Raw genomic sequence first — 71,512 nt, 5'->3', positions numbered from 1 at the left:
AATTAGTATTTATTTAACATACAATAACCTCCCTATTAGTGCTAAATTAAAAGCCTCTTTATGGAAGCCTTGCAGAAAACCCTTCACTGTGCTAACCTGGAGCCAGGGATTTGCATTTGGAGCTTCAATTTTTGTTACCTCTGGTGCCCCAGGATGATTTTAAGAGGTCAAGTGAAAGAGTAAAGGGGCTGTGTTTGTGACAGTCACTTAGGCTCACTCACCAAAAAGTTGGTGAGTTGCTGCCCATGTGGTCACAAGAAGATGCAGAGACCTGGCAGGGGATGGGTGAGAGGGAAACAAGAGGGATTTGCACTCCAGTAAAAGACCCTTGAAGCAGAAGAAAAATATTTTTAAATGGAAGAAAAAAAAAACAAACAGGAAGGAGAATGAGTAGAGAGAAAAGACAAAATAAAAGCAAAGAAGTGGCATGGCTGGCTAATAGAAACAGGGCAAACTGGGGAACTCAGAAAAGGAACAGTTGAACTAAATTGCCCAAAATGAGTCTCTCCTGTGTTATGTCCTGAGCTGCCATTTATATCTGTGTGGTATATGGAATATTAGCAGGTGGATTCACTCCCATCTCTGTCTGGCCTGAGGTGTGACAAGGAGGGGGATAGAAAGGAGCTCTGCTGTTTTCCTTGGAGCCTGGGTGAGTTTTATATTGGGGTCTAATAGGCCCAGACCCTATTTGGAGCTGAATTACATCACACGCCTATGCAATAATCTCTTTTCTGGTGGGGGGAAGCTGGGAAATCAAGCAGCTTCTCCAAAAGTCAATTCTGGTACTCAAAATGGAGCCAGCTCAAGAAATTGTCATTGATCCACTTCTGAACTTGGAGCAAATTTCCATAAAAATAATCAGACCCTCTCAGCTGCAGAAGTTTTAATGCCATGTGTTTCACTGGGTGGGATGGGCAGGCTGGGAGAACAGGAGCTGAGCAGTGACTTGAGTTCATTTTCCTCCTGCTCCCTGCACCAGTTCTGAACAGGGAGTTTAAGGGTGAGGAGGATGGGACACGATGCCTCGGTTGCTCTTTTTGCAACTTCTTGGCAAAAGGGAGGAAGAGAAAAAGAAAAAGTTGGTTTGATCCTGCTGGTCTGATCCTTAGTGGAGGAAAACTGGAGCAGTCCTTAGTAGGGCTTAAAAAAAAAAAAAAAAATCTTGATTAATTTAGGCTCCTGGGAATGTGGCTTGGCTGAAAACCCCTTGGGAATTTGGTCCTGGCTGGAGCAGGTAATGCCAGCTCCATCTCAGAGGTGTGAAGAAGAGCAGGGACCCCGTGGAGCAGCCCTGATGGGATGGAGGGTTTCAGACATGTGTGAAAGGGGCTGGGTGCGACCCCTTCCCTCACTGCCACCCTCCAGAGGGAGAATCCTGGGGCACAGGGAGACAAGGAGACACGGGGCAGGAACAGGTAAATAACCACGGATTTGAAACGTCAGCAGGCAGAGTTTAACGAAGGGATAAGCAAAATAAAACCGGAGCCGAATGCCAGTATTGTCTGAAAGGTAATAACAAAGCTGATGGAAAGATTGCTTGAACCATTTTGGATCTCAGGGAAGACCCAAATGTGATTTTGCTGAGGAAATGTGATGGTATCTCAGGCTTTTCAGCCCTGCCAGGAGAGTGAGGCACGCACACATCAACGCCTGCTTTTCCTGGAGCTCAGGAGGACTTTGCTGCTGGCTGCTCACTGTGCTGCAGAGAGACCTTGGAGGTCTTTTCCCTCCAAGGACAGCGCCAGCAGTTTGAGCAAGTGATGGTCACCTGTATTCACAGGTATATGATGTATTTGTAGCACTTGCAATAAATTACTTTTTTTTTCCCCTTACAGCTTCTGGAAGCATTCCCAGTGGCCGGCCTATTCATCAGGGCTGTTACACTGCTGCTGCAAAGAGGGAAATACCTTTTTCTCTTCCTCTTTATTAGCATGTGCCACGGCGTGAGGCACTGCAGGCAGGGAGGGAAGCCCACCGTGAGCAGCCCTGGGTAAACACAGCCGAGGTGACAGTGACAATCCTCATCACGGAGTGGTAGCAATTCAAACAGCCACGTCAGTCAAGGGCTTGGAGAGAAGGGAGAGCAGAAGGGACAACGTGACAGTCTGCAAACAGCCCGCTGCGTGATTTTGTCACAGGTGTGTTCATCCTGGAAGGGGCTTGGAGGAAATGCAAACGAATTTTGTGCAAGTGAGGACTGCTGGAGCTTTGTTGGGCTCGTAGAAATTTTCTTCTTCTTGTAGCTTCAGATAATCAAAGGCTTATGGAAAGTTTCAGGAAATTATCCAAGGCCAGGTTTTGCCTACAGGGCAGGGAAGTCTTTACTAATCTATTAAAAATAAGCAGATGAAAGTAGTAAAACAGAAGAAGTGAAGCAAAAACAAACCCTGAAACTGCACAAAGCAAAGCACAGTAAAATTTTTGGGTGTATTGACATTCTGGGGTGTACTGACATTTCCTAAAATCACCAATTTAATCCCTCCACACTGCAGTGGAGTTATCAAACCTAAGAAATTTAGGAAATTAGGCTGAAGGTTTTCTATTACCCTGAAATTTTGCCTTAGAGAAACGATAGCACAGACGGAATTTCCCTGGAAAAGAATTGAGTAAAGGATGCTAAGGAATTATTTTAGTTAAAGTGACTGCAATGCTAAAAATGAATCCTGGAGTGGGACAGTAAAGAAACTCGTACTGGAATATTAATTCTGCTTCAAATCATCCAAGGAGCTCAGTCAGTGAAGCCAGGAGTGAATTCAGTCTGTCTGGTTTCCAGAGGCTTTAGGGAGGCTTTGCCAATACTATTCTTTCCTGCTGGATTTGTCTGCAACTCTTCAAAGTTATTAGTGGAAATAATTTCCTCTCTGTCCTGCTGGTCTGTCTGTGCTGTGGATTGCTCCCTCACACCTCTCATCTCATCTCATCTCATCTCATCTCATCTCTCCTCAGCCCTGGCAGGCAGCGGGGTTGGTGCTCAGCCCTTTTCCCAATTATCCAGGCACAGAGCACCCGTCCCAAACTAATCAGGGAGGACAATCTTCTCTGGGTGAAAACGCTCTCTGAGGACTCACCCTGCCTGCTGCCTTCGGGGAATGAAACCACTAATTATAGGAGAGGAGTGTTTGTATTACATACATGATACATGCATGATGTTAAGAGCAGAAAAGGAGATCCCATGGCTGAGAGCCCAGGTCTCAAAGCCATCCCATGGCTTTGCTGTGCTCTTTCTGTGTGGGACGCTCCTCTTTGAAAATCCCACCCTAAACCCGAGTGCGCAGAACTTTATGGAGTGTATGAATAAGTAATTTCCATCTGTAAGGAATAATTCCTGTCTGTAAGGAATAGGTAATTCCTCTCTGTACCCCATTACAAATCCTCAGCCTGCAGGCACCAGGGGCAGAGGAAAATGGTGATTTTAGCTGTTTCACCTCTATGATTTCTTGTCCTCCATCTCCATGGAGGGGTGGCTGACACTGCACAGCCCCACTGATTTCAGCTCTCCAGAAGTTCCAGAGCACTTACCCGTAAACTGTGCAGCTCGAGGAAAGATGTTGCCTGTTTTCTGAAGGACCGGGGAAAATCACCCCAAATATGTCCTCTATCTATTACTTCTCTGTGCAGGGAAAACACAAATCCCTTTCCCACCATTTTATTTATTGCCTTTCCTCTGTTTCCCGGGAAAACCTCTTTTTTTTTTTTTTCCTTTTTCTTTTGATTATTTTGTGCACGCGTGTGAGCCTGTGTGGGGTAGGCGTGTGCGTGCGTGTGTTTAGGAGGCTAAAAAAAATTTCTTGCTGTCAGCAAGTGATGTTACAAACCTGCTCTGACAAGGCTGGTTGTATATTTACAGTTGGTGAGAGCGAAGGCTTCATCAATCTTCACGCTTTGAAAGGGACAGGCTCGCTCCCATGAGCACCTGCTTGGGGAGAACAGCTGAACTGTGACTTTCCAGGGAGCTGGCTGTAAATTTTAGCCATTCCCCCCTGCAGCCCACGCATGCTTGAGCTCTTTAACCTTCCCAGGCTGGCAGGAGTCCCAGCAATCAGTTTAGTGCAAAGACTCCGGGTTCTTTTTAATTAACCTTTTGTTTCCCACTGCAGGTGTTTCAAAGTTTTCTTCATGTTAAAAAGGAAGAGGGTGGGGGGGAGCAAAAAAATATTGTTTGTGGAGGTGCATCCAGTTTTTCCATGCTTGGTGATCAAAGGGGATCAGCCTTTCTTGTGTTTCCATCTCTTGGATGTGTGTCTGTGCCAGCATCTGCTGGGAATTGGCAGCAAGGCTTCCCTTTGGGCACCTGCAGAAAGTATTCCTGTGCTGGGAGAAAAGGAAAGTATTGCCCTGTTTGATCAATAGAATTTTTAGTAGGACAAGGACCTGTTGTATAGCTAAGAAAATTCATGTGTGGGAATTTATCACAAGGGAAAAAAAAAAATGCATTCAAGCCCCACTTAAAACAATAAAGCATATCTTTGAGGGAAAGTTTCAGACTTTCCTGTATAAAGGAATAATGGTTTCTATAATTTAATAGGTGGTAAATTTGGTGAGGAGTGCCAGCAAATCCATTTCACATAATGATATTTTATCTCCCTGGGTATGGTCATTTTCATGAATGTCTTTTTATTGGTTCCCCTTGTCCCACAAAGTGTCCGGGGTGGTGGTGCTGCTCATCCTCAAACACTGAGCACAGACAGAGGCAGGGGTGGCTGGAGAAAACTATCAATAATGGTAACACAGAAAATGGGCAGGAACTGTGTGACAGTTAAATGTGCTCCCTATAAATAAAGAACATTTCTATTTGACCCTCAGGGCTGTGGCTTTTCAGCATTTACTTTTGTAGGAGTTAAGGTGGTCACAGCTATTAAAAACTAGAGATAAGCTGCAAGGAAATTCAGGTGAGGATAACAGGGCAGGAAAAATAAGAGGGTTTCCAAAGAAGATTTCACTGAAAGTTGCAGCTAGGGAAAAAAAAAAAAAATCTGAAATAGCCCTCGGTGAGGGATTTTATTTACATAGGCCAGGGCAATTTGCTTCTTGGAAAAAGGAGTGATTTATTCTCTGTGAATTGCAAATTCACAGGGACAAGCCTTTTTGTCGTGTAGCTCTGCTGAGATGGACGGGAGCATTAGCTACGAAGGTTCACAGATTTTTAGAACCCTCGTTGCGTACATCGAATATAAACTAAAACTCACAGTTATGGTTTCATTCTGGCTAGTACTTTATGCTGACTAGAGGCAGCAGCCACAGTCTGTGCCTGCCATCACACAAAATGAACTGAGTTTCAGCAAAGGGAACTGAGAAATTTTTCTTGAGGGAGAAAGAAGCAGCAAGTTGGAAGAAAATCAGAATAAAATGGAAGGAGAGGGAAAATATGAAAGAGTAGGTTTCCAAGAGGCAATATATGGTATCACATACGTGATATATGCACTTGGTATAAAACAGCCCAGAGAAGCTGGGGAAGTGTCCAAGACTGGGCTGGACAGGGCTTGGAGCAAACTGGGATAATGGGAGGCGTCCCTGCCCGGGCAGGGGGTGGGATGAGATGAGCTTTAAGATCTCTTCTGACCCAAACCATTCTGTGGTTCTGTGTTGCACGAGCTCTTTGCTGCCTTCCCTCTCAGGCGCCACGTATGTGGAATCAGAACTGTCTGAATTTTGCTTTTGAGTTCTCCTTCCTTGCACGGCTGGTTGCCTGCCTGGGAGATCTGCAGACCTGCCTGCAAGGAGGAACAAGGATGTGCCAACATGTGGTCCTGGAACTGCAAATCCAGAATGAAGCAAGGAGCAAAAGGAGTGACAAGATGAGCCGTCATGGGAAATGAAGGGAAAACTGTGAAAATGGTTATAATAAATAATAAGGAACGTAGCACGGGCCAAAGGAATAATAGATCAGCAGTGGGAAGACTCTAAAAGCTGCCGAGAGTTATTGATAGACATTGTGTAAGGAAAAGAACATAAAAAAAGAAACCCCTGACAGTATTGCCTTCGTGTTCACAAAGGCGGGTGGCAGGGCAGATGCCAAAGTGAAAGATAAATATCCTTTTGCATAAAGAAGAAATATTGAAGGAAACTGGGCAGAGGTGACGGAGAAATTAAGAGTGTTAAAAAACCCTGAAAGCATGTGGTCCATGTCAAACCCCCTTCAGGATTTTGAGCCAAGTCAGCAAAACGTATGAAAAATCTGTTGAGGGAAATGAGAACCTCTTTGGAGACCAGTAATGGAGAAATCCTACAAGTGTCAAGTCCAAGGAAGCTTTCCAGAAAGGAAAGGTGGGGGTTCAGAAGAAGGGGCCTTGCATGGGCAGGAGGTCAAAGTGTGTTCTAATCTGAGGTTGCACTGGAGAAACAGTTAAGAGAAGTTATGAGTTTAATTAAGAAAAACCATCAAGGATTTTAAAAAATTGGGATCCATGCCAATAAAGGGAGAGCAAAACTGACAGCAGCTTTCTGAGGAATTAATGCAAATCACAGGCCAGGGAAAAGCCAAAAGATATAACTTGTGCTGTGGCAGGAAAGGTTGGATGTAACACAGTGGGGAAGTGTGATCTGGTGTAGAAGTGACGAGTGTGGGACATGGAAGTGCCTGATGGGTTCTTGCAACTGAATTACTTATGAGGATGCACTGGGGAAAGCGTGATGCCAAAGAACTTCAGGATAAGTTATAATAATAATAATTGAAGTGAATTTAACTGAGGGAAGCACAGGGAGAAGAGGAAGGGAACAAATACCACGAGGGATTGAGGGTGGGGAAGCAGCGAGCAAGAGTTCAACCCAAACACTGCTCGGCCAAGTTTCTGTGTTTCTGCAACAAATTTCCATGGGAGATTTCTGACACATACACACCCTTAACGAAACAAAACTCCAAGCACTGCTGAAGCAGGTAAGTGCTTGTTGAGGAGCCACCACCAGGTGTGGTGTGCTGGACTTTCCAATGTGGGCAGGGGGACGGGGAGATGGCAGGGAAAGAGGGAAGGTGGAGAGTCTGTGGGGAAGGTAAGAAGGTGATGAGGTGGTGAGGAAGGTGGAAAAGTGGAAGGTCTGTGGTGAGCCTGGGAAGATGATGGGTCTGTGGAGAAGGTGGGGAAATGGGGAAGGCAGGGAAGTGAAGGGTCTGTGGGAAAGGTGGGGAGGGGACAGGTGGGAAGGTGGGAAAGGGGAGGGTCTGTGGGGATGGTGAAGGTGGGAAAGCAGAGGGTGTGTGGGGATGATGATGATGATGATGATGATGGGTCTGTGGGGATGATGAAGGTGGGAAAGCAGAGGGTGTGTGGGGATGATGATGATGATGATGATGATGGGTCTGTGGGGATGATGAAGGTGGGAAAGCAGAGGGTGTGTGGGGATGATGATGATGATGATGATGGGTCTGTGGGGATGGTGAAGGTGGGAAAGCAGAGGGTGTGTGGGGATGATGATGATGATGATGGGTCTATGGGGATGATGAAGGTGGGAAAGCAGAGGGTGTGTGGGGATGATGATGATGATGATGGGTCTGTGGGGATGATGAAGGTGGGAAAGCAGAGGGTGTGTGGGGATGATGATGATGATGATGATGGGTCTGTGGGGATGATGAAGGTGGGAAAGCAGAGGGTGTGTGGGGATGATGATGATGATGATGATGATGGGTCTGTGGGGATGATGAAGGTGGGAAAGCAGAGGGTGTGTGGGGATGATGATGATGATGATGGGTCTGTGGGGATGATGAAGGTGGGAAAGCAGAGGGTGTGTGGGGATGATGATGATGATGATGATGGGTCTGTGGGGATGATGAAGGTGGGAAAGCAGAGGGTCTGGCGATGGCAGGAAGGTGAGAGAGTGGCGGCTCTGTGGGGAGAAGGGGAAGGTGACGGTCCCCGAGCAGAGCATCCTCCATCCCGGCTGAGCCGAAGTTGTCGCCGGCCACCACTAGAGGCTGCTGCACACCTCATTAAATAAACACAAACAGCAATTAACGCACGAGATCCCGAGCGGGAAGGCTTCGAGCTCCCGAGAAGGATGCGGGACATCAGGATCCCATCCCCGCAATGAGTTCTTGTGATGTGCAGCGCGAGTTCTGCTCAGCAATCCCCGGTGGCTTTGCCAGGCAGAGTCCCGTAACAAATCCCTCATCTCCACAGGTGCCCCTTGCCCGCTGGCGAGGAGCTTTGCACAGGTTTTATTTGTGAGCTGAGTTCCTTTGTCTGGCAGGAGCAGCCACGTGTGGTGTTGGTCGGGCAGCACCCCAGAAATTCGTTCTCTTTTGGGAAAAAAAAAAAGCCCCAAAGGACAGCGCAGGGGTGAGGAACGCTCAGGTAGCAGCAGCACCTCTCTCACCGAGCCAGGCTCAGCACCATCAGTGGTGGATGTTCCCATCACTTGTACCAAAAATGCAGAGATGAATTGTTCTTAATCTGGGCGCTGCCGCTCTCACAAAACCATGCTCAGCTCCATCCTGCTGTCCTTGTCTGCCTGGCACCTCGGGCTGCTGCCAGGGATTGTTTTATGGGCTCTCCATCTGCAGGAAGTAAATATCAGCATTTTCACCTGCTGCCTTCCTCCTCTCCCCAAAGCTCAGGCTCTATTTCCGTTCCCCCCCACCGCCTTCTTTAGCCACCAACTCCGTCTTATTAGTTTGCAAAATTATAGCTTTGCTGTAAATCTGGAATTCTGAGCTAAGGAGAGCCCCTAGCAGCAGCACTCATATTCTCATTTTGTATTTTTCACCGGTGATGTTGGTCCAGGGCTGGTTTTGTTATTACTACTATTTTTTAAAACACTGCTCTGGAAGGATAAAGCTGGAAAGCCCTATCTGTTTCCTGGGAAAGCCAGTCTCTGTCTGTCAGTAGCTGTCATGCCATGTACACTATGATTTAAAAACAGCTCCAGCAATGCACAGACCAGGCTAGAGAAGGGATTTTTCTCACTCTGATTCCCATATTCAGTATTTCTTGTTTAGTCCTTGCGCATGGGAAGGCTAAACAAGAAATAAAGATTGTTGGTATCTCTTTTTGCACCCTGGGTTTTTTTTGGAGTGGTCCTCAACAGGGCCAGCAGTGGGGCTTGGCAATGCTTGTGGGCCCCTTCCAAATCAGGATATTGTGGAATATTCCCCTTGTCTTCCTTTTCTGTTGTCTGGAAAACCCTTCTGTAACATTTACTGTTTTTATAGCTTTTTATGGGACAGGCATTTCATTGCTGCTCCATAATCAATGTTAATTGTCGTTTTATGATTTTAAAAATCTACAAGCTCTACTCTTCCAAACTCTGCAAAATGCCATTAGTGTGTCTTGGGATGATCCTGTTTTGTTTACAGATCCCTTGTTATTGTAAGTCTCTGTGTTTCAATGCTACAGTTACCAGAAAATGGATTAAAAATTAAGTGAACATATTGCTTTGTTTATTTGTTTTTAATGAAAGCTGTTTTACAGTTTGCTCTTTATTTGATCAAACATTGCCCCTCAGTTAATTGTGTGGCTTTGCCCAGTCTTTGATTCTTTCTCTGAGATAAATGGGACAACTTTTGTTTGTGTTGTGACCCACATAAGCTTCATGGTAAACCACACTTGGTTCTCTTTCCTAGGACCAGAGCAGCTCATGGAAATGTACGTGTAAATAAAATTAAAAGCACAACTGTTGTGTAGAGTTATTTGATACCAGCGTGTCTCTCTTCTTCAAGAGAAATTTCATCCCCTGCTCTAGCTGCCATTCCTCTTTAGGTTATGTGCTGGATGAGCATTACAGGCTTTGGTAGAGGCAAAATGCTGCCCACAAATTGTGTGTGCTGCTTGTTGATATCCCAAACAGTGTGTGTGTGTTGGAGAACCTCTGCTTTGGGCCGTCTCTGTTTGGAAACTCTTACAGCCATTTTTAAAATGCCGTTCCACCTTGTTTTGCAGTGCTGTGCCAGCCTTCAGACCGTTCCTCTTCCAGCCTTCTCCATGCTCATTTCCATCGTGGGCTCCTTCCTCCCCACTCAGCTTTGGAAAGGTGAGAACAGCTCCTGATCCCAGCTGATCCCAGCTGATCCCAGCTGATCCCAGCACTCATCACTACCAGAGACCATTACGAGTCCTGCCCTCCACGTCCTCCCGGCAGCCCTGCTGTGGCCATTGTCACCAGGGTCACTGTCCAGTGCTGTCATCATTCAGAATCAGTCTTTCCTGCCCTCCACGTCCTCCCCGCAGCCCTGCTGTGGTCATTGTCACCAGGGTCACTGTCCAGTGCTGTCATCATTCAGAATCAGTCTTTCCTGCCCTCCACGTCCTCCCTGCAGCCCTGCTGTGGCCATTGTCACCAGGGTCACTGTCCAGTGCTGTCATCATTCAGAATCAGTCTTTCCCAGCAGCTCTGTAGATCGTCACAGCCTGGCCATCTCTGCCAGGAGAGCTTGGCTCTCTGCTGGGATGGACACAACCACAGACAAATCCATGAGAGGTTTGGAGAGCTGTGCCAGGCAGAGATGAACCTGGCCCTGAGTGTCTCTCTAGGATGTTCCTTTGGCAATTCCTGCAGGTTTTGTCCCCAGTCCTTGCCTTTGCCTGGTCCCTCACCGTGCTCTGCAGGGCGTTTTGCAGAGACAATTTTTGCCTTCAGGAGACAGTCCCTAGAATTCCTCTTTGGCCCGTGTGAATTACAGGGTGTGATGATGGAAATCTGCTGCCTGGGATCTGGAATGAATTGTTTGCTGTCTCAGGAAGGCTCACACTCGTGCATCACCTTCCCCTTTGCACACACATCCCTGTGCCTGCTCTCACACCGACACGCGGGGCTGCGCCGCGCCGCAAATTGCTTATACACATGTAAGCAAATATCTTCTCAAATCATCTCTTATCGCCAAGTGGGGTGTGGTGCTTGTTGTTCAAGGGGTTGAGGTTGCCTTTCAATCTGCCAGGGCCAGCCTGACACCAAAAATAAACAGCATAAGCCTGGAACGGTTGTCACAAGGGGCAGAGAGAACTTGTCAGGCAGGAGTGTGTGAGCCGGCAAGATGATAATGTGGCATGACACTTCTGAAATGAGACACCGGTTGCCATGGTGAGGAGTCAGGAGGGACTATCTCTCCAGAGGCTGAAATAAAACATGCTTTAAATGATGTTTGATTAGAATTTAGATCATGTAACTGAGTGGCTGGACCCCTTTTTTTTTTTTTTTTTTCCTTTTTTTTTTTTCTCTTCCCCCTCCTTTTACTTGTTGTCGTCTGTGGCTGCTGGCAAAGTTCACTTTGGGAAGAAAGGGCTGGGGGTCCGGAGCAGCCCCAGCTGGAACCCCCCTCACTCCACCACTTCCAGCGTGCTGAGAGGTTACTTAGTTCCATGCCCAGTCAATTATGCTCCTTGCTAACTCTTCCTGCATTTTCCACTTGAGTCCATCATAGTTTAAACCAGTTAAAAATGATTCCCTCCGTTCTGAAAAACAGTTAATCAATAACACCCTGAGAATATTTCTTGCTTTCGTTTTCTTTCCCTGACCGCTCTACTCAGGGTATCCTTCACCTTGTTAATATAAATTAAAAATGCAGCCCAGGAAGGATTATACACAATATCCTTCTTGGACTTTTCATATTAAAGGTGGATGTGAATGTGTGCATATGTGACAGTGTGATTGGTAAAAGGAACCTGAAGCACAAGGGACTGAGAGAATAATGCAAAACAATTGTCCTTGTGGTCTAGTAAATGGAATAGGATGTTTAAAAGTAATTTTGGCTTTGTTTGCAGTTTGAATGCAGCACAAACCCAAATGTATTTTTCATGTCACTCCCAGCGGAAATGGACAATTAAAGAGCTTATTCTGGGGTACAGAGCTTTCTCTGTGGTGCTTTTGGGTTTATCCCAATCTTGAAATGGGTATCCAACGTCTGGATAAATCTGCTGGAAAACAACAGACAGCCAATTCCAGTGTCTGGATGAGGACAAAAATGCTCATCAAAGAAGGACAAATGCATGAAGTTCTGCTAATTCTGAGATCACCTGAGGGCGAGCTGAGCTCGTGCTGATGCACACACAGCACCAGGGCTTTGCCAGGTGTCATCTGCCGTCGGTTGTGAGCTAAAGGAAGGTGTTGAAATGCAAGGGATAATTTCTGTGTGCATTTTTGTGAGCTGAGTTTGATGAGTCACTGTTAAGTGCACGCTGGAGAGGCCAATGCAGAGCAGGTGTTATTGGCAGTTTTTGGACTGAGAGGCAGAAAGCAAATCGTGGAGACTCCACTACAGCCTACATGGCATGGAGACACTTTGTACAGCAGCAAAATTGCTAATTTTTATTAATAGTAAGGACAACAAGGACATTGACACACACACACACACACACACACACACACATTCGGAACGAGCTTTCCCTTTACCAGCCCATTCCAGTTGTGCCCATTTGCTTTGGTACTGAAACAGTTACAGCAGGCCACTGAACATGTGATTATGTTTTTCTCGCCTATTAAAATCCCTATATGAGCCCATGCTGATTACAGATCCCATTGTGTGTATTTAGGGGGGGAAAAAAGGCTCTGTAGTGGCTATGCATGAGACAGAGTGTGTTCCAGGAGCCAGAGGATGCCCTGTAATTTATGAGAGACAAAGAGGTACATTAGATATTGTTAGAATACATAATAATCCCCCGGCAATAATTTATTTGGCTTGCAAGGTTAGGATCTCCATAATTCTTGGTTGCACTCTAATGAAGACTGCTGATGCTGATTATATATTTTTGTGTACATTAGAGGTACCTGTGAATATATGGATACTGTTCTTGCCTCCTGCTACCTCACTACTCACAGGGCTGCCAGTGGGACTAGATTGTGTGGTCCATTTGTCTAAATAGTCCAGGCAAGAGCATCAGCTGTATTGGCTTCTTGTCAGAGGTTCTCCGTAAGTTTGAGCCATGGAATAATCCTCTGCAGATTCCACCTGCTTTCCTCACACTGTTAGGTCACCCCTGGCTCCAGGGTGACACAAACATCATCAGGAAATCAGGGGTTTCAAAGGGACATGCTGTCCCTCTGCAAGTACAGACCAACCAGAATGACTGGAAATTTTAAACTGGGAACTCAAACCTGATTAATTTGTTGGTGGGAGGGGGTGGGGTGCTTTTGGCCGAGAGAAAAGAGTGGTGGAGATGGAAAATTCAAAACTTTCCTTCCCCCCAGAACTCAGTGACTTTTTCATAAAAATTTTGCTTTGAAATCAGCTTATGATTCCACCTGTAAGGTCATTTCCAAGTGATTTATTACCACCTGACAGCCCACTCCTGGATTTTTGGTGACACTACACAGGACTTTTGAGCTTTGTGTCCAAATTTAATGGTGGTCACTGCAGCCAGATAGATGAAAAATACCCATTTCTTCACCACAGTTTCTCGTATTGGCCTCAGGGATTAGAAAAGTAGGTCTTTTATTTAGTTACACTGTCAGCAGCAATTTGTACGTGAGTTCAATTGCTTGGTTTGGAGTTCAAATATTCCAGTCTGAATACGGCTGTGTGGGCTCATAAAGCACCCTGAAATCTGCTCTGCCCCTTGCCCCACGTCTGCACAGGGAATTGCGGTGGTCACTGCTGGGTGTAAACACAGAGGATGAGATGGGAGGAAAGGCAGGGAAGAAAAGAAATCCGTTTTGAGGGAGCAACAGGGAGAACTGGGAATGCACTGGTGAGAGCCTTGCAGCACAGACAGCACAGACCTCCCATGGCTGGGTGTGTTCTGCTCACATCCTCCTTAGGGATCTTGGCGAGGAAGGGGTTAAAACTGTTTAACTCCCGAGGTTTTTTTGTGCATATGAATTAGGCACTGCTCTATTTTATCACCGTAGTGCACTTTGTACAGCAGTTTTGAAAACGCTCTGAGTAATGTTTGCTATGCTTCCTGCCACCTAATCTGCCAAATAATTTCGGTTATCCGTGCCATGGAACTGACTTCACACTGGTGTAGAAATTAGCCCTGAAGTGCTGGAAGATCCCAGAGCTGCTGATTAGGGGAGTCTGATAAGAGCACAAGCCTATAATGATTTTATACAATGTTTTCGTGTAATGGTTCCTGTGGTTTTGAAGGCAGTCAGCATTTTGATCACGGAGATAAATATTTGATCCTCAGCACCAGAAAAGAGTCATTGGAAAAGCCACTCTGGGTAGTCTGTGCTTTGCAGGGCTCCAACATTAACCAGCAGATCCTTGGAGCAGAGCTGTGTCTGTGGCCTGCAGTCAGGAAAGGTCACTCACCATGGCAGTGGCAGAAAAAGACCTAAAATTTGGGGGTTTTTTTCTCCATTTCTCTGATTTCCCACTGTGGCTTCTCTGCAGTTGAAGTTTGTCTGTTCAATCCACCTCTAGATCTCCATCTCCTGTTACAGGGCAATATTCCGTTCTGTTAATTCCAGTTTTTGTTCTTTAGTGAATCTGCAGCAAACGTTGGCAGAGTGTCTTTTGGAGAGTTCCTGATTTTTGCATATGGCTGCCTGGAATTTACCCTTCCTGCTGAAGCTCAGTGCATTTAATCAACTTCTGTGGTACAGGGTTCCACAGGATAATTAGGAATGAGCAGAGAAACAGTGATCTGGAAATTATTTTACACCTTCTTGAAGGACTTTCTGTGGAAGGAGATTTATTTTTTTTTTTTTCTTGAACGCAGCATTAAAATCTATGAGATTCTTCCACAGGGAATTTTCTAATTTTTCTTTTTCCACACTCTTGTCTTCCTTTGCTTTGGTCAAAGTACACACCATAACATTGACATGTGCTGTTGCAGCACACAGCTCTTCTGATCCCACATCAGGTGTCAAATCTTTAATATGATTTCCTACATGTTTGACTAATCAATGCAGAACATCATCATGAAAGATAATTTTACCCTCTGGCACTTCAGGGACAGGATAATGAGGCCTGGTGTTTTCCATTTTTTATTCTTCCACAAGAATCTAAATTTTTTAGTCCCAGCTAATTGATTTAAGTTCATGGAGGAATGTTTTTTTTTTTTTTTTCCCTTTTGCTTCCAGTATCTTGGATATTAATGGATTCTAGTGAGCTAGCAGAGCTGTGTGATCAGTGTGTTTAGAGATTCAATACACTGCCATTCTGACCTTTCAGAAGCCAAGGGAAAAACATCAGGCCCAGCATGCTGATCCCACAAGAACACTGAAATCTCAGGCAGCTTGGAGCTGCTGGAGCTGCCTGGAGAGAGAAGTTTTTTTTTTTTTTAATTCCAGGAAGGGAGGTTTGCTCTGCAATCCTTTGCCAAACAAGAGGGAAGTTTCTGTCACAGTGCAGTGAGACATGGGAGGTTTAAGGCAGAGGAAAGAGACTTTGGGAAGGGCTGGGGCAGCAGGGAATTGCTGTGGAGAGCGTGGCATGGCAGGGTGAGGGATAACCACGGAGCCCCTGCTGCCCTTGCTTCCAGCAGGCTGTGAAGCCTTTTTGGCAAAAAGCTGGTCAGGTTCCACACTGATCATCTGTGGAGCTGAAGGAACGGCACGAAGCCCTCTCCAGCAGGAGCTGGAGTCCATTCATCTCAGCAAAAATATTTCTTACTCCAAATATCCTTCCCAGAGACAATGGCAGATGTTTTGTTTTCTGATATGACTGAGCAAACATTTCCCAGCCACTGATATTGTCCCTGTTGGCCATGGATCCACAAAATCCCCTGGATGAGACCCAAAAAGGAGTATATGCCTGCTGCACCACGTACCTGAGGCTCTAAAAACTGTGAGCTGGACGTGATTTTATGAACAATCCATATATTTCTCCAGTATTTTGCTACCATTGACTAGAGTTATTCTTGTATTATTTTTTTTTTTTTTTTTTTAGGGATGGCAGCAGCTTATGACAGATTTGTTTAGGGTTAGCCTTATACATAAATTAAGTGGCAGATAAAATTTAATTTTTCTTATAAGAAAAGCCTATAGCTCCTTAAATTGCTCATTTAACATCACTGAAAAGTAATACTCCACTTTAGAATGGACATGGTATTAACTTTAAAAGGCCTATTTAAAGTGACGGTTGTCAGTGAGTGAAAGCCAGATATGGTAATTTCGAGTTACAAATCAGAGTGAGGAAACTGGAGAATGGACAACCTTGTTAACACAAGCACGACGGAGGAAGCACCGGGGTCAGAGTGCCAGCACGGAGAGGAATAAAGACACAGCACCAAAAATATGTCCTATAATTAGGGCAGCTGTAAGAGTCAAGGTTGAAGATTCTTCACCATGACATGTCTGATATAGAAAAAGTGATAGCCAAGAGTAATCACTTACAGGCACTGAGCCTTAAAGGAGCAGCCCTGTGCTACCCCGGCTGGGGCAGGGCAGCCTGGAAGACAAAGAACGGGGGGCACGGGGTGATCTGAGCAGTGGGAGTGGGGAAGGGGGTAGGGAGGAGCTGGAAATTTCAAGGGTCAGCACTCAAAGGAACCAAAAATGGGAAAAAAAAAATAAAAAAAAAATAAAAAATTGCTCACTCGGCAGAGAGGTTTCTGATCATGGCGTGGAACAGCGGTGACTCAGAGAGCGCGGTGGGGTGGGGAGGGCATCTTGGGTTCAGATCCCAGTGGATGGGCATAAAATTACTCAGGAGGGGCACTGGGGGAGGAAGGTGACGGGAGGAGGCTGGTGCTTGCGGATGGATGGACGGAGCTAGGCTGGGCAGTGGCACAGCAGAGCTGAGTTTGGTGGGCACAGCACCACGGCCGCTCAGCAGGCACGGGAAGGAGCCACGCTCCCAGCAGGCAGGGACACGCATCCCATCCCCTTGGACCGACAGCGGGACGCGGGTGCAGGGGTGCTCCTTCCACCTCGGCCTTCCCCAGGGATGGGAACTGATGGAGGGGAGGAGAACAGGTCCAGAATGTCCAGGTGAGCCTGCAGAGATCTGCCCCTTCTGCGGGCGGGCAGTAAAACAGGAGCGTGCAGCACATTCCACACCTCCCGCGGGAATCTTCGTGGACACAGCGTGTGGATGCTGGAAAGGAGCAGGGAGCTTCCTCAGCATCCTGGTTCAGGGAAGCTGGTGTGACCTGACCTCTGGGGATTTGGGGAATGCTCTCTTGTCCTGACTGCAATGCTCACAGGAGCATCCCTGACATCCGGGTCAGAGTGGAACAGGGGACAAGGGGACCTTTCCATTAGTGAAGAATATCTCCATATTCCAGTTTCCAGAGGATCCCTTGGGATCTGTGGAAACCTTTCAGGCTTTCTGCCTCGTCCATGACCCCCTTTGGCGCTGGTTGTGTGAAAGCCCCAGGAGGCTGTCACAGGAGAAGCCTTCTCCTCTTCTGCTGCCTTCTGCTGCACTTCCCCGGGGAAGGATCCAGCCCAGGCACTTAATGAGGAGCAACGTGGGCACATGCTTTTCCTCCTCAGTCCTCCATGGGATCCACTTGAAAGGATAAAGGAGATTCCAGCTGAACTAAGTGCTTTATCCGCAAACACTCTGTCCCTGCACCGAAGGGCGTTCCACGGTGAGAACGGCTGTAATGAAACACAACCCCACTCCAGCTGAGCTCCCCTGCCCTTCATCGGGGAGCTGGAGCAGGCACTGGGGGTCTCCGGGGACCAGGCAGGGCTCACTCTCCAGCCCCCCGTTCCTGAATAACCCACACCGGCTCCCAGGACACGCCTGTTCCTCACCTAGCCCGGATCCTTGCTCTCAGTATTTAAAGGCTGGTAAGTAACAAGGAGGAACCCTTAAGAGAAGGACTCCTTGACCTTGCTTTAGGCTACTGCCTCCCACTGCTATCCCAGATCTGGTTACCTGATATCCCCTTTTCCCTGCCAGCACCTGGAGCCAAACCTTTCTTCAAGGGCAGGAGGATCAGCCTGCCCCTGTGGATGTCTCCAGCATCCATCCTTTGATTTGCAGCGCGCTCACCGCGGGGTTCAGAGGCTGAAGGCAAGAAGAGCATTTCCTGCACGCAAAAAAAAATAAAAAAATAAAATTGTCACTGTGGCGCTGGACACAGTTTCCTGGCAGATCAAAGGCCAGGAGCCCTTCAGCCCCTTTGTCAGCCAGTTTATTTTGCCTTTGTCTTTGTCAACCTGTACTTTGGGGATGCTAATTCGATTTTCCATTGAGAGGTGCGGATATCTATATTATTTTCCTAAAACTCCAGAGAATATTATAAATTTCTTTTTATTGCTTCCAGCCATGTTATTTAAAGTAATTAACCTTAATTTATAAATTTTTATATCAAACTGCCTTTTAACTTTTAGAACTGGCAGGAGAAGTCCATTTCCCAGGGCTCCTAATAGTTCTCCATTTAATCAAAATTCATCCATCAGATTCCAGTGTTAAATCATCTTTTAATTGGGAGTTACATTCTGGTTAATAGTTTTATAATTCGCCGCCTCTAATAGTTTTTACCACAGGGATCTACTCCATTTTTTCTCACTCTATTATTCCTGGTGTTCAGCAGGGACATTTTAAAAACGTTCACTTCCCCTGCCTGTTCTTTGTGATCTCATTAATTCTTGATAGCAACTTCCCTTTCTCCTCATTACTGGAGCATAACTACCTTTATCACTAGGTGAAACCTTACTCATTTCTACAAGTGCTCTCCAATTTTATTTTTTTCCCCCTCGTCTTAAATAAAATAACAATCTGCAATGTGTTTCAGAAAATATTCTGTGTGCTGCGTATGGTCACGGTGCTTGACACTGCAGAGATTTCAGAGTGGAGATTTTTGGGGCAAGAACTTGCTCTAACTTTGTGTTTGCAGTGTTTCTTCCAGCAGGGCCCTGACAGCAGCTGGGTTTTCTAGGAGATAATTCCAATTAAAAAGATAAACTACAGGTACTAATGGCATGAGAAAAACCAACGAATTGATTGACGGGAATGGCAGATCTTTTTGGAGGGGATCATTCCAAGTGACCCCCAAGCCTTTAGCCTGCTCTGCTGTTCTCCTGCAGGAGAGGAGCAGGATTGGCACCTCCACACCAGGTGCTGGTTGTGCTCCAGGTGAAATCCACGGTGGAACTGTCAGCCAGGGCCTCGCTGGTGCAGCTCTGAGCAGTGTTACATTAGTTTGGGATCCTCCCCAAACCATAAAAACGGCCCAAGGAGAAGTAAATAACCTTGTATATGAGGCAGTAAAGCCAAGCTTGTTGTTTCTTTTTTTTTTTTTTCATATAAAAAATACCTAGAATTAGCGTAAAATTAAATTTGAAACCTTAATCCTCCAAGGGCTGATTCTCAATTTGCAGATCCACAAAACCTCTGCAAATTACCCCACCAATCCTAGTGACAGTCTTATAGGAATATGTTATATTGACTACCCAAAGTCAGGCTCTGCAAAGGAGAGCACATTGTAAAGTGCCACTGGAGAGAGTGAGGAAAAACAATCTCCAAAGGTTTATATCTTAGGCCCTTGAACAGTCCCATAGAATAATTTCATATATAACTTTCTATAAGAAAAAATAGGATGGACAAGTGTAAACAGAATTATTATACAATTACAGTGGTCCTTGCAATAACTATAACACTGTCCACTGTAATTTTTATGTCTCCATAAACTACCAGCACTGCAGGATTCCTTCAGCCCTTCTCTCGCCCCACGTGGCAATGTAATAACTCCCCCTGGTTAACGTATGCATCAGTGCAGTAATTTGATATGACAATGATTACAAAATACTCCAGCAGTTTTAATTGACTAGTGCTGAGATCATATCACCAGCAACAGACAAGATCTTATCTCGTGTATGACTTCCATCCTGCCTGACTGGGACAATATTTATGTTAATAAGGATCGCAGGCATTAGCCAAGTATTAAGTCCTCAGCTGTGCTAACTACATTTAGATGCAAACAATAATTTCACAGCCTGCTGGCCACCCTTTCCTATGTGTCTAGTGGTGGTAAATAAATAAATATTTGGGGTTTTGCACGGTACGAAATCTGTCGGAGGAGTTTTTCCTCCTGGAAACCAGATTTCGGGATTCCTTGGGAGAAATAGGACTGTAACTCAGCAGTTAAAAAGTCGCCAAAGCTTGATACTGTATCTGAAGAAATTACCATAAAAATCCGAGGCAGTATTGTGCCTCCTGTATGCAGAGCAGGCAGACTATTACCTCCTCTTTTGTTGCTGCTGCAAACATTTACTTGGAGAGACCTTATTGTCAATGAGTTTTTGACAGAGGTCAAAGTATTTCTGAGTGAAACTGAAAGAGGTCTGGGACTTATATCAGACAGCTGACAGCATCAACAATAGTGTGTTTACTCATCCCGCATGCTGGAAAAATTAATTAAAAGTGTTTGTGAGATGTTGTGAGCTGGCAGAAGCCCGGTGTGCTTTCAGTGATGAGGATGCTGCTCTTGTCTGGGGGTGGAGGAAGCCTCGTGGAGGGGCTGGAGCACAAGGAGGAGGGCTGGAGGAGCTGGGGCCCTTCAGCCTGGAGAAAAAGGAGATTTTAGGAGGTCCTTAGAGATCTTTGCGGCTCTCTGAAAGGAGATTGTGGTGAGGGGGCTCGGTGTCTCCTCCCAGAGAGGAGACAGGATGACAGGGAATGGCCTGAACTTGCACCAGGGAGGCTCAGATTGGATGCCAGGAGAAAGATTTTCATGGTAAGGATTGTAAAGCTTTGGAGCAGAGAGTCCAGGGAAGTGTTCAAAAACTGTGTGGTTGTGTCTGGGTTTTTCTGCCAGTCAAGGCCAGCTAACTGAAGCACCTCAGACTCATCCTCTAAATTCAGCTAAACTCAGATAAATCCCAGCAGTGATACAAATTACAGATTGGTTAGCTATTTAAACCAGTGCCTTTGGTTTTGTGAATATTTATACACACACACACACACACACACTTTTAATATTTGGCCACTTAAAATATTAATCAAATATTTTCATTCTGTTGCTCTTCACTAATGCATTTTTAAATGCATTTCTCTTGAATCAGTCTCCTCTTTCATGAATCCTTATCTCTGTCCTGTGGGCATCTGTATTCCTGCCCTAATGTTCCACTGTACAAGAACTGAGCTGCTCATAACCCTAATCATACAAAACCAGATGATTCATTTCTGAAGTGGATGAAAGAAGTCATTAAACATTGGCATAAAGGAGAAAAGATAAACTGGTACCAGAAGGTTCATCTCTATTAGCTAAAGTGTTTGGGGACACCATAGAAATAAACACAGGGTTATAAACATTGCCCTGGATCGGGAACCTGGAAAGAAATCCAGGAGAATAAACTGCTGTGCCTTGTTTTGGACAGGGGTCTGCCTGCGTGTGTCCCACTGAGGGGCCTGGGGTGATCCCTGCTGGAACATCCTGGGTGCAGCTGCGAGGGATTTGGGGTCTGTGTTGCACTGTTGGTAACTGGGCATTCACAGCCATGGAATAACTCAGGAATTGCTGAAAGCTGAAAAAAAAAACCCCAAACTTGTGGGATCTTTTGGGTTGCAGTGTGGATGTCAGGGATCTTTAATCCATGGCATTTCCTATCAAGTAGGAAGATCAAGGACTTTTTGTTTTTTAAGGCAAAAGGCAACTGAATTCAATGGTCTTCAGGAGCTCGGACTTCAGGAGAGGATCGGATCTTGTAAAACTCCTGACTAAACAAGAAACAGAGGGAAGCAGCCCTAAGAGAAGAACTGGACTGCTGTAGAAGGACACCAGTGATTTGGGAGGTGATAAATACAACACTGTTCATCACACTGGCCTCAGATATGAGCCAGGACACAACCTCAGGCCACCACAACTCTTTCTTGGGCACCTGGGGATGGGGCTTTGAGGAGAGGCCAGGGGCTGGGTGGGCAGCAGGGAGGGGTCAGGCAAAGCTGTTCCCACTCATTGCCATGGGGCTTCAGCTGTGGGAGATCACCCAGGAAATAAAAGAGGAGCCGGGGTGGTCCAGCCCTTCCTGTCCTGTGGTGCTTGTGGCCACTGGTGCTGCAGTAGGAGCTGCTTGGTGTGAGCTTTGGAAAGTTGCTGCCTTGGCTCCCAGGCTTGGACGTGAGGCTCCCAGGCGTGGTTCAGCTCCCAGGAAAGGTGAGACATTCCTGCTTTCTGCTCCGGGCATGGGATGTGGAGGAGGTGGGTGAGGATGTGGCTGTACCAGTGTGGGGTTCCCGCGGTCAGAGCAGGCTCTGTTTGGATCCTTGTGTTTCCGCCTGGTAAAAAGTGAAGGGTTTTTATGGCTGTGACGGTTTGTTCTTCTTCTGTGGCCTCTGGGAATGTGCCTGGATGTGCAGGGCTGGCAGCAGAGTGGTCTCTGTGTCTGGGCTAGGAGCCAGAGTCTCCTCTGGAGAAGAGGAGCAAAGTGGAGTTTCCAGGTGGAAAACCTCTGAGTTCAAAATAAATCAGTGGAAGGAGATTTTATTCCCTTTCATCGCTGAGGTGGTTTCTGAGCAGCGCTTCCCTGGAACCCACGTCCCAGACCCGTGAAATAACAATCCCTCAGGCACAAATGAGCTGTCCTTGGAGAGTTTGGGAAAGCAGCGCTGAGCATCCTCTCTCCCTGCCGATGGCGTGTTCAGCTACGTGCTGTGATGTAAGGCAGCCCTAAATTACAAGCAAACAAACACAACCCCCTGTCGTTCCTCATCTCTCTGCTGTGTGGGCACAAACTCATCTGCTAGCCTGGAACGAAGTGCCTGGGTGGATGGGAGCCAGGGAGGCGGCTCGAAGCGCTCCTCCCGCGGAGATGCGGCAATTTAGTGAGTCATTAAGAAATAATACGGGGTGTATCGCTCTCTCTTGTTCTCTCCACACACAGTCGAACAGAAAATATGCAACATGATCTCGCGCATTTATTTGGGGTGAGGGATAATGGCCCCTCAGAATTAAACACCAGCTGTCTTTAAAGGAAGCAAAACGCTCTGGCCTCCCCCTGTCCCCCCGGATGATGCTGGGCTTTATTCCAAAGAGCGGCAGTGAAGGGGGAAACCCTCACAGAACTAATTTAGTTAAAATTTACACTACTTGATTTTGTGCCTCTTCTTTTTTCCCCTCTTCTAGTTTTGTAGCTATGATGCAGTATTGATCCAAAGATCTATAGGATCGTACCATGGCTCCAGGTGGGTGGCAGAATTGAGGCTAGGCTTCATTTCCATCTGAATGGTGCAGAAAATAATTCCACTTTCCAGCTTTTATTGCTCAGAACATTGCATTTCTCTCATTGCAGTGTATGGGAATTAGCTCTGGAGGAAAGAAATTATTTTTTTTTCCCTCCCCCCTTGATGCAGAGTGGAGTAGAAGGATTCAGGAAGAAGTAATGTAGGAAAGCAGACAGCAAGCTCATTGCTGTTTGAATTAGGTGCAGCTGAATTGCTCTAACGAAATGGGACTGCTCATCCGGGGTTCAAGTAGTGCTTCAGTACAGGGGTGGTCTCCAGACTGCAGATTCCTTGTCTGGCTGGGACAGCCCCTGCAGCACCGAGAAATCAGGAGCAGCAGAGCAGGGAGAGCTCAGCTTTGCTCCAGGTGTTGGTGTAGGGGGGTGCACGGGGGAAATCTGGTTTTTTTTGTTTGTTTGTTTGTTTTTTTGTTATTTTCTTATCACACCCTGATGCAAAGGCTGAGGAGAGCCTCTGAAATGGTGACCCAGCCTGGATGGTAGTGTTGAGTCTGCTGTGTGAATTTAGTAAATCGGAAGGAATTTCCCTGCCAGAGCAGCAGGCTGCCCCTGTCCATCAATGTGGCCACCCTGAACCCATTCCTCTGCTATTGCGTGCTGCTAGAAGAGTTTCCCACAGCTATTTCCAGCTAGAGGGGGAGGAAGGAGAAGCTCAGTAATGTGCCAGGAAACACTGCTGTCTGTGCATCCAGGAAAGGAAGGGCTTCCAGAACCCAGTGGCACACTCACTGATAAACACAGCTCAGAAAATGCTCTCAGCATGCTCTGCCTGCTTTCAGAAGCACGGGTCTTGGGAACCCCCTGTCAGTGCCAGTGTCTCAGGCAGGAGTCAAGGGGAAGTAAAAAATAACCTACAAGGGTTTAGGATAACTTATGAAGGTTCCTGTAACGCTGCAAAGCAGCAAGATGCTAAATGTTTCTCATAGCAGAGGTGCTCTCAGGAGAATACCTGTCCTCATGAAGCATTTCCTTCCAGCACGGAGTGATGCTGCTCCTGCCTGGTGTCACTTTAGCCACGACAGCAGTGGGATTTTGCTGCCCTGCTCACCCAGCTGGTCCCAGCCATGAGGCTGTGCCTGGGCAGGTTTCTGAGGGTGCTGATCTCATTAGCACCCTGAGCGGTGCCTGCTTGGCTCAGAGGATTTCAAATGTGCTCGGGCCACAGGATTTGTGCTTTCTGTCAATGACAAGTGGAGCAAATATTGACAGTGCTCTCAGAGACTCCAGTTACTATTGCTCTTGTTAATTCAGGGCAAAATTTATCCTCGTGCCACAGGCCTGTGTTACTCTGCTGTTGAAACAACGGGGCTCCCTGCTCCTTTTTTTTTTTTTTTTTTTTTCTCCTCCCCTTTTTCTGTGTGGTTAATTTGGGGAATAAGGGAAAGAAAACTAAGGGTGTGTTTGGTAATCCGTGGAGATTTTTGAACTTTTTTTTTTTTAACCTCACACTCTTCTTTCTTATTTCTAACCTCATGTTGGACCACTTGTGTGCAAACATAGAGAATGTTCTGATAAAGCTACGGCAAGTTGGGAGAGGTGGGAGATGGAAATACAGAGAGCAAAACAGTAATTTTCCTCCTGAAGCTGGTGAACTTCTGGTCAATGCCCTGAACACCTATCACTTTTAAAGACTCCTAGATTTAAAGAAGAAGAAGAAAAAAAAACTGTAAAAAACAGACATGGAAAAAACCTGGATTAAACTGTCACTCATTCACAATCTATCCAGGAAACTCGTCCATGCCCCTACAGGTAGCTTGTTATCCCATCAGGAATTTCATATTCTTGTCTGAATCCTGGAACACAAATTGCTCCAGCGCTATGGGTCTGCCTTGATTAGGGTCTGCTGACACAGATGTCCCCAGCATGTGTTCCTAAAAAGCCTGCTCAAATAACTGCTTCTTTCCCCAAAGGGATCAAAGGTTGAGATGGTCTTTCCAGAGCTTTAGCCAGGCTGTGCAAAGCATCTGCAAAGTTTAATCCCTTAACCTTTCCTTCCCTCCCTCCCTGGTCTATTTTTTTTTTTTTTAGGATGGTATAAATGGAGTTCAAGGGTTTATATATTTTTTTTCTTTATAAAAACAGCTATTACTCGTGAAGAACCCCTGGAAAAGAAAGTGTAGCCTTGCTTTTTAGCCAAGAGACAGTTAGGTTTTGGCTATTCTGTCAAGGATAAAGCCCAGAATGTCTTTGTACACTTGTGCAAATATCTAATGCTGACAGCTTTTGCCAGCTGCTGTTGTGGCTTCTTTTTCCTTGATGAACCAGATCCTCTCGTGATGTGGCCTCTGAGCGCCATTACAATTAAAAGAATTAAAATTCAATTTGAGCTGTTGTCGTTACACAATGCAAAGTTCAACACCACTGAAGGTTGATTTTATTGATTCCATATTGGGCACTCCGTGGAAATCAGTTACCTTGACACAAACATGTTATTGGCAGGAGAAGGCACAAATGGTCCAGCTCCTGCCCTTGCTCACTCTCATTTTACTGTTAGCAGCACCTTTCACAGTTGAAGCAGCATTTCTATCTTAAAACATGTTATTTCAAGATCACTTTGGTCCTGGAATTATCTCCAGCTTAAATAGCAATATAAGATTTGCAGCTTTGGCTGAAAAATAGATGGATGAGAGTTAAATGCTACAAAGCTTGTTAAAATTGCAGCTGTCAGTGGCAGCAAGGAACCCTGTCCTTCCTGAGAGCTCACGTGGTTGCTTTTTTCCCCCTTGTGCTCCTACTGGCCTGCACCTATCTATTTTCTTAAACTCTGTGTCTGGGGTTTGAAATAAATTATCTGAATTTTCCCAAATCTGTTTCATTAAGAAACAACGGACTGTCGCCATCAACTGTCTCTCTATTCAACACAATTATTTCCAAGAGACTGGATATTGACTGGAAATCAGCTCTTGTGAGTGTGAGATGCTTTTGAGCCACTGATGAGAATTGTTCCTGCTCTCTGAAACTGCTCCTCTGAGCAGAGCAGCTGCAGCTCCTGCTCGGTGCAGTAATGGTTCCCTGCAGCACCACAGGGGCTGGGCACTGGGAAGGCTGGAACTGTTCTGGTAGGGATGCGAAGGAAACTTTTTGGAAGGTGGGGAGGCACTTGGAAAAGGTCTGGCTTTGGAGCTATCTTTTCTGATCTTTGTCAGCGTTTTCAGTTTGGATCAGAGGCACAAACTTTGCTTTTCCCTGGTGTGCCGTGGTAGAGTTAAATGATAACAATGATGGAAGGGAGGTGGGAGAGGATTCCTGGACAGCTCCCTTGGCTCCATCCCCGGGATCAGGAGACAAGGAGCAGCTCTCGAGACGGAACCCTAACATGAGAGAGACCAGGAGCTGTGCTCTGTGCGTGCCTGAGCTTCCTCTTCCAGTGTGTCACCTGTGCCGTTACACCGCGGTGTCCAGCGTGTGATGACACCTGAACACGCAGGGGATGTCCTCCCTTTGGGAAGGGAGCTGGCAGCTGTCCCCGAGGCAGAGCTGAGGGCTGGATGAGAGCGTCTGGATGCTGTAAATCCTGTTTTACAGACACACCTGCGGATGGAGCGAGGTGTCCCCGGGGCTGGGAAGTGGCGCTGCTGGGATGGGGCAGGGACACCTCAGCCGGGGGCTGGAAATGCCGAGTTCTGCACATCCCGAGCCGCGGCTGCTTCTGGGGAGGGAAAATCTGCTTGGGAAGGGAAAGTGTTGCTGGTTGTTTTGACAGAAGTCGCAAACTGCCTGGGAAGAGCTTGTCTGCACATTCTGTCACTGCTGCTCAGCTTATTGCTACCTCATTAGCAACGAGTCACCTAATTAGCGAGGCAAGCTGTTAATTACGTGTGTACTGCGTTAGCTTCAAAAAATGCTTTTAGATGTTAAATATTTTAGTGATAAAGAGTTGCCGCTAGATTATTATTTTTTTTTTCCTGTATAGATTTCTTTCCTCTGTCAGAAGGGAACAAATCATGCGCTGCTATAACCACCACAGACTGGGGAAAACCAACCGGATTCCTTCTGGTGGAGCTGGCACTAATGAACAGAAATAATTTTTAAAAATAAGATAAAATGGCAAAGACTTGCTAAGGTTAATAAGATTGTGGAACCCCCGTGTGTCCAATCAGTCTTGATGAGAGAACAAAAGCTACATGTTTGCTAAAATAACTTTAAAAAACAAATAACATTGACTTTTCCACACCTAGTGGAGACCAAATTTTCACTTGCCTGCATGCCTGCTCTCCCGGCATGCTCGGACCTGTCACCGTTCCGGCTCTCCCCAGGACAGTGTGACTTTGATTTTTGACTGCTGGGCAATCTTTTTCATCAGATGGAGCTGGATTGCAAGGTGGAAATTAGGTGTCCCTGCATCTTCCCGCTCCTCCAGCTCACATGAAAATTTCGTGTTGAGGACATGGATCCACTTCCTACCGGCCCCGCCGTGTGAGACTTTGATTAGCAATTATTTCTGAGATATTAAAAAACACAATAGATGTTGCAGGGCTCTGGATTTTCAATTAGGATTGAGGGAAAGGAAAGGCTGTGGTCACAACTCGATAGTTGTTTGTCCCTGTCAGAATGTGAATTATTGGCACTGCTTTATGATCACGTGTGCCCATGTACCAGCACTTTGGTGTGTTAACTGTGTCTCTCTGCACTGATCAGTTGAATTCTGACTTTGACTCTTTTTTTTGGGGGGGGGGAGATGGAATAAACTAAGGCAGACAGTACAGAGTGCTTTGTTCTTGATCTCTTAGCACTGTCTTTTTACCCTCACCCTGCTCCTTCTCTCTGTATGTGAACTGGGATAGTGAAACTTTTTGATTTAGCTTTAGGGAAGAATGAAACCACTTCAGCCATTACTGAGAATCTCAGATGGGACCTCTAACATGCAGGACTGTTATCTTCTGGCTGATGCCTTGCAGATGCATCGCAAGTGTGCCATAATGGGAGGAGTATCCAGGTGACAGGACTTTACATAGGGCATTTCCCAAAAGGTGCTGGGATTGGGTTCTGGAAAAACTTCTTTGGAACACATTCTGGAGCTGAGCTAGTCCAGAATACTGAAACACTGCACAGCTGAAGATGTGCATTGCCTTTAGCTGACAAATGACTGAGAATTAGAAATAGAGACCAACACCTGGAAGTGCAGCAGTCAGGAATGAGACAGAAGTGCAGAGGAATCTCAGAGGAGGTGCACAGCTTCTGGGGCACAGGGCAGGAAAAACCCCTTGGTGCAGAACCTGGACTGGGAGGGCTCCCAGAGCTCCCCTGAGACAGGCAAGAGTGTGACCTGCTCTTCACACTCAGATAAAGCACAGTGGGGTGATGTCTTTAAAGCAAGTGTCCACTCTAATATTTCCAAAGGACTTTTGGGTAAGGAAAAATAAACCTCCTTGTGTGCAGTTTGTCTTGGGGTGAAGCTAGAGGCCAAGAAGAAATATCTGGGGCTTCTACCACTGATTGCACTACGGGTTTAACTTCTTATTTGATAGTCAATAAAGACAAATTACACTCAAAAACGGGCTCTGTAGAGGAGTGAGCTGGCAGTTTGCAGAAGGGGGTGTGCGGGATCTTAACGTGCAGTCGCTTGTAAAGGCTGGGGAAAAAAAAAAAAAATTCAACTGCACATTATCTGAGTGAGCTTCCATATTTTACCATGACACCGACTCCGAGACTCATTTCCCTGGGTTAAGTAGTGTGGGGTGAAGTATCTGCCTCCGTGCCTCTCCCGATCCATCTGCTGCAGGATCCTGGGCATTTAACCTGGAGCGCCTGCTGATGTATGACCAAATCAGAGAAAAGAGGCCGTGCTGTTTAACCCTCTCCCTTTGTAGCTGCACTTAATGAATGTCACACAGGCCCACTATAGAAATGATGGAACATCCATTCTGGCAGCAGGAACAGAGCCCACCGTGCAATGATATGGTGAAATATGCTGAAAATATTCACAGGAGCCCAGGAACATAAACCCATGATTATTTTTTTTCCCCTCAAATCTCAATATTTTAGCCAGTTTCTTCACCCCCCCCCCCCCAGTGTAGTTCTAAACAACAGCTACTTTTTTTTTTTTTGAGGGGAAGCAAACTCTATTTTCTTTTTAATGTGGCTGTACCAAGATTGCTAACTTACGCTAGCCAAAATGTAATTATGTTGTCCATGCAGGTCTTTTTGTCTTTCTGAAAAATGTCTTATTTATAAGATTGGAAATTTTAATGACTACAGTAATTCCCGGGTTAAATTCAAAAGTGATAAAAGTAGGGCTGTGCCTTTTCTAGCAGAATTCTTCATGTGCAGGTGTGCTGTCTGCTGGCCCAGTTATTGTCCCCTCTCTCATGGGGAGTCTCAGGTGGATTTAAGAAAATTCACTTCTTGCTGAGAAGTTTTTCTCAATGTCTTGGAAGCAGCACAAGCAAGGGAACAGGAGTTTGTGGCTGCAAAACTCCTCTTGCCATGAGCTGGAAGGGTTTCATCCTCATTCCTTGCATGCATCTTTTTCCTCTGAACTCTCTTTTCTCAACACTCTGTCTGGCTTCTTCTCACCTCCAAACCTTGCACCAGACCTCTTCCTTTTGGGCTTCGTTCAGGGAGAGAAAAGAGTGAAACTTGCTCATTTTATGACTGTACTAAACCTCCTTCAGTGGCTTTGGTTTCCCTAAATCACCATCACTCACCAGCCTAATTTAAAAAACAAAAATCGTTTTTGTTGCTTCAGAAGGAGAACATAAATTTGAGAAGCTGGTGGCTAATTACTTGTGTTAGACTCAGCTTCATGCTGGCAGTGAATGCCTGTCTACTGTTCTGTCAGGAGCTCGTGTAATTGTCTGCCTGTTCCTGTTAGAGGATGCTGTGTTCCAGGGAGGCTTTTTCGTGGAATTGCTCCCCAGATGAGAACACCAGCACCCTTGGGTGCCTCAGAGTGCTTTGCTAGCTGGTGCACCCTCAATTTACAAGGCCTGTGTTCACACTGGAGCAGGAGAATCTTGGATCTCAAGCTTTGCTTTCCCAGGGTAATCAGCAGACAGTGTGTGTGTGAACACGAGGTATGTAAATAAAGGGAGGCAACGCTATCTCTGGGACCTTCATTTCACCCAAGCTATTGAATCATCTCATCATAACTGCTTGTTATTAACCAAGTGGCATAATTCCAACTTAAACTTCCCCTTTGTTTACTAGACACTTGCTGAGGAGCTTGTGCTGAATACTTAATTTTCAACCTTCTAACTGCATGTATTCATAGGAGGACCAAGTAGAGTTTATCTCAAACATCTAGAGCTGGGTGTGAACGTCAGCTTTATTCTAAGAAGAAAGTTTCAGGTCTGTGTTTTAACACAAAAAACCTTGTGAACCAGAGGGAAGGGAGGTGATGCTTTGAATGAACTGTCCCCATGGAAGGAGGACAGTTCACTTCTTCCAGCCAGCCCCAAAACTTGAGCACTTCTTATGTGATGACCAGAGGCTAAAATTGTGGTTGAGGGCATTGTCTGCTCAGGGCAGCTGTGTGCTGGCCCTGAGCCTGATTTCTGGCCAGCAAATCACCTGAAAGGGGGATTATTCTCAGAATATTTCTCCCCCTTTACTCCCCTCTCTTGCCTAATGTACGCAATAAAGCAAGGTGATCCTGCTACAGGAAAATCCCCAATAATTTACTTTATTGACTGGCACGGTGGAGGGGGCTGTGCTGGAGCTCCTGGTGCTGGGTTATGGTGACATCCTGTTCTTTGCAGTTTCTGCTAGAGCTCAGGAGATGTGAAAGCAAGCTGTTAATCACACGTGCTGCTGTACATCTTAATATTTAAAATTAGGGTGGAAAGGTGGCTGTGCCTTGGAAAAGCATCAACAGCTTTGTGTGTGAAGCAGAGTGAGGGCAGGGAAGCTCCTCGTGTTGAAAATTCTTTATGGAAATGAGAAGAGGGTAGTAAAGGCAAGTCAATAAATTAATTTAGATGTTTAAGTGATGCTGTTAATCCTTTCTGTAAACAGGACTTTAACAACGAGCTCTACCTGAGCTTTCTGTTTCCAAATGCTCCTCCCTGGTGGAGAACCACGAGTGATTACCACAGGAGATGAAGCAGAACCTGCTGCATTGCTGCTTCCTCCTGGGGTAGGAGCAACCTCCCCAATGCAGTGCAGCCATCCCTCACCTCCTAAGCCAGAGCATCCCAATTTTCTGTGTCCTGTGCCACGAGACAGAGAACAACCTGAACCTTCACATTTTGGGTTCTTGGTCTTCAGAAAAGGATTTTTTATTTGAGAGCCTTTAACTTGCATTTTGGGCTCTTGGTCTTTAGAAGAGGATTTTTTATTTGAGAGCCTTTAACTTGCATTTTGGGCTCTTGGTCTTTAGAAGAGGATTTTTTATTTGAGAGCCTTTAACTTGCATTTTGGGCTCTTGGTCTTTAGAAAAGGATTTTTCTTTGAAAGCCTTTAACTTTTCGGGTCCGTCACGCTGCGTGTCCCTATGTCCCTGCAGAGTTTTTTTTATTTCATTCAGAGATTTTTATTTAAATATATATTTATTTATTTTATTTTATTTTTATGTCTCAGTGACACACAGAGCCCTCCCCACGCCGGGCAGCCTTGACAGAACGGGTGCCCCAAGATAAATAGGCACCTTCTGCACGGAGCTGAAAATCGAACGGTCCCCGCACTCATCTGGAGCTGAATAGATTGTCACAGAGCCTGGGGACAAGGGCAGGACACGGAGGGGGGAGCAGGAGCAGTGCTGGGTGCTGCGTCCCTGTGCGTGCCCAGCGCCGCCGGGAGCAAAGCCCGGCTCGGCTAAGCTGAGCCTGGCTAAACCCAGCACAAGCATCCGGGGTTTGGGGCTGTGCTGGAGCACAGGGGGGACCCCGGGGGCCTGGGGAAGGAGAGAGGAGTGCATATAAATCATTATTGGCGAACATCTCAGCTCTTGAGCCAGGCTGTCGCTTGCTGCTGCTCGTGGTGCAGCCCAGACATAAATCATAATTCCCCTACAATAGATCCTTTTGCAGCCGCCATCAGGAAAAGTGTGTTGGTTTTATCGATTTTTTGACACCAGGGCCCTGGCAACGGCCGCTCTGAATCATTATGAAATGAAACTGATTAGGAATTCATGGAATACTAAATAAACTTTACGAGCCCGTTGTAAGTTTTTTGATGCATGGGGAGCGGAAAATGAAAACTAATGATATAAAAATTACACAGCGTGCTGAGTATTATTATACTGCTATTGATTTGTTTCAAACTGTACATCAAAATCGAAGTGTGCTGGGTGTGCTTGGATGCAAGGCTGATGCTCAAAAGCTTTTGAGGTTGTTGGTTTGTTGTTGTTGTTTTTTTGTTGTTGTGTTTTGTTTTTTTTTTTTTTTTTTTAATGCTGGCTCCAGCATTTTTTTGCCAGTTGGAGAAGGTTGTGCCACTGCAGGATTGCTCAAGTTCTCCCTGAACCTGCCTGTTCTCCTGCATGGTGATCACGGATTTTATTCTCCCGTTTGCACGGGGATTCTCCCGGGACAAAAATATATTGACGAGGATTTTAGCCTAAGTGGATAACTCCCCACACACACTTCTGCTCCAGGGAATTTTACTTCTGTTCCTTAATAGCCAACGTTGTTGTGAGGGAAGCCCGAGACACTTGACAAACATTTATGCAAAACTGCACAAAGGGATCATTTGTTCTGCCACTAACTGCAGCCACCTCGGGAGTGAAGGGGAACAGCTGGTTATAATGCTGCCCATCGCTTTGGGTCAAGAACAGATAACTTGCCATTTTTTAAACTTTTCTTTCTACAAATAGACAATTTGTAACATGATCGTAATAGCCTTGTCCAGACTTAAAATCAATGGAAATAAAGAGTGGAATCGGGGTGATCTATTTGCTTCCTATTTACTATTTTTGACAGCAGAATTTAGCAAAATTAAGTAAGGAAAAAAAGGTAAAACAGGCTGGGATTGTTTCGGTGTCACCGTGAGACAAAGTGCTGAATAAGAACAGGGAGGTGTGGTTAGATGTAGTGCTGGTGGTGTCATTGCTTGTTTTTGTGGGAATTAAAAGGATCCTGAGCTGCAGATCCTGCCCTGCTAGCCTAGGGAGGTGTCTGTCCTGGCTGGAGCAATGTGGTTCTGTATTGCAGAGTGCCCACCCTGGCTCTCTCCTGCAGGCAGGATGCTGGAGGATGTTGCAGCAGCTCATTTTGTTATGATTTCCTTTCGGAGAAAAACTCTGCCCTGGAGTAAAACACCTTTCTTCTTCATGGCATCCATTCTGCTCGAGTTCTGTGCGTTGCAGAAGAGCAGTGGGACACGTGCAGCTGTGTCCTAAGCATTACTGGGGGAAAGCTTCTTGTCGTTTGAGTGCAAAAAACAAGGTCACATTTAGAAGTGTGTGCTGGTGTAAATGGATTTGGCAGGTGATGGGAGCAGCAGTAACAAATAAAGCTGTAACAGACCCAAACCTCCTTCCTCCTGCAGAATGAACACCAGAAGTGACCACTGCTGGTGTGGGCACAAACCCTGTTGGTGCAAGGAGCTGTGGTGTCCCCAGCTGTGGGATGAGTGCCTGAGCTGTGCAGGGTGCTGCAAAGTCTGGGGCTTTGGGGTTCTGGGAGCCCTGTGAGCGCAGCTGGAGCAGGGTTGCAGTGATATGATGGGGTTTTTGTGGGAGACAGCAATCCCAGGGTTGACAGTGTTTCTGGAAATCCCGTGCCAGGGCAGGAGTCAATTTTTTTTTTTTTCTGTTTCTGTAGGCAGGTGACAATATCGTGATAGCTGAATGTGATGTCTGCAGGAGCAGCTACAGGAGGGGTCTCACAGGCTGTAGGATCATCTGGCAGCTGAGCTGACCTTAATGTAGGGGACTTCTTAGGGTCAGCTTTATTTCTGGCTGCCCGTGCTGGTGATCATCTCTGGCCTAAGCACATGGCCTGTAAATGGAAATGTAATACTGGTGAGCGGGGAGAAAATCCAACGGAATCAGGAACAAGAGAGGAGGAGAAAATTTAAGCAACTGGAAATAAGCTGCTGATCCACAGAGGGCTAAGCTGCCATGTCCCTCAGTAGTCCCCTGAGACTACACTTTTCTGCAGGTAAAACCTCCTGCAGCTCCTCCTGTGCCCTGATAAACTTGGATGTCACTGCTCCAGGCTGCACGTGGAGCACCAGATTGTAAACTGGGATCTCCAGTTCTTTACCCTACAAACAGATCCTTCAGCTCCTTTTTATTCCCAGGCACAGAGAGCGGAGCCTGCAGGGTGTTAGTGGTGAATTTTGTTATGCTTTGGTCAGGGAAGCTGTCCCTGTAGCCATTGTGGTGTTGCCCATGCCACGCTGCTCTGCTTCTCACATGTGGACTGGAGACAAAGAAGCTGTTAGCTTCAAATTGCCTGGAAAACAAATCTGGGGTGTAAGACTGAGCAGCCTTACCTATGTGGAGAACAAACCCCTTATTTCCAACCAGTAATGCCACCTCAGGAGTGAGCTCCCGCTTCTGGTACGTGTCTGAGCAGTCTAGGAATTAAAACCACATTTCATTATATAGGAATACAGCATGTATTGAAGTGGAACAGCTTTAGTGTTTCCCACCAGGGCTGTGTTTAACTGTGTCCCAGACCTTGTGCACATCCCGGGGTAGCTCAGGCAGCTCCTGCCCTCAATTCCCATCTTCCCAAGCCATACCTGGTCACAGCTCCCACAAATTCTTTGGCAGCTGTGGGTTTGTTACCATAATCTCTGGGCATTTGGATGTTTTGTGTGATGCAAGCAGGGAATGGTGTCAGCTGAAGGCAGTTTTGTTTTCCCTCCCTTGCTCGCCGGGCGATTGCAGTGTCCGCTCTGCGCGGGCGCTGGGGATTTTTCTAAGATATGTATATTGAATTTAGATTTGTGCTCTTAGTACCTTCACTCATTCATTCAGAGCCATATTGACTACATAAATTGAGTGTTACAAGTAAGAGAGAGTTTAGCCATTATTTTCCCAGTGATTTGATTTAATGGCCTGGCTGTTTTGGCCATTACTTCTGGCGCTTCATTTGCATGGATTCTTGGCTCTGCTGATTAGCATGTTTTTTATATTTGCCGTTTAATTTTTTTTCCTCCTTTTGCAAGGCTGAGTGTTTCATAATTAAATAAATTCCTGCATCTGTATCTTCACACAAACACACACATAAAGGACTATGTACACGTTATATATGTTTTTCCCCCTTCTCTGCTGGTTACACAGAGTTAAATGCAGCTGTCTGTGTGACAGGAATATTGTATACAGTGTGTGGAGTGATATACAGGTCACTATATTACTGATGAATAAAAGTTTCGTCCTAAGGCAGCTGCTGCAGATTACTTAGTGCTTGACATGGCGTGTCTTTGTGTCACTGTTACCGGGTGAAATTAAATCAGAACAGGAAAATATTAATTTAAAGTAGGGGATAGAGGCCGCTCACTTCCAATTACTCTCTACCCTGTCAGCTTTATATGGGCGCAAACAAGGAAGGAGGCTGGATTAATTGCTTTGGACTCTGCCCCACTACAGGCCCAATTATAGAAACATATTGGCTCCCAGCACTATTATATACACTGCTGTGCAGGAAATTGTGTGAAATTTTAACGGATTTCAGACGTAATAATAGAGAACACGATTCAGGACAGCATTAGCAGGCTGGGTGGAATCTTTACGGATGGGTTAAGGTTAAGCTGTTTGGGGGTCCTTTGTGTATTAAAGGATCATCTGGTTAACCCATGTACTGGGAGCTTTTGATACTGGCCTGGGAGCACACAGAATAAAAACATTCATCCTCTGACAACAAGGAGCTAAATCCTCAGTCGGAATGAGGGCAGGAACATGTGGTGTGAGGCTGGGGAGTGAAGAGCCTTGCGTGGCATTAAACACGCTGGTGCTGGGAGGTGCTCCCTTAGAAACCACCCCTGGCTGGTGGCAGCTTGGTGTGAGATCCACCTCCAAAACCTGGCTCAGAACAAGCAGGGTGAGCAGCACTGACTTCTGCCATGGGATGATTGCTGTGGGGGTAGCACTCAATTCAATATTTTAGTTAGAATTTGTTGGGGCTTTTTGTTCCTCTCGCTGTGAATTCCGCCTGATGTTTCACTCCTTTTTTTCAGTGTTCAAACCCATGTGTTGTACACACCTGGTATTTTGTGTGCCAGATGGAGGGAATTACTCCAAAGCCAGAGTGACTCTCAGGACTCTGAATGTCCTGTCAAGGTCCCTGTGTGTGGAGTGTTGAGCAGCCACCATGGACTGGTGGCTCTCTAAGACATTTTAGGTATTAGAAGTGAGGAACTAAAGAAATTCTGCTGACTCCCTGCTTCCTGCCCAGACAAAAGTGCTGAAGTCATTGAGTAGATGCACCTTTGATCTCCTGCCCACCAAAAGCGTTGTGGATTTGGTTTCACAAGATCCCTGCTCTGCGGAGTGAGAGCAAACCGTGAGTTTAGCGAGTGTCTACCATGCTTCCTTGTCAGCCCCACAACAGGCTCTGCAGTCTTTGACTTCGTGATCTTTCCAACGGGGGCTCTGACACCTCACAGCATTTCCTCTCCCTTGCTTGTGGTATTTCAGTGACAACTGCTGAAGATTTTGGGTGAGGGGGATGTTAGAGGAGGGCCAGCTGGTTGGGATCGTAACTCAGGTAAAGCTGGGTTTAGTTGGACTGGTTTTCAGCTGGTTTAACTGGGTAAGGCTGTACTGACTCTAGAAAGGCACGTGGTTGAAAACACAGAGCCCTAAAGAACATGAGGTGTGACCTCGACCACTCCTGCCTCTTGAAGCATCCAGAGAGGGACCTTTAGAGAACCACAAAAGCATTTTAAAAATAGAAATTTGTCTTAAGACACGATATCCAACAGCAAGTGTGACGGAGCTGGGGAGTTCTGTCCCTCTGGGTGGGAGCACTGTGGCAGTGCCCCCATTACCTGGGGCAGGGGCTGCTCCCTTGGCTCCCTCCTGGCCCGTGGCTTGCACCTCAATGACAGTCTGTGCCTGTCAATGGGCTACAATAAAAGTGTTGCAGTACAGCAGGTGATTTAGGGTGCCAGGGGAAATGAATAAAGAGCTGTCTGGAGGATCTAGGGCGGTAGAAGCGAAGTAAACTCTGATCAGAAATGGTTATTGAATGGCAGAATCTTTGCTGTTTTGTCTAAGGAAAGTCCATTTAATTCCTGATTATCTGAAGGGAAGCTGCATCTCCAGCTCAAGTCCTTGCCTCCCTTTGGTTCTGGTCCCTGTTCAGAGAGCCAGCAGGACCTGCAGAAGCCTCAAAGTGTCACTTTTGTATTTGCAGTTTGTGCTGGTTTAAAACCAGAAGGGGTGAAGGGCTGAATTTATGATGTCTGGATGGGGAAATCTATTTTTGTTCCCTCTGATTGTCTTGTAACCCTGCCTGTTATAAGTGGGGGGAGCGTTGTACATAGAGCAATGTATAAATATAAATCTCAGGAGACACGTGTGGAATCTTAACACTACCAAGTGACACTGAACGTTCTTTTGGCACTGAAGGCACTCTGATAAGGTGATCTGGGGAGGAGGGGGAGGCTGAGCTGGCCCAGCTTGGCCTGAGGGTTCCATCTTTTTTGGAAGAGCAGGGGGAAGGCACCAATGCCAAGAGACTGCAGAGTGTGCCAAGGGCTGCTCCTGCTGCTGCCATGCCCTGTGCCAACCTCACAGCTGGTGAAGACATTAAAACCTTTGGTATCGACCCAAAATCCTGTGGTGTCAGCCCCATCCGAGAGGGCTGTGGAGAGTTTCAGGTGGCGTTTCCAGCAGATCAGTGGCTCCATCAGGACGTGGGTTCTAAACTGCTGTGAGAGCTCCCCTCCCTGCTGGGTCAGTGGGGTGTGAGACCTTTCCATCCCCAGGGCAGGCACCTCTGCCTTTGAGCCTCAAGGTGCTCAAGTGGTACCAATGGAGGGCCCTGCAGCTCCTGGAAGTGTGCCTCTGGAAATGAGAACCAGGGAGAAAAGCTGCAGATGCTGCTGTGAGATGGGACAAGGAATCACAGCAGAGTGGTTACAGTAATTACCATCAGCTCTTTTTTTTTGTTTTATTTTCCTCTTAGAATCATGTCAAAATTGGTTGGTTTGGGGAGGGGAAAAAAATCAAACTGTTGCCTCTAAAGCATATGAGATAGATTTACCACTGATCTTCTGAACAGAAAGACTTTAAAAGTGCCTGTGGAGCTGGAGCAGCACAGAGAGGGTTAATATTCTGCTTTGTTGGTTTTGACTAGGGCCCATGGTTTTACTGCAGCAGTAAAGTCACTTTCCTTTTATGTTTAAAAGCCAGCAAGGAAAAATTGCAATTACAAAGACAACTAAAATCTTCACTGGTACTCAACAAGGTAATCAGTTCAATTGATTTTTTTTTTTCCCTAGCCAGAAAAGTATTTAAAGTTAAATTCTATCTGTGATTTTTATATGGAAAAAAAAAATCTGTCCTCTGAAATGCTTCCTGGTTTTAAAAATGCTCTATTTTATTTGCCCTATAAATGCAAACTTATAAAATGCGATAAGGGATCTTTCTCTCCTCCCTGCACAGACAAGACCTGAGCGAGCTCCCTGCTATCCCTGCACGGCTGCCAATTGCAGGGACAGATATCACTCCATTAGTCATTAGCATCTAAATCATCCCACTTCTCATTCAGGTTTACTGGGCTGTGATGGCTACTGGATTCATAGGACACCTGAGCCAGGTCTTTTGTACAAGGTCTCCTGGAGCAATTGATTGTAAAAAGACAGCAGGAGAGCAAACCACTGGTTTCTGTGCCCTTTTGAGCGGGGAGGATGGGCTGTGCTGCCATGTGTTTTCTCCATGAATTATTGAAGTTTTTTCTTCTTGAATTACTGTAGGAGGATTGAGTTTGTGTTGTGCGTAGTAGTGCAGCGCCCCAATGCAAAGAAAACCTGAGAGGATTTTTTTGGAAAAAAATAAATAAATAAACAACCCACTTAATTTTCAAGTGTGATGCAATAGGAGCATCTCTTCCCTCTCTTTCTGGAGTGGAAGGGGGATGGGGACAAAAAGCAGAGCATGGCAGAGCAGCTCTATTAGAGGTCTGTTCTTGGACCATTATAATTAAAATTGTAGTTAATATTATAATTAAACTGGTTCTTTGTAGAAGCCAAATCTTATTTACATGGATCAGGCTTCCAAATCTGATGTGTGAATATAGCTTTAAAATTACTGGGGAACTAACTGGGGTTTAATGGCCAAGTACTCTGGAGCATCTGGGCTGGGCTGTACCTGTGCCAGTGGATTTTGTGACCCCTCTATCTTTGTTTAGGGGTCAGAAGGTGCCTTTCATGTTGGGGGGGGGGGCGACAAAAACCCAACCAACAAACAAGAAAACCCCAATCACTTTAGTCCTTGGAGCTTTCTAGAGCAGGGAGAGAAGCAAATGAAAGTGGAAAGCAGTCTGTGATCCAGCAGCTGCTGTCGAGGGACGGGGGAGAATCCACGAGGAGAGAAAGGAGTGCCCAGCACGTGTTCATTTGCACTTGATGTTTTCAGGGGCAGTGGCTGACTTGCCATGACTGTGCAGGTTTGGGAGTTAACCCTTCCAGCATCCCCGTGCCTACAAACGTTTCCTTACAAGCAAGATCCCATAAATTCCTGCCAGTGGCATCCTCCCCAAGCCCTCGGGCTACAGGGGTCTTTAGTCGCTTTGGATTGGACTGGATTTGAAAATAGGTCCCTAAGGTGAAGGGCCAATACAGCAAAGCAGTAAATCATGTTTTATACCAACTCCTAATAATGAATGAAGTGCCATTTCATACAATACCTAAGTTAGGATTTTATTGATTAACTCTCATCTTGGTGTTCCACCCAAATCTAAGATATATTGCCCGCTGTAATTTTTACATTAGCTGTCAAATTCATCTTGTCTTCCCAGGGTTATGATGTGTGTGTAGCAGACAATAAAAACCATCACAGTTGCAGTGTTTATCTAATGAATATACACAGGCCAGAGAGATTAATAATGATTTGATGGGCAGAGCCAAGAGGCAGGAAATGCTCCTGTTCAGGGCTTGGGACCAGGATTTCAGATGAAGGTGAGGGCTGGAGGAGGATGATGCTCATTTGTCTCACCCCGCACCTCCCTCCTCCCCTTGCCAGGCTGTAATGGATGAGGGAAGTCTCAAGGAGGCAAAGATGATTTTTGTCGTGCATAACCTGGGGAAAGGCTGCTGGTAAATACTAAACTAATCCTCTGAATGATTTACCAAGGCAGAGCCCTGTGCTGGTGCTCGGAACCCAAAGAAACCCGTGCTTGCTGCCATTTCACCCTGGCATTCCCATCCAGTGGAAAGAAATCCTTTTAGGATCTCCTTCCTTATCTATTTTCTGGTTAATAACCACTCCAGGTGTTGAGCAGAGCCCTGGCAATACTTTCCTGGTCCTCCCCAGAACCCTACATCATCCTTTGGGATGCTGCGTGGCTTTGGAGGCTTCCCCCAAAGGCAGAGGTGGCCACAGCTGTATCGGGAGAGGGAGCCCTCATCCCGGGCATGGCTCCTGCCACCGCTGGATCACAGCTGGATGCTTCTCCTCTGGACGAGGGAGGAGGAATGTGAGCTCCTTCGCTGCAAGGGATTCAACCTTAAATCCCTGCGAGCTTTGGCGTGTGAAACACGAGGAGATTTGTGGCTCTCCGGGAGAGGGGCTGTGTTTGGTGAGACCCCCGGGCTGAAAGGCGCTGGGAAAAGTGCAAAGGGTTCTGCAGTGTGTGCTGAGCACAGCCCCGGCCCCGCGCTCCGCTTCCCGCGGGACGAGCTCAGGGATGCGCAGCGGAGCGGGACAGGTTTGGTCCTTGATCCGCCCGGAGCACGGCTCGGCTCGGCTCGGCTCGGAACATAAATAGGTGCTGTCCTGCCTGGGATGTAATGAGAGTTAAGGACAGGAGAGATGTGTGCAGGGGGATCAGATCCCGGCGGGTGCTGAGCCAGCCTCCAGCTGAGCCCTTCATCATCCTCCTCACCTGGAGATGCCTTTGGCAGTCCCGTGCTCGCTGTAGTTTGAATTGTGAGCTCCGCAGGGTGAGGGTTTTTCCCTCTGTCGCTGTTTCCCGATGGCAGCAGGGTTCTGGATGGGGTTCTGATGTTGAGCAGGTGACTTTTCCAAGCATCCCGTGCCATTCAGCTCTCCAGCCGGGTTTGGTGCATGCCACGTTTTACATCCCAACCCCTCTATTATCTGCACAAGCAGTCAGATCATAACCTGTTGAAAAATCTGTTTATTAAAGAGAGTAAGGAAGCCTCAAAACAAATGTCTCCGTGCCTCCTTTCTTCCCCTTCGGTCCGTGATTGCATTTTTCTTTTATACATCCCAGCATGAAACAGTAACACATTACAGCACAAAGCAAAACACCACTTATCTAATCTGGGCTATAATATGGGATAGACCCCGAGTAGGATGCAGCAGGGGCTGGCTGGCAAAGGACAATGGATCGCTGCAGATGCGGATTGAGTGAGACAATTGAACCAATTATACTATTCCCGGCACTTCAGTGAGATCGCAGAGCATTTCCTGAGCTTTGGTAGAAGTAATCAGCATTCCTATTTATCTCTGCCCCATCCTGCCTTGCCCTGCTCTGTGCAGAGTGCAGCTCCTGCAATTGCGGCCCTCGGACAATTCCCTGGCAAGCTTTGCTCCCCTTATCTCACTCTTTGTCCCAGTCAGTATTTAAAAATCACTAATCACTTTCCCCCTCTATGTGAGCTCTTTTTTGTTGTTGTTGTTGTTTGTTTTTTTTTTTTTTCCCCAAGCAATTTTACTTGAATACCTAATATTTCTGAGATATTGAAATGTTTGGTCCTGCCTGGAAACAGCTGTTTTTTTCCCCCCTCTGAAATCTTGCTGCATTTTGGCAGCTGCTGGAGGGAGCTGCAAGAACAACCCGAGGCTGGTGGGCACATTACAAAGTGCTTTGTAACACTTTGGGTGAGAGGAAGCAGGATGACCTGTGCTGTTTCTTTTTAGCACCGTTTAAGCTGTAAAACCAGCCAACCAACTCTCTTCCAAATGTTGGCTGCTGAGATTGACTGCACTCATGAAGATAACGGGGGAAGTATTTTTCTCTTAAGTCCACAGCTGTCCTAAATCAGCCAGGGATCCTGGAGAGCCACGGAATGCTCAGCATCCCAGCCAGGGACATAAAGACACCAGGCAAAATGTCACTTGAAGTGTTGCCTCTTCTTCAGCAGTAACTCTGCTCCATAAATGCAATTGATCTCCTGAGAGAGGAGGGATTTCTTCAGCAAATGCAAGCTTTGTGAGGAAAAAATATACGAGCTGTTGGGCTTGTATTCCTTCTGTGTGTGCTCCAGATCCAGGACCTCGGATTGTCACAGCAGCCAGGGGATCTGGGGATTGCTGTGTGTGGGTTACACACTCCACACGCTGCTGCAGGGCTGAATTCAAGTTGTGTCCAGATTTAAAATCACTTCAAGCAGTTATTGCGATATAAACTGGGCAGTGAGGGTTTATTTTTTATTTCGTTCAGGTTTTTTTTTTTTTGGTTTTTTTTTTTTTTTTAGCACAATATTGTTGCTGTTGTCAGATCTGGGCTGGATCACAGCTTTAAACCAACGTGAATAGGAAATTTTGGCTCGAGGAGGTTGAGGTCTTGCCCTGCCTGGGCTGAGAAGCAGCTGGAGCATTCTCAGCTCCAAGGACTATTTTGCAGGATGGGCTGGGGGATGAGCGTGTAATGGTAGGAGTTTTACAAGTGTCTAAAAACAGAAGCTTATAATGAAAGTGCTTCCTCAGCCATAACTACAGCGTGCTGGCATAATTGGAATGCTGAGTGGTGTGCTGGGTTTAGGAAGGTAATAAGAACTGCAATCAGTATTAAATAAAATGTATCTTCCTTTAGGGGAAATAAATGTATATTAAATCAAATATTCATGAATCCAAGTTAGTCTTCATACATTACACAAACAGTTTTTCAAAAATGCAGCTATCCTGAAGGCCGGGTGTGATGTGTGTGAAGGAGAGGGATTAGCTTGGAGCTGGGGAGAGGGAAAGGGCCTGGCCTGTCACCACCTGAAGGTACAAAACCCTCTGGGCTCCTGTGAGATCTTGCCTGAACAGCACATTTGAGAAAAGTGGTTTAAATTGTGCAGAAGTGTTAAAAGAAGCGAAACTGCGTCTTTAAAATATTTATCATCTCCAGCAAAACTTGGCCGTCCACATGAGCCTTCCAAGAATGGAAACCTAAAAGGGGGGAGTGGGTTTCAGTTCACAAATATTTCAGTAAATGTGGATTCCCTGCCAAGGGCAGGACTGGGAAGATTCACTTGCCTGTCCTCAGGGTGGCTTCTTAGCTCCTCTGAACTTGTATTTTCCTGCCTGCCCTAACACACACAGAGGGGAGGAGAACATCCTGCAGGAGAGGCACAGCAGAGCCTTCCCTTTCCAGCCAGGCTGAGGATTGTCCTGCTGCCAGCACCCTGGGATGAGGGAAAAACGTGAAAGACTGGAGCTTGGCAGCAGCACAGAGTGTGGATAGCACACAGGTGTGAGCTCAGGCTCCTCCGGGCTGGGGCAGCATCCTGCTTCTCACCTGGAGCAATCCCTGGTGCCAACAGGGGCTGTGTCCTGCTCAGCTCTCAGAAAAGTGTTTCTTGTTTGTCACAAGGGGGCTCAAAGCTTCACAGCCTCGGTCCTGGTTTCAACGCAGTGTGGTGCCAATTTGGCTAAAAATGTGTGGCTTGAGGGGGTTTGGTTTTGTGCCTCTCAAGTCAGGTTGTGCTGTTAGCTAACACCTCTGTGTTCAGGAGCCAAGGCACTAAAAGTTCAGGCTGGCAAAAGCAGGGATGAATTTGCAGGTGTTTCCAGGAGGGAGTTTGTTAGTTTAATCAAATTGGACTCGTCTGGAGTTGTGTCAGCAGAATTCTTCTGAGCAGTTTATGAAATGTCAGTGCTTTTATCCAGCAGCTACAATCAATTTGCTGTTTGATAAAATAAGCAAACACCTCCAGGCTGCATCCTTATCCCTGCCTGTATAAACAGAGGGGCAGGGAGACACCGGCATGGATTCTGTTACCTTCCTGGGGCGAGGAGGGTTTCGTTCCTGAGGGCTTCCAAAAGAGTGGCACACAGCTGTGGAGAGAGGGCTAATTTGTGTCATTTGCTGAAACCACTGGGCTCTTCTTCCCTGCTTGGGGAATTATTGATTTTATCACTCTCCGACCTTACACGTGTCACTGTCTTGTGCATGCTGGCCTGTAGGAAGTGCTGTCTGCTGATTCACAGCTGAGGAATAATTCTGTTTTATTTGTGATTACTCTCTTATTTTTGGCTCATCAGCCATACGCACTTGTTCCTTCTGCCAGGCTTAAATCCTCAGGAAAAATGTACCAAATAATACAAAATACCCAAACCAAGCCTCCCTGCTTCCCCACCACCCTGCCTCTGCGCTGCCACAGCCCAAACACTTTTATTCATCTCTGCACGTGTTGCTCTGTAAAGACTCATCACTGTCCCATTGATTTCATTGTCTGGGTGTCTTCAACAGTTTTCTTGGATCTCTGTAAGTCGGGGAGAGTGGAATATGATTGTAGATATCAAAACATGAGCGTGTAACCCTATTGAAGCACTGTCAGGCTGGTTGAAGCGCATGGGGACGGGGGTGCTGTGTTATTGTGCTGCTTCCCTGCCAAAAAAACCCTCAGTCCCCTTGCTTGCAGAAGTGAAGGGGGGGGGTGAGCAGAGATGCTGTTAGGGAGGAGGGTTGGTCGTAGGGAGGAAATATATGGAGCATCTACTAGAGCTTGCATGGTACATTAATTGTCTGTAGCTTTTTCCCTTTCCTTCTCAAAGCAAAATTAATTACGGGGAGGTGATGTTCCTTTAATGAACATCATTTAATTTAAAAAAAAAACAAAACAAAAAAACAACAACAACAAAAACCACAAACCAAACGGACAAGTATACTATCATTAGGTCTCTTACTTAATGTAGTGTGTTTCCCTAAGCTGAATCTGGGTGTTGTGGCAGCGTGGAGGGGAAGAAGAGATCCCTTGCTCTGGGCTGCTGAGCGCCGCACAAACACCGAGTCCAATCCCTGCCCGCCTGTGGGGGACACTGCTTGACCGCTTATTGCATATTTGATCAGCTCATTTCTGCAGCCCAGAGCCTCCCCGGGGTGGCGGGGTGACCCTGGGGTTCAGATTCATTGGCAGGGCGAGGAAGGGAAGGTGGGGATGTTCTGTGTGCACGCTGTGCCGCGCTTCCAGTCTGGAATGATCCTCCCTTCCCTCCTGAAGGCACAAAGGTGCCCCTGTGGCTGGCATGAGCTCAGGGGTAGAGCTCACCTGGGTTTGATCCACGCTGGTGAAAATAAACTTATTTACAAACCGTCTCTGCTCTTCTTCCACTGCCACCCTTCATCAGGTGAGCAGCACAAACGGGGATCAGGAAACCCGGACCGGAGGGACACCCAGCACCACCCTGGCACGGCCACAGCTCCCCCTTAGCAAAGGGCACAGAAGTGTGAAGGGCTTCCAAAATAAGAGTAAAAAAAATTAAAAAAAAAATCATAACAAGTCTGAGAAGTCCAGGTTTTAATTCGGAATACAAGTGGTGTGTTGGTAAATCGAGGGGAGCGGCAGCTGCTCTGTTGTGCCACATGGAATTGTGGCTCGAAGAGGTTAATCTGAAAATTAAATTGGTGGTGCCTCTTAAGGACTTGTAAAATCAAATCTTCTGCTAAAGACAGCTGACTTCGAACATGCTTATAAACGAAATGGTCAAAATTAGGGATTTTTATTTTTTTCCATTAGGAAAGCGGCACATGGGAAAAATAATTTGAGGTTTTTTTCCTTAATTTGCTTCTGCTTTTCAAGATTGAATATGGTGTTTCTGGTCTGATTTGTGGCTATCGGTACTTTATGTGAAGTGTCTTTCTTGATATGTGTGTATTCTCCATTTTCAAACCTAGGCTTTTTATGAAAAATTAGGACTTAAATTGCAGTGGATGAAATAGGAGCTGTTCCACATAAGTTTTTAGAAAAGAAAAATCTAAATACTCCTGTAGGGAGTTACTGCTGGAGGTTTTTGGCAATTCTTGAAGGCGGGGGGGAGGATTTCAAACCCTGTGTTTGGCATTTCTTCAAGCTTTTGCAAACCCATTCTCACTTGCTGTGGTGGCGTTTGGATCGGGCAGTGGTTGCTGGGCTACCAAACCACACATCCTGATTTTTAGCTTTTTTTTGTTTTCCTTTGCCCTCAAGTGGCTGTTTGCAAACGAGCTGTTGGTGAGACCCGAGTGACTGTGTTTGACTTAATTTTTTTTTTCCGCCTCGAAGATTTTTTTTTTTTTTGGGGGGGGGGGGGGATGGGGTTTGCCTACACATGTGGGTACAAAAATACCCACTTTTTTTACTTTTTATTTCCCACAATATCTACTTGCTGCGTGTTATTTGCTCCCACCGCTGAGGGGTTATTGCATTTGTCATCTCCTTTGCCATGTGGGGCGAGAGGCAGCTTTTGTTAATATACAGGAGAGCTGGCACTTGCACGGCTGTGAAATGATGTACTTTGGGAAGTCACCTGAGGTGAAAAGTGCCACGGGAGGGTAAAATGTTATGTGCCTGAAACAATGGCCGTGAGCAATGATCATCTGCAGCGCTCACCTCCTCAGGGCTGAGGTTCTGCCACCCAATCTCCCGTGCTCAGATTAACTCAGGAGCATTAAACACAAGCATTAAACAGGAGCCCTGTGCTGGCTGCTTCCCCGTTATCTGCTCTCTGTGTTCTCACCACAGAAATGCCCGCTTCTCTATACTAAAATGGGATTTTTTTTTTTTTTAACCTAGAGAAAAGTGTATTTCCATTGTTATTACCTTCATTCCCAAGCTGTGTTTATACTCTGATAACTGCCAGCCTGGTTTCCAGCAATAGCTGCCGATAGAAAAGATTACCTCTGTATTCCGAGCATTTTATTGACTTGTTCAACAGCACTTTTCTGTTATTTGCCACGGCTGGAGGGGTTGGCCCCAGGGCCACCAGCAGCCCCTTTGGCTATCCCCAACACAGCACTGGCTGCGCTCAGAGCTTCAAATTTGGGGTACTGGCAAACACCTTGTGCAAGCTGGGGCTCTTGATGCATCTCTTTGCGGAGCTCGAACTTGCCACATCCCTCATGCAGAGGGGGGAGCCCAGGTTTAGGCGCAGTTTGGGTTCGCGCACGGCCAGCTCTGCCCGATGTGGAGCAGGATGTTTATTTTACTGCTCACGCTGCCTGCGGTTCGGTTTTAGCTCTGCCTCGGGGAGCGCTCGGCTGCAGCCGCCTCTGTGCGGGCAGAACCGCAGAGCATCAGCACGGTGGGTGACAAAAACTCCCAACTCTGCTGGGCACGAGGGCTGCCAGGGTGTCCCCAAGGAGGGACGGGGCAGCTGGCAGCCCGGCCAAGGCTCTGCTGTCCCCCCCTCGCCTCCTGTCCCCGACAGCATCAGAGGGCGCTCTGCCATCTCCGCTGCTTTTCCATCGCCGCCTTTGGATGCTGGGATGCGCCGGCACCGCCGGGATGCAGGCAGGAGCTCTGCCATCCTCACCCAGCGCCCCTCGTGTGTCCCGGGCATCGCTTGGGCTCGGATGGGGGCACGCTGAATGTGTAGCAAGGCTCCAGGCTGGGATTTTTCTTTTTTTTTTTTTCTTTTTTTTTTTTTTTTGGCGGGGGGGTTGTGTGTTTAAATGTATTTTTAAATCCCCTCCTGCAGCTCAGGGCTGCCTGGGAGAGGAACCCTGGGTCCTGCTCAGCCTCTCTGTGTCCCTGCACATGCTGAAAGAAACGCACTCCTCCTGTCCGTGCTGCGGGATGAGCTCCGTGTCACCTCCCGGAGCAGAGCCCGGGGCTCTGGAGCGAGCACAGCCCCTTGGATTTAACACCCAGCAGCTCCTCCTGCCTCCAGCAGCACTTCTAGCTACTGGAGGAGGTTAAGTAACTCTGCTGATCCATCCTGTTATTAAGTGAAGGTAGCAGGGTGCCAACAATTAAAGAAGTAATTGTTCAATTGGTTCTGCAATAATACTCATTGATTCTTTGTTTGAAGTGATTCGCTTTTCAATCCTCCTGCATTTAGTGATCTTGTTTCACCTATGTCAAGGCGAGTTCAGGAAACCTAATTAACTGGGTTTTGTTTTTTATAATTAGGTCCCTAAAATAATTCATAGGTGGTGTTAATAACCCCATTTAAAAATCTATTAAGCTTTTGGAAAAGTTGGACAGAATCCTCTGTGCTGTTTTTTTTTATTTTTTTTCTTCCTTCCCCTCTTCCCTCCTCCTTTTCCCCTTGGAGATGTGGCGCTTCTTCCTTTTACAGCGCGCTAATTAAAAACAGTAGGATTATGGTGGGAAGTAATATGCATGTGAGGTTATCATCCACAGGGCAAGAGGAGGCTGCTGCCTCCCTTCCCCTGCCTCGCTCCAAGGTACGCTCTACATCTTTAGTGGGAGCTGGCAGAGTTCATTAAAGGACAGATTGTCTGTGCACACCACAAGGACCCTTGGCATTTGCTGCGAGCCGGGGCCAGAAGGGAAAAAGACAGGAAAGGGATAAAAACATGGACAAGGCCAGGCTCGCATCGTCCACTGCCACCCCTGAAGGGCAGCTCTCCATCTAGGGGAGGCCCTCCCCAAAAGCTCTCTGCAGAGAGGGCTTTGGGCACGTTGAAATGTTTGTCCCATTCCGCTGGCTGTCCTGGCACGGTGGCTGCCAAACCTCTCCGTGGGCATCCCTGGCACAGCCAGCCCCGTGCCACACCTGAGAACACGTTTAGAGTCCTTTTAGCAGGAGCAGGGAGCCAGCTGCCCCGTTTTACACGAGCTGCTGGCTGCAGAGAGCTTTCTGCTGGGGGTTTTTGTGCGGAGCTCTCCCGGAGCAGGGCAGGGGAAGCTGTCCCTCTGTCCCTCTGTCCCTCTGTCCCTCTGTCCCTCTGTCCCTCTGTCCTTTTGTCCCTCTGTCCCTCTGTCCTTTTGTCCCCCTGTCCCTCTGTCCTTTTGTCCCCCTGTCCCCCTGTCCCCCTGTCCCTCTGTCCCTCTGTCCCTCTGTCCCCCTGTCCCTCTGTCCCCCTGTCCCTCTGTCCCTCTGTCCTTCTCTCCCCCTGTCCCCCTGTCCCCCTGTCCCCCTGTCCCCCTGTCCCTCTGTCCCCCTGTCCCCCTGTCCTTTTGTCCCCCTGTCCCTCTGTCCCCCTGTCCCTCTGTCCCTCTGTCCTTCTCTCCCTCTGTCCCCCTGTCCCTCTGTCCCTCTGTCCCTCTGTCCCCCTGTCCCTCCACTGCCATCCACAAGCTCACCCGGCTCCCCCGGGCTGCTGGAGAGAGGCAGGGAAATCATGTGCCCTTTGGGATGCCAAGGCTGTCTGACATGGATCCTGGAGGAATTTTAAGGGAGTGCTGCCTTGTGGTTAATGCACAGACTTATGCCAGCTTTGGGTCCCAGCACTGCTGGGCCTGGGAGTGCTTTGTTCTGCTTACAAAGGTGGTTTTATGTGTGTCAAGTGAAATATTTATCTCAGTAAGGTTATGGAATTCCCTGGAATGGTTCCCCTGCAGGATGGCTCGGAAGGCTTTGCCTTGGAGGGTGAGTCCTGCTCTTCTCCCTGTGCAGAGGGTATATAAATCCCACAGCAGCAAGACCTACTTAAACCTGCCATCACCTGCAAGGGTTGCTGTCTGCATCCTCAGGCAAGGTTACAAACCCTTTTTTGCCTGGCAGAGCTGAGGTGTGCAGTGTGGCAAGTGCAGTGTGACCTTCCCCGTGGGCCCTGAGGCATGGCGAGCGTCCTGAGCAAGCTCCAACAGCAGCATTTCCCCACCACGTTTTCCTCCTGAAAGTCAAAATGTAAATTTTTATATTACCCCTCCTGAATGTGACAAAGTCCTACTTAAAAACATAAAGATTCCCATCTTCACATGCATCATAAAGGCTTTTGCATTGCACGTGAAACCTCCAGACTGTTGATTTATTATCGAGCTACAATGGCTGGAGCAGAAGAGCAAAGTGAAATCTATGAAAGTGGCTGATGTGACAAAATTAACAGTTGTCAGCAGAGGAGAGGGGGAGGCAAATGTTGATACTCAGCAAACTGGGGCCTGGGGAAGCAAAGTTGTCTTCACATTCCAGATGCAAAAATCTTCCTGCAACACCGGGGAAGGGGCAAGGGTGGTGCTGAGGGGCAGGGACAGGGCAGGAGGGATGTTCATGGGCAGGAGGGATGTTCAGGGACAGGAGGGATGTTCAGGGACAGGAGGGATGTTCAGGGACAGGAGGGATGTTCAGGGACAGGACAGGACAGGAGGGAAGTTCAGGGACAGGAGGGATGTTCAGGGACAGGACAGGAGGGATGTTCAGGGACAGGACAGGACAGGAGGGATGTTCAGGGACAGGAGGGATGTTCAGGGACAGGACAGGAGGGAAGTTCAGGGACAGGGGGGATGTTCAGGGACCGGACAGGACAGGAGGGATGTTCAGGGACAGGACAGGACAGGAGGGATGTTCAGGAATGGGACAGGAGGGATGTTCAGGGACAGGACAGGAGGGATGTTCAGGGACAGGACAGGAGGGAAGTTCAGGGACAGGACAGGACAGGAGGGATGTTCAGGAATGGGACAGGAGGGATGTTCAGGGACAGGACAGGACAGGAGGGATGTTCAGGAATGGGACAGGAGGGATGTTCAGGGACAGGACAGGAGGGATGTTCAGGGACAGGACAGGACAGGAGGGATGTTCAGGAATGGGACAGGAGGGAAGTTCAGGGACAGGACAGGAGGGATGTTCAGGAATGGGGCAGGAGGGATGTTCAGGAACAGGACAGGACAGGAGGGATGTTCAGGGACAGGAGGGATGTTCAGGAATGGGGCAGGAGGGATGTTCAGGGACAGGACAGAAGGGATGTTCAGGGACAGGACAGGACAGGAGGGATGTTCAGGGACAGGACAGAAGGGATGTTCAGGGACAGGACAGGACAGGAGGGATGTTCAGGGACAGGAGGGATGTTCAGGAATGGGGCAGGAGGGATGTTCAGGGACAGGACAGGACAGGAGGGATGTTCAGGAATGGGACAAGAGGGAAGTTCAGGGACAGGAGGGATGTTCAGGGACAGGACAGGAGGGATGCTGAGGATCTGAAGCTGTCAGCAGCAGTGCTGGGAGCAGGCTGCAAGGCCAGCACAGCCCTCCTGGGGGAAAAGATTGCAAAGGAAGAGGACAAATCCTGTGGTGCTTTGTCCTGTCTCCCTCCCAGGGTGTGGGGTTTTATTTCAGGGAGCAATGGTTGCTCTACAGAAGGACTTGGGCAGTTCCCATTGGTGGCTGTGGTAGTTTGGGTTTGAACGTGGAGAATTCTAGGCTCAGACAGACACAGCTCAGGAAGGGGATTTTTAAAAAGACCTTTATTTCGGGTTAGTTTTTCAGTTTAAGCCTAGCTCTGGCTCTTGATGCTCTATTTGAAGCTGTTGATGGTGTTTTTCTGAACCAACAGGAGGGGCAGATGTCATATCTTGCAAATGGAGCCGAGATTTTGGGGGATGAGGTTAATGAAGGGGTTATTTGTTATGAACTTCTGAATTGAGATGTTTTGCTGAGTGGGCTGGGTGTGTGATGTGCAGCAGGGAAAAGTGGAGCCCTTGTCTAACAAAAGGGTGAATCGTGTGTTTGGTGGAATTGTTTATGGCAGCATGGGGTTAAAGTGCTTTGAGATGTTTGCTGTCATGTTCCAGGCTTCTTTTCACCTCCACTTGCAATTTTTGGGGCTTTTCTTATGTACAGATAACTGTGCCAGTCCAGCAGGGCCCCCCTTGGGTAATTTGTGATGGTGCTGGCAGGAATTCACCCTTCTGGTATCTGGGAATTTTTCAGTTGAACAGCTCTGATAAAACAAATTACTTCCTAGATGGATTTTTTTTTTGGGGGGGGAAAATATCCATCTTTATTCTCCATATATCTTGAGTTTATGAAACAAAATAAGAGCAGGGAGAGAACTTGGCTGACCAACCTTTTATTGGGAGGTGTGGGTCATGGTTTGGATAAAAGGCTCCCTGCAAGACTCCAAAGCAAGAATCTTCCCTGCTAAACCTGTCTGGATAAAGGTTAACAGGAGATGAATTGAATTATATTAGTGAAAATTGCATCATTAGGAGAAGCCTCTTCCTGCAAAATTCACAAATATAGCTGAATTCACAGATGCATTTTGGTCTTCTGCACCAGGAATATTTGTCATCCCAGAAAAAAAGTGGAAGAGGCTTGTTCTTCAATGCCTGGCATGTCACTACATGCTGTGAAGTGCAAATAGAGGAAGAAAAATTAACACATAAAAGAAATGTACTGTTTCTGCAGGAAAATTAGCTAGTTAAAGCCGAGGAAAGTGGCTTTTTAATAAAATAGAAAAAAAAAAACCAACGCGGCAGAAAATAGAGAAAATAGCAGCGTTTTCTTTTTGCTTGGCTGGGGGAAAAAGAAGCATCTTTTATATTGCAGCCCTGAGTGCTTCGAGCTGGAGGAGAGGGAAAAAGAATTCCGACAAATACATAAAGCTGGAACGATGCTGGAATCCTTTTCGTGTATCCAGAGCTGCATTTCCCCAGCAAGCACCAACTGCAAGTGGCTGTGACTGGGAGGGAGGAGGAGGAGGAGGAGGAGGAGGAGGAGCCGGGTGCTGATGCATTGCGTGCACGGATTTCTCCCTGCAGAAACACCCTGCAGCCTGCATTCCCTCCTCCTGTCCCCTGCCACACGAAGTGAGGGTCTCAAACTGTTGCTGAGTTGTGCAAACACGCCGAGTGTAAAAGGAAATAATCTCATTATTCTGTGATGAGGCACTCCAAGCGCTTTAGATCCAGCGCGGGTCTATTTCTCACCTTTGTTTTTGGAAAGGATTTGGGGGGCTAATTGACTTTTTGACTCATTCCTTGGTGTTATCAGCTTTTCTGATTTAGCTGACGTCGGGGTGAGTTGGTTGAGCTGGATTGGACTCTGAAGAGGAGAAGCTTGTTGGTGGATTGTGTTCCCAAAAATCTGTGAGGGAGAGGAACAGGGCTGTCCTTGGGTTTGGCCAGCCAGGGTGAGGAGCAGCAGAGTGTTGACCTTGGTCTTTGAAAAACAAGCACTGGAAAGGCAGTGTTGAAGGCACAGAAGGAAAAAATAAAATAAATAAATCCACTCACCTTCTCCTTCTTACCATGAAAAATGGATCAGTGTCCTTATCTCGTCGAGTGTTTTGGGTTGGGTTTGTGTTCTCACTGGAATTATTGGCAATAACTGCAGAGCTCTCCACCTTGTCCATCCTGCTGCTGGCAGAGGAGATGAGCAGAGCCTGGTGCTCACCTTCCTCTCCTGCCCCCAGGAATGTGTTCAGGAGGTGTTGGGTGGCCACAGCCCCTGTGGCTGAGGTCCAGAGCTCACCATAGAGTGTCTTGGCCAGCACACCTTGAGGGGAGCATTAAGCCTGGCTCATTAGCTTTCTACACTCATTACTGGGAGCAGGGAAGGTCTGGGATGGTCTCGCTCCTCAACACTCGTGTGCTGCTTCCCAGGAGCTGTTTGAAGTCCTGATAAAGGTGTCTCAGAACAAGGAATGCTCCTGTCTCTATTTTCAGGATTATGTTGTATATTTACATCAGAGAGGTTTTTTTTTTTTCTGAGTGAAGTAGGAGAGGACGTGGCTGTGAAATGAAGAAAACGCTCAGCTCTGGGCTGAGAAAACCAAATCCAGGCTCTCCTGAGTGAAACTCATCTGCTGTAATGCCAGCAGCTCCTGGTTTCATGTGTGTGCTCTCACAGGAGAGAGGTTTTGTTCTGAGCAGCACTTCAGCTTTTTCTCTAAGGCTGAAGGGTGGGCTCTAAGCTGCACTCCAGCAAGGTGTCTCCATTTCCCTGCTCCCCACATCCTGACACAACAGAAGCACCACCTCATCCCAGCCCTGGTGTGATATCATGCCTAAGTCTGGTCCTTGCGAGGCAAAGGGCACAAAGGGGCAAGGGAAGACTCTTCAGGCAGTCGCTTTTAATTGCAAATGGTGTGATTTTGAAAGGAGGGCAGGGAGAGCCCTTGCTCCAGGCTAGGGAGCAGGAGATTGAAAGCTTGCTTTGGTGGTCATCAGAGGTGAAGAATAAGTCATAAATGATCCAAGGGCAAAGGGCAAATATAGACTGATGGCTGCTTTGTTCCTGCAGCCTTGGGAAGGACCTTGGTGCTGCACTGTGCTGGGGGGGTGCCCTGGGTTTAACCCTTCCCTGCTCAGCCACACACAGAGGATTCCAGCAGTGGATGCTCTGTGCTGGCAGCTGGGCGATGGCCTTCAGACAGGCTGCTGGGTCCTGAGCTGCAGCTGAAAACCAAAACCTGCTGAGAATTCCTAGGGGGGACAAGGAAAATGGGAAGCTCTGTCTCCTCCTGCTTAAAAAAGTGCGTGGAGTTGTGGTTCTGAAAATCCTATGAATATATGCTTCAAAATATCCTGTGGGAAGTAATTTGGTCCTTTCCCCAGGCAAGTTCATGCGCTTACCTTGGTTTAACCACTTAAAATGAGCATTGCCAAGTTAGGACCAAAGCTCGTGGTGAATTCCTCAGGACCTCCAATTCCTGAGCTAAAGGCTTTGCTGTGGTCTGAGTGTTGGGTGGTCACAAGTCCCCAGGGTGACACTTTCTTGTCACCTTGCAACCTGGTGCAACATCCCCCAGTGCCTCCGTTTATCTTTCTCCTCCATTTTACGGTTGGCAAAAGTTCTTCAGCACCTGGATTCGTGCATTCCTGCGGTGGGAATGTGTAGGGCTGAGAAGGAGCAGATTTGACAGCCTGAGACAGAAAGGATCCAATTCCTTGCAGGTGCTAAAATTCATTTTACTGTGCATGCGAGTGAGACTACTCTCTGCTGGGAATTAAGTTAATTCTTATCTGCATGGGATTTTTGCTGTGGCAATTCCAGTGTGGGTTATTTTGTACAAATTTCAACCCATTGATTTTTTTTTTTTTCCCCTGGACCAAAATTATCTCGGCATCAGCTTCACCCAAGTTTAATGGAGGTACACTAAGGAAAGGGAATACTTTAGCTCATTATATTCCAGGAGAGGCAGTGGCTGGATTTTCTCAGTTCCTCACCATGGCTTCTTGCATGGTTAAAATAATACAAATAAACGAAACCCTTCCAGCTGGGGGTCAGCAAAGGGGACAGCAGTGTGAGTGCACATTTCTTACCCTCCCATACCTTGGGATTCTGGGGAGCAGGAAAGCTCTGTAGGGAAAAACAAACTCACACCTCAGGCTGCTGCAGAGCCCCGGCAGTGGCTGCAGTCCTGTGCCCGGCATGCATTATTCCTGAAATCAAAGAGGGAATGGCAGCAGGAATGTTTAAGTGCAGCCTGTGATCCTCAGGTGTGACACCGCAATGAGATGCACAGTCATGCTCTCTCCCAGACGCAGGGTTAAAGATTTGCTTGGGGCCAGTCAATAGCACGCACTGAGTATCTTCCTCAAGAATGTGTCTGCTCTTTTCCTGCCTCCAAGTAGCAGCACTTGAGTCTCAGTCCCCTACTTGAATCACTGCACTATCTCCACTTCATCAGAAACCAGAGTTGAGTCTTTGATGATTGTTGTGACTCACGGTGTCACAGAACTACTTACCCTGTGATTTCAACTTTAATCACTGATCCACTATCTATAGAGCTGCCTGTGGAACAGTTCAAATTGTAATTATAGGAAGCTCATCGGCTGCAAGCCACAAAGCAGGCTTTACCATATGCCTTTAAAGGTGAACTGATGTCATGATGAAATAACTGTGTTTTGCTGCAGATTGATACCACTGGCTGGGAAGTTAACATACAGCATGAAAGCTGTGACATTTTGCAAGCCCCGCTATCGCTCCCTAAGCCATGTTAACCTAACATTCCCTGTTGTTTTACAAGGGATCTGCAGGTAACTGGGAAGTGTCCTCAGCTGCCTAAGGATGGGGAGGGGATGTGGTGCTGGGGGAAGGAGCTGTGCAGGGCTACCTGTGTCACACAGGCTGAAGAATATGGACTTGTGTTCCTTCTTTGCCCCTCCCCTGACCTTAATATTAATTTTGATCTCTTTTTCGCTGCTTTGAAAGGTATTTCCTAATTTTCTTTTCTGGGGTTGCTGCTGTGTCTATCTCAGAAACCTTTTCCTAGGGGCTGTTTTCTGTTCACCCCCACCCCTTGCCTGAGTGCTAAAAGCCCTGACAAAGCTCTGCCCTGTGCTCGTTGCTTCCCAATTTACCCATGAGAATATTCATGGTCTGTAAAGCTCACTGGGAGAACACACAGGGCAGGACAAAAGTGCAAAGAAGTGACTTGCCCCAAATCTTTAATCAAAGTTCACAGGAGGGTTTCTACCCTACCTTACTCCTCAGAAACCCAGGAGAGAATTCCAGAAGCCCGAGCAAAACCACCTTGCTCTGAACATGTGCCATAGGAAGCATTATTTGCTTTCTCAGCAGCAAGGTGGGAGCTGCAAGGCACAAGGCAGCAGAGAGCCCTCTCTCCCAGGGCTCTGTGAGGGAGCTGGGAATGATCTCCCAGGATCTCAGGCTGAGACCTCTCCTTGTTCCTTGTACCTGCAGCCCCCAGCGTGGAGAGGAGCAAAGTGCAGATGGCAAAGACCTTGCTGTGGAAGGTCTTTCAAAACCCTTCAAGAGGAGTGAGCAGCACTGAGCTCTCAGGGATGTGGTGGAGGTGGCTGCGCCTCTTGTTCTTCTTTTCACCTCCTCCTTCTTCCCAGATGTGGCTGTATTTCAGCAGTGACATGTTTAAAGAGACTTTTGGGAGCTGGAGGAATCTCTGTAAGCCCAGCCCAAACATCTCTCCGTAGATTCTCTGTCTGTTCTCTAATTAAACTTTTTGCCATAAAGTTTTTGCAAGTCCAAAGTTGGCAACTCCTCCTGACTCCTCCAACACTCTGCTGCTCTTTTCTCCTGCAACTGGCCACATAAAGATAAGTAAGGGAGATGGTTTTATTGCAAGCAGCTGGGGAAAATCACGTTGCTTCAGTTTCCATAAAATAGCCGAGCCTCAGCTTTTTTATCCTGCCCATTCGCACATCCACTATAAAAGGGACATCAGTTATAAACATTTCCTGTTTGTGCATACACTCTTCCAGTGCTTATGATGTATAGACTGACAAAAGGCTTAATGCTTTGAATATATAAAACACAAGGCCTGTGCAATGGAGGGTGACAGTTGCCCTTTAATGTTCTGCTTTTTAAAGATCAGGGTAGAGTTCAGAAAGCATAGTCATGAGGTTTAATGATTTAATGGGGACAACTGGGGAGCAAAAATAGTTACTACACCCTGGGGAAAAGTGGTTCCTCATACATATTACTTTAGCCTAATGGCCTATGAATGCTTCCTCTGTGGCATAGGAGGGTGTCACGGTACATAGACTCTATAATACTGAATGGGTTGATTAAATGCATATTAAACAATACTAAATTGGAAAAAAAAAAGGCGCCACCAACTGTATTTATTCTGTTCTTAGAAAATGTTGTTACTCATTCAATTTCATTTGTGATATTATTATAATTTTCCCCCCATTTCCTGCTCGTGGCAGAGCGAGGGAGCCAAGTGTAAACACCATTGATGGATCAGCAGTGGCCAAGCCCTCGCCTCTGCTGGATGGGGATGGGGAGCAGGGAGAGGGCCGGGGCAGCCCTGGTGTGCTGGAGATGCCTGGTGCCACCTTCTCAGAGTGCCAGACAAAACATTCCTCTGGAAAATGGCATTTTCCTTTGCCTCCACACCAGGGCAGCTCCCTGCCCTGCTGTGCTCACTGTCCTCTCTGGGGCTGGGAGCTTTGTGTGGGCTCTGTGTAACTCAGCAGTGTCACCCCATGAACGCTGGTTTGGTCACCAAACCACGTCACATCTGCCTCGAGGAGTGGAACTGTCCATTCCTGTGGCACAGAGGGCAGCCCTGGCTTTATAGCTCTTTCAGGTTCTGTTTGCTGTTTGTTCAGCCTGCCCTGAGCACGGCTCTGGTGTCCCTGTCCCCAATAATGACAGTGCCCACCCTGCCCTGGTGTCCCCAATGATGACAGTGCCCACCCTGCCCTGGTGTCCCCAATGATGACAGTGCCCACCCTGCTCTGGTGTCCCCAATAATGACAGTGCCCACCCTGCTCTGGTGTCCCCAATGATGACAGTGCCCACCCTGCTCTGGTGTCCCCAATGATGACAGTGCCCACCCTGCCCTGGTGTCCTCAGTAATGACAGTGCCCACCCTGCCCTGGTGTCCCCAGTGATGACAGTGCCCACCCTGCCCTGGTGTCCCCAATAATGACAGTGCCCACCCTGCCCTGGTGTCCCCAATAATGACAGTGCCCACCCTGCCCTGGTGTCCCCAGTGATGACAGTGCCCACCCTGCTCTGGTGTCCCCAATAATGACAGTGCCCACCCTGCTCCATGGGAGCTGCCTGGCACAGAGGCTGCAAGGACAAACAAACCTTTTGTAGGCAGTTTTTGAGCAAATGGAAACACTCCCTGAAGCAGCACTTCCCGCTGTGTTTTTAGGACAAAAAGAGGGAAAAAGGACATGAGGGTTTGCTGATGTTAATGCCTCCCTGTTCTGAATATCTGTGCAAATTCACCATTTCCAGCAAGACTGTTTTTCTTGTCACAACCTGTTAATATCCTATGAACTGCTAGAGATTATAACAAACCTTATTAAGTCTGATATTTTTGGAAGTCACTGGACAGTTCTGCCCAGGTATTTCTATACCACAGCATTGTCTTGTGTAGGATATGTTAATTATCACTGTATTTCATCTCTGACATGTATATTCCCTCCCAAATCTTGTTACCTTGATGAATGAAGAATCTTCTTTTCCACATCCCTTCCACCAACATCCATTTGCTCTTTTCCTTTTCTTTTTTACTGCTTCAATCAGTTGCTTTATTCTGCACTTTGTAGTTTCAAGCACAATTTACAGTTTGCCACACTGCAAAAGTGGCTGGAGCACTGAACAACCCCAAATTAAAGGGAGAGGAAAAATTGCCTTTGTAATAAGAACGGCAGTAGGGTTGCAAGCAGCAGAAATAATAATTTGTCTGGAGGAAAACCAGCAGTGGGAGGTGTGAGTGGAGGCTGTGTGTGTCATTTGGGGCTGGAGGGTTTGTGGGACTCTTAGAGACATCTTTTCCTCCTCTCTTGCTGCTGGTTTGATGAGAGCAGCGTCCAAATATTTGCTCACATCCCCTCTGTGGGCTGCCCATTTTGTTCTGGGAGTAGGTGAATATGAGAGCAAGGGTATTTGAGGGAATTTAATGGGTTTGGAATGACAAAGTCATAGGTCATGGCTCCAGCGATGGCTCTCAGGTGTCTACACTTCTTCCAGGCCTGGTCCTAGAAACTTGCATTGTATTTCTTTATTTTTGGTGGTTTTAAGCATAGAATCCCAGACTGGTTTGGGTTAGAAGGGACCAAAGATTATCTACTTCCAAACTCTGCCATGGGCAGGGACACCTCCTACAGAAAATTTAAAAAGCCTTTTCCCTTTTCCCCCCTTTCCTCCCCTTTCCTCCCCTTTCTTCCCCTTTTCCCCCATTTCCTTGCTGGAAGTTTCTGCTCTCCAGACTCCTGAGCTCTCTCTCTCTCTGGTGCTGCTCCTGTGTCTTGGGCTCCTGGTGATGCTGAGGGAGGATCCTGAGCTCCACAGGAGGAGCCTCCTTTACTGCCCACGAAATTCCCTCCAACATCAGCACTGATCCCAGCAGCCAACCTTCACTCCCCCTCCCAACAACTTCTTATTGATGGAAACATTTTATAAATAAACATCTCTAGGTAACATATTCTATAAAATATCTAATTATAGATTATTGGATTGAACATTTCTTGCTTCAATTAAGTGGTAGTTTTTTCCCCTCAGGAAGGTAGCTCAATGCTCTTTCTGGGGAAATTATGTGTATTTATTCTATGTTCTATAGGCAGTGTCTTTTTATGTTGTTAATAAATAAACTACAGTGCAGGGCTTTATCCTAAGTAAAACTAATGGAGATCAGGCTTTGGAGTTTTTTTTATTTTTTATTTTCCTGATCAGATCTCTCCTGTCTGGTGGTCTGCAGTCTTGCTACAGTGAACTTAGGAAGGAATGAAATGGAGGGAAAAGGGAATGAAGAAAAATGCAAAATGGCTCGGGGAGCTGCATTCTTGTACCTCCCCCGGAGCAAATGCCTTAAGATATTAAAAAATCAGAGAGGAAAAAAAAAAAAAAAAGCTGAAAGCCCAGGCTTCAGCACTGGTGTTGAATTTCAGCCCCATTCATCTTCTGGGCAGCTGTTGGGGGCTGTAGATCTGAGAGTCTGATTTGCACCGCTGCCAAGTTGGCAAAGTTTTCTCAAAAATTTGTTTTTAATTCCGGGTCAGAACCTCCCCTGAAGCGTCTGGGCTTGGCTGGGTTTAAATCCAGGGCTCAGGTTTTGGCTGATCTCTCCCAGCTCCAGAGAAGCCCAGAGGAGCTGGGTGTGTGACTTTGGTGTGCCTGTAGATCAGGGACTGTCCTGAGCTGGGAGGGTCCCACGAGCATCATCCATGTCCAAAACCTGAGTTCCAGAGCAGGTTTCTGGCAGAGCATGGAAAACCAGGGAACGTCATCGAGCCCGTGGTACCTACGAGCCACTCACTCTGTCCTGGAATCATTTAAAGTGGAGAAGAATTCTAAAATTGAGTTCAGTCATTAACCCAGCACTGCCAAGGCCATCACTGGACCGTGTTCCCCCGTGCCACATCTTTTAAACCTCTCCAGGGATGGGGACCCCAGCGCTCCAAGGGCAGCCTGGGCCAATTCTTGATAACCCTTCCAGTGGAGACTTCTTTCCATCCTTTCCCTGGGGAGGTTGCAGCTCAAGCTGAGCTGTGTGCAGGGACCTGGGACGTGGCAGGCTGAGCTTGCAGGCTCCTCCTGGGTTTGTGTGGAGCCCTTGAGATGGGCCAGCCTGGGATTTACCCACTGGCCACCTGCAGAGTAGAGCAGGGGAGGTTGGCAGGAAGGTGTGAGAATGGCTCTGAGCTTTTCTGCAGCCTCATCCCGAGCAGAAGGGGAGGAAACCTCAATCAGGGATCTGCTCCCTCCTCTCGCTCCCTTACCTGCCATTTTAAACAAATGCAAATTAAAACCCTCCATCGGGTTGGTTCATTCCCTTCCTTCATGTAACTGATGTTATTGGATTTTTATGCAGCACATTACACCCTGAGCCATGTCTTCTACTATTTTGCTTTCAAATTGTATCTCCTGCCATTTGTGTCACATTTAAAATGCTAACAGTATAGAATGTCATTTACAGAATCGGGGCGTTTGCTGCGGAAAATTAATTTGACTTATTCCTTCTGCCTGTTCCTATCTCCAGGCCAATATTATGCTACTCATTCTACAAGAGTAATACTTAATGAATAGGACTATTAATAATGTCAAGGTCCATGGGGGTCTTATGGGTAACGGATAGGCGTAGACTGTAAGGGGGCAGTCACCTGACTTCAGTTAATGTTCCATGAAAATATCAGGCAGTGCAATGTAATTATGGAGCAGAGGATAGTAAAAAAAGGCAGGGAACTTGGAGGTTCTTAAATATTTTTTTCAAATTAGACAGCGCTTTTTTTTTTGGTAATTTACCTGGAACCTTCGTCAGACCAGGTGTGAAAGCTGTTTAAAATTCCAAAGGGGAGAAAAAAAACCCCTACAGCTGGGTACCTAATTCATAAAGAGGGAATAAGGCAGAGGAGTTTGCTGTGCTAGGCAGGAATTGTGTTTGTTTGGTGGGATGTGTCTGTGTGTGTGATTCCTATTTGCAGGAAACAGAAATGAGAGGAAAGGGGCTTTACCTGTGGTTTGAGGTTTTTGGTTTGGTTGTTTTTTTTTTTTTTTCATCTTTACGTGTCTGGCATTTAAAAATAATACAAAATTATTGGAGAAAACACAAAAATAACATTTATAATGGAAAAGAATTATGGGCAGAAGAAAAGAAAAGCTCATCTTCCTGCTATTTTTAGTGCTGCTAGTTGTGAAAAATCCCAGGCAGGATGGGGTGATGTGGGTGGGCATGGCAGGGCAGTGCTCATTCTTCTCCCTTCCTGTAAAATTCAGCCCTGATTCCCAAAGAAAGAGGAAATGAAGCTGAAAGGCTGTGAAAAGGCCTGGTGTCCTGCAGCAAAACCACCTTGAGTGCACTGCCACCCTTTCCCCAAGGAATTCAGTATTTCCAGAGGCTGCGAAAGCACCGGGAGGCGAGGCTGGCAGAGATTTGGGGTTCTGCATCCCAGGTGTGTGCCTGGCGCACAGCCCAGGTAACCTCTGCCAGCTCTGTCCAGAAGTGACCCCCAGGAGATGCTGGGGCGCCTGCAGGACACCAGACCCCATGGCACGCAGGGGTGATCTCGGTGTTTTTGACCCCAAAACATTTCTCTCTCTCCCCCACGGCTGATGGGATCGAGTCCAGCACACACACACACACACACACACAGAGCAGGAACACTTTCCCATAACTGAGCCTTGGCCAAGCTGGCTGCAGCACACTGGGCTCCCCCTTGGTTCCTCCTACTCCTCTTCATCCCCTCGCTGTTATTTTTTCCCCTCGAAGAAGCTTTATTCATTTCTGAGCGTGCCTTAATCCCGGCTCTGTGCATCACTAATTCCCACTATTAGGCCACCTGCTGGCACCTCCAGAACGGAGCCAGATCCTGTCCCAGCTCCCATGAATAAACATCAAGGAGACAAATGAGGCAGGGCTGTGGCAGCTCCACAGCCCAGATTCCAGAGCCAGGGATCCCAAAGGCATCACTCCACATCCCTGCCACGCTCCAGGGGCTTCCAGGTGGGGCTGGCAGCTCCTCCAGGATGATTTAGGATTTTTCAGAACCTGGACTCCTCTTCCCAGCATCTAGGAACCCCGAATTGGAGCCACACTGGTTTGGATTGGCAAAGTAAATGTGTTGTCCTGAAGTTTTTTGGAGGTCCTGTAAAGCAAAAGTAGTTCAGTATTTCCCAGAACCTGCCAGCTCCACATCCAAAGGGACTCAGGTCTCCTCTCCTCCACTTTGGTTAACATTTAGGACATCCTAAATGAGGGACCAGCTCAGCTGAAGGAAGGAACTGGAGAGGGATGGATCAAAAAATTGCAATTGCATCTTCCTTTTTTTTTTTTTTTTCCTGTAAAACTTCCTTCAGTCAGAAAACTTAATGTGGGACAAGATACTGAAGTCTTTGTAATGGTTCTTTGCAGGATGTTGGTGGTTTTAGTGTTGATTCACTAAAAAACAAACAAACCAATGAAAAAAGCCTGACCCACAAAACAAACAAATGAAGCCCAAATGAAACTCACCAAAATATTGACCAAAAATTGAAATTAAATTTACTTTGAAACTTTCCTGTGGTTGAAAATCCTCCTTTTTGTGCTACAGCTCTGGGAGGAAGGAAACTGTCTCTGAGTGAAGAATTGGGTACCCAGGGATTTGTCTTAGAGCTGCTGTGCTTTATTACACAAACCAGCTGATTTCTCTGAGGTTTCCCCTCGACTCTGGATGACTGTAACAAGCCTCGTGTGTACATTTTTAAGGGGCATCCCTGCTTTTTTACCTGTTCCACTTGAAAATGAGCAGGCAGGTGGAGAACAAAGGCTGGTGAGAGCTGCTGGAAGTGTTGGGAGCAGCAGCGTGGCACGAGCAGCCAGCCAGGGGTGTGTAGGTGAATGCTCAAAATCCCTGGGTCACAGAAGCTCAGGGGCCACATCCACAAACCAACACAGCTCCTTTCCCTTCGACCCCCATCTTCTCCTGCCACTCTTTGATTTCTCCTCTTGCCTCAGATTTACAGCTACTTTGTCCAAATATATTACAGGAAATAAAGGCTAAAATGCTTTAAAATCCTACCTTCCCAAGCCAGAGAACAGGCTTGGGTGAAAATAAACGAGCTGGTTTGTTATATTGCTCAGCCTCTGTCACGTGAAGGTGAGGCCTCCCTTTTTATTATTATTATTTTTTATTGCCACCCATTTGCTTTCATTATAATTTATTTGTTAATCCATGCTCCAGCTCATGAATTTTGCATTTGGGGAGGTGGAGGGAAAGGGGAGGAGGATTCAAAGCACCAAAAAAGATGCTGGACCACTTAAAGTTGAAGGACACAGTTGGAGGGCAGGGCTGCCTCCCTGGCCTTCCATCATCCTTTTAAAAAGGCAAATATGCAGTCAGCAAAAAGAGAAAAAGAGGGGGGGGAGGTTGGAAAGCCTAAAGACCTCCCAATTAATAATTACTCTGATGGCCTCAGTGGGATTCAGATCCTCACAGGTCAGAGAGGACAAATTCCAACCCCCTTTTCCTGAGCTCCTCAGGTGAGCTGATGGCTTTGCTGCTGTGCTTCCATGTCCCCCATGCCAAGTTTCCTTCCTTCCTTTTCAGGTTTTTTTTTTCTTTTTCTTTTTTTTATGAGGCATCCTGAGTGTAAAAAATATGGCCTGCCTTTATGGTGCTCCAGCACGAATGAAGCTATAAAATTATGAACAGTTTTTATGATGGCTATTCAGGGGATGCTTTTATATTGATGGTGCACATGCTGTATCTATCTTTTTTTTCCCCCTTTTCTTTTTTTTTTGTCCCTTCTTTTCCCTGGAAAAGATGGCAGGATATGTGTGGAGGGGGAAAGCTCAGGTGGGGGGGGACCCTGTGTAACTATTTTTCATGCATTTAATATATTAATTATCTGGTAAATGCTCCCTGGGCTGTGCTTGGGATGCCAAAGAATGACAGCTTTTCAGCGAAGCTCCAAAGGCAGCCCATCAGCCCTCAGTGTATTATGTTGGAGAGGTCAGGGTGGGGTTAATGTAACTTTTTATTTGCTGATTTTTCATAGATGGGAGCAAAGCTGGTAAGGGGAAAAAGAGAGAGAGAGGCTGAAAAGAAGGTGCAAAAAGAGCAGAGATGATGGCAAGTCTGTTCCAGCCCCCCTTCTGCCTCCCAGCCTGCTCCAGAAGTTGATTATGCAAAGCAGGGAGATGCTCAGAGCCTTCTTGGGATGCAGGAAAGGAGACAAAATTCTGCCAGGGGAAAGTCCAAGAGACAACGACAATGAGAAATCCCACGTGCAGTAGCTAAACTCAAAATAGATTGTCTGTCCTCACTGAAAAGAGAGAGATCCAGGCAAAAAAAAAAAAAAAAAAAAAAAAAAAAAAAAAAAAGTAGGAGGAGATTTTGGCTTCTCAGGGGTTCTTAAAGCCAAAGGTGAATCTGAAGTGGCTGTCAGGGCATCCTGCTCCACTGGATTTTTCCTCTGAGAGGGTGATGGTTTTGGCTCTTGGTACCTGCAGGGAGCTGGAGCCCTCTGAGGACAATTTTCCTTGTGGCCCTGTGCCCTTCCCTCCCCTCGTGCCCTGAGGTCTGGGGCAGCCCTGCTCTAACAGCTGCCTGCATCCAGTATTGATCTCAGGGGTAATGGGGGTTTAATTCTCATTTAAGAGGCCTGTAAATGATCTCAGGAAAGACACTTTGATAAAAAAAAAAAAAAAAAATCCTATTTCAACCAAGGTGCACAAGCTAAAGAAATTTGAAACCATTTAAATCTTTTAGAAATTGTCTAGCAAAGTCTGCTGTGGCTGAGCGGGAGGGTTTGTGTAGCTTTAGAATCTGCCCTGTAAGGCAGAGGTAGCTGCACACACGGCGTGGTGTTGCTTCATTTCAGCTGATAAAAATAATCCTAGTGTTGCATATATTTGGGTTGGAAGTATATTTGGTGCCTGCAGTATCCATTTGAACGAGGGAGGGACGTGTGGAGGAAGGGAGTGCTCTTGTTGTGTGCATTTACCCAGCGCTGCTCCCATTGCATTTGAATTGAGTACAATACTTCCCACCGAGTGTAATTACCACGGCTTTCTTCTGCTGCTCTTCCCATGTTTTAACGCTCCAAACAATCCTAAATAAGTAGGATTGGGTTGTGTTGTGCTCTTTGGGAAACTGAGCTGGTCTTGATCGCCCTCCTCTCCTCCCAGCCCTAAAGAAGAGATTGTTGGCAGTCACGTCCACTGCAGCAACTTTTGTCTGTGTCACCAAAACAGGGACTTATTTTTCATACATGGCTCTAACTGGGAGCCTCTCCCAGTGGCCTGCAGCCTCCCAAACAAGGTTTGTGGCTCAAGAGTGGATTATTGTGACCTTTTTCCAATGAGCTGCTGATGTAAAACGGGCCTGAACCAAAAGTCTCATATCGAAGCTTTTTTTCCCCAAGTTACGGAAGGGCTGGAACTCTAAGGCAAAAGGTCTCATAAATGGGTTTTGCTGTGCAACTTAAGCTGTGGGTGGAGGATGGAGAGCAGAATGATGGGGAGTAAGGGTATGAAAAACCAGTGGCTGGAGCCCATGGCCCAAAGTGCTCTGAACCTGTGTGAAATTCTCTCTTGGACTGGACACCAGTGCCAGCACTTGCAGAGGGCCACGAGGAGCTGTCAGCCTTTCTCCTGTGATATCTGCTCTGCACACAGAGCTTGGACACAGTGCTCAGCTCCCTTGGGTCTCCCAGCTCCATCCCAATTCTTGCCTGGAATTTGGCTGGATCCACTCCTCTGAGAGGGACAGCCCTGGAGAGGTGCTGCTCTAATACCCACAACTCAGGGATGCTCCCAGCTCGCTTCCTCCCGCATTCTGCAGGAGAAATTACATCCTGTTTTGTATTTTTTTCATGTTAATATTTCACGTTTCAGAAATGTAAAATAAATAGAGCAGCAGTTGGCAGGTAATACAGGGCACACGTAGAAACTTCAATAGGAACCTACAAAAAAATTACAGTAACAGTGTGAACTTCTCTTGCCTGGCAGAAATTGTTTCTGTCAATATTTTTAATTTCATCTCCTGGAAGTGCAGCCTGACTGGGATGGAGAGCTGATGGTTATTAGCAAACTGATAAGCTTACTCTGCAGCCACATATCCAAGCACAGAAACCCTGGTGGAGCTTTCTGCATGTTTTTCTGGGGAAACTTTTGCACATTTTAGATTCACCTTGCTGACCAATTTATCTACCAGCTAAGAAACGTGTTTAGATAATTGTGCTTTATTGCAAAATAATGGTATCTAGGAAATGAAGTAAAAGATAAGAAGGTGGGTCTTCAAACTGCAAGAGGTCTCTCCCTTTATTTTCTTGAGGTGTCTGTCCCTTCCAAGCCCTCCAAAAGCTTGCAGTGGGAAGCCCTTACATGTTTTACTGAGTGGAGTATAAACAGAACAGTTTAAAAATCTATTTCACAAAATGATGCCTTTACTATTTATGGGCTGATGTCAGTGCTAAAACCCTGGAATGGACTGGAACCATAACTGAGGCCGAGTGACCTTTCCCCGTTCTGCTTCAGTAACTGCATCCACAGGGAAGAGCAGCTGAAACCTCAGAGCTCAGCTTTGTTCCTCCAAGATTTGGGCGTTTCACGCAGGTGCAGGAATGGAAGCGCCAGGACAAGCCCCTGATTTTGGTTATTTTCTTTGCCTCCAGCTATTGTTTCCTTCCAGCAATTCCACGTGGCAGGAAATGTGTTTGTTCTCTGCCCGTCCGTGCCAAAACCATCCCGAGCTGGGATCCAAATCCTCCAAACAAAGATCTATGCCACTGCCAAGCCTCAGCAAGGTCGGCAGTGCAGCAGCACCAGGAGCTGAGCGAGGATTTATGTTCCCAGCACAGAGAAGGAAAATCAGGGCAGGCTGAGAGCAGCTCCCACCACGGTCTGTGCAGCAGCTCCAGGTGTTGTGCTACCTGCTCCTATGGCTGTGGTGAGAGGGCTGGGATTTTACAGCTTTAACTCCAGCTGCAGGTGCTGTGCAGGTGTCAGTAAAACTCCTGGTAACGTTGGAGAAGTCTGGATATAAAATGTTTTTCCATGGAGAGGTGAGGGTGAGGAGCTGCCTGCTGTGTCTGTAGCAGACTCTGGTGATGGCCCCGTGGCTCTCTCAGGTGTCTGTGCCACCTTTCCCCATCTCCACCAACCATTGCACCAGGGCTGGGGTGCACTGGCTGCTTTGAATTTAATCGGGGGCTTTGGCTGAGAACAAAACGGGGTCATTGTGGCAGCACCCCTCTGTGTGTGTCTGGGGATCACACAAGAGCCAGAAGAGACCAGCTGGAACGGCAGGGACACACAGAGCAGGTCCCTTCTGCTTCTCTTGCCATTGGGACGTTCCAGGATGAGCCTGGGGAGGGAGGAAATGAGAGCCCCTGGAAAGAGGAACCCTCTCAGGGCAGCCCAGGAGGTGCTGGTTCCCTCTTGGGGATGGAGGGGACAGCTCTGGGGTGTCACAGCCTGGCTGTCCTGACAGCCAGCACCACCTCAGGCACGGGAGGAGTGCTGGACCGAGAGCTCTGACCTCATAAAACTGGATTGGAAATGCAGGCATGATTAACTTGCCATAGATTTATGTGGAATTAGTATGTGTTTCAACACTGGGGTTATAAATACAGGTTGCCCTCATCTAACCAGCCGGGCTTTACATAATTTCAGAAGGGTCCTCACAATGGCAGCTTTAAAATGACAAAGGAGGGAAGGAAGAGCTGAAGGTGGCAGGTGCTGTATTAACTGCACCCCAAATCCTGCAGGAGGGTGAGGGGAGGGTGAGAGAGGTCAGTGCTGAGCACAGCCTGTTCCACACGGTGCAGATCAACTGCAGGGGCTGAAACCAGTCTGGGCACCACCGGAGAAGCTGTGGCTTCACACCTGGCAGTGTCCAAGGCCAGGTTGGATGGAGCTTGGATCAACCTCTGGGGCAGTGGGAGGTGTCCCTGCCCATGGCAGGGCTTGGACTCGGGCACCTGTGCAGGTCCCTTCCAACCCAAACCACTCCATGATTCCACAAATCCCTGCTGAGGGCTGTGAGCTGCAGAGGAAGGTGCTTCAGAGGGGAGGCTCGGGGCTCTTCACAGCCTGGCACGCACTGCTTTCCTTTTCCAAACAATCTCCAGCCTCAGAAGAATCATCCTTGGCATCCCCAGACGACAGGTTGCCTCTCTGCAGAAGCTTTGTCCTGTGCTATGTTCAGGGGATGTCCAAGAGCTGCCGTAGCTCTGCCTTGTGCTGCTACTGCAGCCACGTGCCAGGAAAGCCCCGCTCAGACCAGGGGCACAGGGTCAGACTGGAGGGGGAATGGTGCTGCTGGTCACAGCAGTGGCCACAGGGACATGAGGACCTAGGAGGTTTGCTCCGTTTTCCTCTCCTTTTTTTTATTTTATTTTATTTTAATTTTTTTTTGGGTAGGGATTTTTAGAGCTTCTGAATCTCCCAGTAACTCGTGTTTTAGGAAGAGTGCCAACCATCCAGACGAGCTGCGGATGAAGGATCTATTTTTGCTTTAGCATATTTTTAACCTCTTTTTTTTTGTTGTTGTTGTTCCAAATGTATTCACGCCAGATTTGAAAACCAACAAACCCCACAAGGTGCCTGGTGAGACTTATCCATTTAATGCCCCAAAGAAGCCTGCTGTGATACAGGGACCCTCTTTTCTTTTGGGATAAGTTACCTGGGGAGCTGGGCAGGGACATGGCTGGCACCTGTGTGCTGCCCCCTCATCCCCCCCGGGCCAGTCCCCCCAGCTAAAGGACCTCATTTAAAATTCTAGTTGCTACAATACAGAGCTTTCTAACCTGTTCACAATTTGTGACAGAGCAGACTCGGCTGTGGAGTGTTGGGTTTGTTCTTTCACAGCACTCTAAGCTGCAAGAAATCTGAACATCGGTCTGGGGATGTCTTTATAAATTGTTTTTTCTTTCTTTCTTGAGAACTGAAAATATATTTTTCTGGTATAATAGCCACGTATCAATCATATAGTGCATGTAGAGCTTCCTTCAGTGTGTATGTTGGTGCATGAACAGCTGTGGAACTGTGAATATATAGAATATCCTAGGCCTTGATTGTCTCCTATGTGTCACAGCATGAGCGGGGCAATTTGACTCTTTGGCAAAAATTAACATTAGGAATGGGGTGTGGGTTGAATTTTTTGTCATTATTTACGTTCCCTGCGCCGTGACTCGGTTATGTAAGCACAGATGTCACCGGGATTTCCGCGTGCTCCCTGTTTAAATCCAAGCAAAGAGCAGCATCACCCCCACCAGTGCTGCGTGGGGCAGGAAGGTGAGGGGAGGAAAGGAGTGGTCAGTAAAATCCAGACTATTTCTGAAAATAATCAGGAGCAGTTGGCAACCCTGCTCCTGCATATTCGCCAAGTGCTCGGTGATTCAGCCCCTCTCCATTTTCAGGCCAGCGCGGCCGTCACTCTGAATTATTTTCAGCCAGCACTTCTATATCTCATGTCAGTTCCCAGTTCGAACCCATCACCGAGTGTCGAGGCTGAGACGTGCCGTCCATGCCGATGAGCAGCCCCCCTCCCCTGCTTTGCTATTAACCTTTCCTTTTACCAGAGTTACCCCTTTGTCCTGCTGCAGTTTGCAGTGCCTGATAGAAGCAGCTGCCTGTGGCCAAACGAACATCACATTTACATTTTCTTTCTTGAACCGGGGGAGTGAGACGAGGAATTGCAGTAAATGATCTCCCCTTTCTCTCTCCCTCTTTTTTTTGCCTCCCCCCCCCCAGTCGTCTTTAATACATTGCCTAGAAATCTATTTCTTATCTAATTTTACTGGATGGATCAACAGGGCTGAGGATGTAACCCTTTGTCATCTATGGAAATCTTTTTATCCCATAAAAATGATTAGATTTGATGCAATTAGGATTATGAGGAGGTGGGGGGGAGCCTGAGACACCGTGCCTTGTCTGCTGCTGGCTGCTGACACATTAACAGCCTGTTTATTAACTGCTTTACATTTGGGCTACAAGCAGTGCATTTCTTATGCCCGATAAGCCCAGCACGTGCCCGATAGGAAATGGGAATCTCACTTTTTGGGCTGGCCCCCCCTCCCACCTTTCTGCATACGAATCCAGGAGGAGGGATTTCACTGGAAACAAAACCTCTGCAGCTGGAGAAATGCACATTTCCATTCGCCACTTCTTCCGAGTGTGGCCAATGTTTGCCTCTGGTGCAGCAGGGAACGTGTGACAGTGGAGCTGCTCCTCTCCCTCCCTCCCTGCACACTTTGTACCTAGAGTGGTTTGGGTCCAAAACCATCTGGTTCCAACCTCCTGCCATGGGCAGGGACACTTTCCACTGCAGCAGGCTGCTCATTGCTTTGGGTGGGCTTGAGGGGGTTTGCACCACAGGCCAACATCTGTGTGTTCTGTTCTTCCTCACAAGAGCTGGGGCTGAGTTCCTCATCCCCTTCTCCCAGTGTGACTCTGCTCTGCCTTCAGCTCAGACCTGTTCTGGTGGGTATTAATTTTGTGACATAATCTGCAATATTTTTTTCTCTCTGATGTTGCCAGAGAGAGAATATATATACATCCCAAAAGGTTCACAAGTGCCCCTTCCACACCCCTTTGGCTGCTTCTGTTCCTCCCCTGGGCTGACAGAAGGTGTGCAGGGATCTGAGCTGGCACAGACACCAGTGAGTGACTCAGCACCCAGAGAAGGGTGGCAGTGGGATATAGAGCAGGGTGGCAGTGGGATATAGAGCAGGGTGGCAATGG

Source organism: Cinclus cinclus, chromosome 22 (genome assembly GCF_963662255.1).
Source record: "Cinclus cinclus chromosome 22, bCinCin1.1, whole genome shotgun sequence".
Classification (NCBI taxonomy): domain Eukaryota; kingdom Metazoa; phylum Chordata; class Aves; order Passeriformes; family Cinclidae; genus Cinclus; species Cinclus cinclus.
Note: the sequence above shows the minus strand (reverse complement) of the source record.